Below are 72,089 nucleotides of genomic sequence, written 5' to 3'. Positions count from 1 at the left end.
TTTCAACTATCTCGCCACAGTATCGCCTCGTTACCAAAGGAATATGTGAATGCCCGTGATGTGAATGATTGCTGGGATCGTTAGTTTCCGGCGTCCATTGCGCATGTGATCAGAGATCGATCCGCGCAAAGGACGCCGGGTGTCAGTGTAGAAGTCGTAAAAAGTGAAATAACGCTCTCGGTGAAAGAAAAAAAAAGGCCATTATACTGGGACAATCAGAAGTTCTATATTACCCCATCACCGGCCGATGGTTTCAAGTTGGCATGAGAGGAATTTTCCAGACTGAGTTTTTTTTGGAGGGGTAGAGTTACCGTGATATGTACTAGGTCTGATCACACAAAGGTGGATTGTGATTGGATGGCGGGAAGAGAATTAAAAAATAACCACGTGACAATGGGAGTAGATGTAGACACATTTATTTTGTAAAAATAAAAACAAAAATATGTTGAAATCCGACCTATGGTGGCGCTCGAACGGTGGTCAGTAACATGTGACATTATACATTGAACGACATATACCATATTTCAAAATCAAAATTTCTCTATTTTTGGAGATATAACAGTTATTTCTGAGTTAATTATTTGCTTTTACTGCGCTGAAGAAATTCCTTAAGTTTGCGTGTGTTTTCGCCTGGTTTGGGCTTAGAGTGGTCGTGTCCATCGTCCTCATGATGGCCAGCGCCCAGATTGAAATCAGAAGCCGATGATTCGAAGTAGCCGTAGCCAAAGTAAGGATCGATAAGGTCATTGACCCCGAAATCATTGAACATGTCTTCTAGGAATTGGTCTGGTAATGTGTCAAAGAACTCCATGAAGAAGAAATCCATGAAGACTTCTCCAATCAATTCGAAAACCTCGCATTCGTTGGTCGGCTCGGGGATATTCTCCCACTCCTGTGGATTCATGCTGTCTATCCTATTGAAAGCAAGGGTCCAGTCGATGGTACCGTCGGGGTCCGTTGGCAGATTTTGGCCGCATGGAGTTTCGGCTAAGTCGTCCCAGAAGATGGACCAAACGAAGCGTGCGAATGTCTCACCAGCTTCGAAGAACTCTGTACATTTGTTCTCAGTCCACCACTTGATGAAAGCCAGTGTGTGCACGTCGACATCGTCTTCCGTGACTTCATCCCAGTTGATCGATTCTATTTCCATATCATCGTATATATCAGCGAAAGCCATAGTCCCACGCTACACGGCGCCATGGCGAATCCTTCAAAGGCTTGCTCGACGAACTCCCCCATGTAGAACACCTCTTCGTATGACTTCTTGCTGCTTTTTCCTTTGCTGAACACATCAATGCCTCGCTTTCCTGCGTTGTTCAGTATATTCCCCGCTATTTTCTCTCCTTGTGACATGTGCTGCGCTGCCTCTACTTCGTTACCACCGCTTTTTTTCAGATCAAACTTACTCCCACTTTTCGGCAGAGCTCGCTGTCTGGCAGCTTCGTGGAGTTCTTTCACCTGTTTGGCGTTGGCGACGTGTTTTCGAGCTGCCATTAACTGTAAGATAAGTGAAAATGTCATTATAACCACGAAAAGCCGTTTGCTTCTAGGAAAAAGTAATAGTTATGGTTATATTCATTTCTTCAGAGAAATCAACGTTAAACTTTGCGTCGATGTCTCAACTTTTTTTTCAACTTGAAAGTTTAAAGATATGTGATACGATATTGAACGCATCTACTAGCAGTAGCACGCAGAAAGCATTTATCATTCAAGAGCAAATTTAAATCTGCGCACAGAAGCAAATTTCAAGCAGATTTTCAAGACCAAGGTCACTTACTATGATTAATAATGTGGGTTATTTGAGAATGAAGTGTATGTCGAATAAATAATCAGCATTTGAATACAAATTCAAAGAACTCTAATATGCCGAATTAACAAGCGAATCGTTCTTACCTTGGCAGTCAGAGCATCTTTTTTCGCAAAAGTACACTCCACTACAAAGAGAGCACACACCAGCACAAACAGGACCAGTAGGCGAGACATTTTGCCGGACAAATTTAACGTAAAGATTGGTACGGTTTTTATAGTTTTACTTGACGATGGACTATTCCAAGTTTAACAAAATAGGAGGGGTGGCTAACTGAGTTGAAATGGAGTCGTCGATTACATACAATTCATTAGCATGAATTCAACTAATCTCACATCCTTGAAGAAAGAAGAACCGTTTATATATGTGTATTTTCATATTTTCTAAAAAGTGTTCGCAAATTAACAAAAAAAAACTCTGAATAGGTTTCTTGCTAAGTGTATTCGTTATAGTGATGCTAATGAACAATTGACATTAACAGAAAACTAAAGACAAAGTCACAATACGTCTCTCGAAAGGCAGTTATTTGAAAGTGCGTGGGAATGTTAGCACCAGCTCAGACAAGGTCGTCAATTTCTATACACTGACATGTCTGAATCGATATTAAGCATTTTGATGGTATTCAAATTACCAAATCAAAGCATCAATAGTTTATTGAACTTGTACATGTCATCGAGTTCCAACAGCGCTGAATAAATATTCCCGAGTTTCCTGATTGTCTTTTTTGTTCAAATACAAAAATGCACTATTTGCGTTAGAATGCAAAAACTGGATTGTTCTCCATTAAAAAAAACGACGAAAAACATGCATTCTGACATACTCAATACGTGCCTCCCACCATGGACACTATTTGAACTCCCACTTGAAGCCAATGGCCTAAATGTACTTTAAATACATTATTACTTGTATAAACTCCCACATGTCGTTGGTGAAATCATGGAGCTAAAAAAAGAAGGAGAGTGAACTCCCTTTGATGCTATTATTACCATGACTTCTGCCGACTATTTGGTCAACAGATAATACTTGACGGGTTTATGAGGGAATTACTGGACGTGAATATTTAATTAGTCATGATCAGACGTTCTCGGATGAGTTCGGTCGTTTTTACAAAGCAGGGTGAGGGACGAAAAAAAATTTATAACGACTCAAGTAGGAAAAAAACATGGCCAGAATTACACAGTAACTTCTAAATTGGTGATGTGTAATACACAAGTAATTGTGATGGAATCAATGTAGTGGGGAACAAAGTATCGTTAACTTCCAACCCGCCACAATATAACTATCCCCTATCCCTTAATATGAGCTATCAACACAAATCAAAGCAACGCAACGCATGTCAAATTCAATCGGCGATTGCCGATTTGGCCATGATATGCCGTTATTGGCACCTACCCTAGCATGACGTAGAAGAGGTCAGCTTACTATTTAACTAAATTTCGGCGTCCGCGGGAAAAGATTTTACGAAAAAAATAGAATTTACCGGAGCTCAAATTTAACGCGTCGTTTATCCAAAGCACGTGTTGTCTATGAGGGCCCACACAGGAAGTAGGACAGATGAACAGAAATGAAAAACGTGATTGTGAATTTGGCTATGGGAGCTCGAACTTCAATTCAAGCTTGTTGGAAAGTACATGGAAAACACTATATATCGGTGGTAATTTTCTCGTCTGCGACCAAATATTTTATTTTAAAATCAATTTCTTGTGAGCAATGTTTTCGACATTACGAGAACCACATACATTGTAATAACTTGCTGAAAACCCGTCCGATTTCAATGACCCAAACGCAGACCTGTAGAACTGACGACACTCTTTCATAATTACCGCTACGCGCATGTTCACCGACCTTTGACGTCAACTGCGCAGAACAAAAATGATCGTCACACCTTAGGAAGACGATGACGGCTGAATAATCAGTGTGACGGCAGCCGGCAGAAGACATCGACATGAAAGGCACGTAAACACAAAAGAATAATCAGTTGAAAACAAAAGACTCAAGTAGGATTAAAACCAGTCCAGTCTCCTTCTTTTTTTAGCTCCATGGTGAAATGTACATGTGTAAATTGGATTCCATGTTCAGTTCACCCCTTATCACACTCAGCAATATCATCCATATGAAAACGTATGATTGTTTGGGATTCTCACCTCCTCATTTTTTAAACACGAGCACAGTTCTCCTTTGACATCATGAATCAGCTAATAAAGACGAACTATGAAATAAATTCAGCTCATTACCAGAGCGTTTATTTTCGAGCTAGCATATATGATAACTTACTACACTGCAGTGCTCATTATGTTTTCTCAGCTTACCATCATACCGTCTTGAATTATGCATCTTCAATCACGCAATATACCAAACAAATACCGCATTTTGCAGCCAAGTTTCTAAATACATGTACGAAAAACACACGCATGTTCCAAAGATGCAGGTTACGTAACGCCGACCAACGCTGACCTATATACAAACAGTTCCTTTCAATCTGGGTGCCTACCACATTGTCGAATACAATATTTTGTATAGTTAATCGCACGAGTTGGAGTGCGTTTATAACTATAAAATAGTTGTAAACGCACGACAACGAGTTGCGATTAACGGCTTATACCACGCATCCCCATGCATAAAACGACTAAATTGCAAGAGATTTTTAGTGACTGTTTCGGTTGTGCGTGAGGTTGTGCCACTTCAAATTTGCATGACAATGCTCTTTGAGATTCAAATTAGTAAAGCTCATCTGCGTTCATCGAATACGATTGATATGACCAATAAGCCTTATTTGCTGAATGGTCTTTTCAAATAAACTCCACTCATTCGTCAATATTTTGAATACATTTGAATTTTCCACGTGTCAAAACATGGTCTTGTCATTTCGAATGCAGGCAACGCTCAGTGATGGTCGAATACAGTGACATCTCCGATTCGGAGTACAACGATGACATTGAGAGATTTTGCTCTCAATACGACGAAAAAGAAGATTTTAAGTTAACAAAACAACAAGAACGTCAACGTTTCGGTTTACCTGTAGACAATGAACAGATAGCTGCCATTCAGAATTCGCGAGTGCCAAAAAACATGCGTAGATGTACTAACTGTGGAGTGTCTGTGTTAGATGAATGGGGCCGAGCCAGAAATGAACGAAATGAAATGAACGTGTTCACATTTGTTCCCAGATTATGCAGCGAACTTGGTGTACGTGAACTTTCATTTTGGTTGTGTCGCTTTGTTGTCGAGGCTCGTCGACAAGACGGAACAGAATATCCATCTAATAGCCTGCGTGTGCTTTGTAGCGCAATTCAGAGATATTTACGTGACGAATGCAAAAGAGTTGACTTGTGCTTTATGGATACACATGCTCGGGAATTTATGGAATTCCATCACACCCTGGACGGTGTAATGAAGAGTATAGACAGACGGGGAATAGGTGTTATTAAACGTCAAGCTGAACCATACACAGATGATGATGAAAATAAATTGTGGGATAAGGTTTTTTCCATAGTCTGCTACAAATTTGTGTAAAGTGTTCGCTCTCCGAGCAGTCAACGAACATAGTAACCTTACAGCCGAACAGTTCGTACAAGGATCAGACAATCAAGCTGACTATATTGAATTTAATGGTAGACCGTGTAAAAATAATCGAGGACTGTATTACTCGCGGAAAATCCCGTATAAATATGTGCGCCAATACGGCGATCCTTCCAACACGCGTTGTGTTGTTCAGTTATTGAAACGTTATTTGCAATGTATTCCACCGAAAGGTCCCTTCTACCGACGTCCACTGACGTCCAGCGGAGGGCTCAAATTTTCTAAACAGAAGATTGGAGTAAATACTTTACGACAATATCCAAAAAGAATGTGTGATCTGGCTGGAATAGATGGGTATCATACTGGACACTCGGGTAAGGCAAGTTTGTCTCAAGTGATTCTGGGGTGAGTGGGATCTTGGGATGGGTTCAAAAGTGTTTGAATTTCGCCGATTGAAAACAAATATTGTACATTGTGAAAACGTATTTCAAACGCGATGCAAATAAATGTCGGTATATTTACTTCTCAAATCATTCTTTTCATACTTTTAGGTTACTGCGGCGACTTCGTTGTATGAAAAAGGCTTTGATGAGCAACTAATCAAAGAACGCACTGGTCACATATCGGATGATGGGTTGAGAACATATAAACGAACAAGTAACTCTCTTCAGAAAATCGTATCTGATGCTTTCCAACCTCAACTACCGAAAGCAAGTACTTCAGCCATCGTAATTGACGATTCCGATTCCGTACACAAGCCTAAGATTGAAAGATATGAACAGCCACCGCCTGAACCAGTGACTGCAACATTACATGCAGAATTCAGAGAAATGTGTCGTTCAAATGATTGTTGTTCTAAACAAATTAAAATTAAGATCCAGGACGGAAACAAATGTGTCAATATTGAATTGTAGTGTTGTAGTACTTTTTTTCCATAGAAAGTATAATTAAATTAGTGCGATTTGCACCCTCATTGTGATTTGTGTGATTAAATGCATATACTTTGTTTAATTTGTAATGCAAATTGTAAACGGTAACGCTTTGATTGATATGCAAATTGTAAACGGTTACACTTTTATTGATATGTTAATTGTAAACGCTACACTTTTGATACAAAGTGTAGCATTTACACTTTGCATATGAATGAAAGTGTGACCGTTTACACTTTGCATATTTGCGAATGCGTTGCTTTTTACAATTTGCATATAAATTCACCCTGTTTGCAAGAATAAATCGTTGGCGAGAACAATGATGCACGTGACCAAAAGTGGTATAAACGTATTTATCTAACAATATTATTTTACAGTTATTATTGCGCGTGAAAGTGATTTAACGTCAGCATAAATACATTTCCTTACACTTTTAGTGCACACACGTGACAAAGACTGACATTAGTGGTGTAATTGAATAGAGAGTTCATCGACCTCGTAAGGTCCCTGGATGTGTCCGCTTTAGTGTCATTCGCGCTTGATTGTCGAACAAATCCGGTGCAAGTCGTAAAATGTCACTCTCTTTTCGGTCCAAGTCCACGTGGTTTCATTGTATTGGTCGAAAACGAAGCAACTCATTTATTGTGTACGCACCTGTTACTGGCTAACTGGTGTATGTCAAAGCAATTTTGAAATGCGTTAGAGGGTTTTCGTGCATTTTATACACATTTGTTCCCATGAGTTGGTAGAATAATAATTCGCTATATTATAATTACATGTTAGCTAAACTAACATTCAAACTAGAACGGCATGTTAATTTTCACCTTCGCATGTGTTCATGTGTAAATGACTTAAATACGTAACAGTAATTTCTTTCTGATTAACTTATCTTGTGTTTCCCCCTATTGACGCCACCTAAAACGAGTCCAGTTATTTTATTTATTTATTTTAATTTATTTACACATTTAATGATAACCTATGTACATCAAAGAAAAATGTGAATAATTACATAAAACTGATCTACACGTAAATACACAGGTATTATAAGACAAACTATCTATCAACATTCCCCTTAATGAAAATAACTAAAAGACGCTTAAACATTGGTAAACTGGTACATTGCTTAATATTGTCAGGTAGAGTGTTTCCCGTTCTTACACCACGCATACTAAACGTTTTGTGTCCACTCCCTGAACGAAATTTGGGTACAAGCAGATCCTGATGTGCAGCACCACGAGTTTGATATTGATGTACTTGATTCATCTGAGTAAATTTGTTGCATAGATACAGTGGAGCAGTACTATTGAGACATTTGAAAACAATGATAGCAGTGAAATAATAAATACGCTGTCTAACTGAGAGAACATTCATTGAACTAAACAGAGAGTTAGTTGGTGTATCAAAAAGAACATTTAAAATAATCCATAGCTGACTGTATTAATCCAAAGTACAATACTTTACGTAACTGAAGTTGAAAAGAATCGTAACTGTCTCAAGCTCAGAACTCGATAAATTTTAAATACTAGTATCCATATTGCAAACTCTCTCCCATCCTTGTTACATAAACCAACAACGATACGATAAAACATATGAAACAGTTAGTAATTCAGCTACTACCTAGGCATTATATACGGATAATCTGAGAAATCTTACTGGGGGGGGGGGTCAGGACTGAATAAAACTTGACAATTTCCCAGTACGGATGAAAGATATATGAATTGCCATAGCATTGTTTAGTCTGCTTATTTTTTCACCATTTGATAATATTACCTGTTATTAAAAACAAGGTCGCTTCATTTTCTCCAACATTGACAGGTTGAACTCGACCACCTAAATCTACATATGATGAACACGCCAGTGCATTGTCACTAATTACCCGGATGTCAGCGGCTCGGGTACGAGGGTTCAATGACCGCCAGGCCCTGAGCATTTAAAATATCTATATAGTTTTTAATGAAGGGGGCATTGTGCATTTAATCCTTTGAGCCAAATGCTTCCACCTTTCGCAAAATAAATCAACGTAATCAGGAATGTTGGCACTTCACCGTGACGCAACTACAAACATGAGGTGCGTACGAATAACAGTGTTGTTGTCCATGGTGGTTATTTATAAGCCACGTTCGAAAAGCTTAGGAGATACGTGTTAGAGCAACAGCAGATTAATTTGTTCAGTCGACGTCTTTAAACGTGACGACAATGTCGACGGTGTTCGAGCATTGTGTTATGTAAATGAAGTATGTAGATTTCGACCAGCTTATTATTCTCCGACACGCTGACACTTCACTGGAAGTCAAAACTGAACACGACCAAATTCCGATTTGGGTTAGTTTTTAGCCCCCCCCCGAAAATAAGAATACAATTTGAGTTTAACTATGTGAGTCCATCAAATAGACCTGTATAGAAGGGGGCAAGGGTGGATAGCTGGTACAGGTTACAGGAAATAAAAAAGACATTTTACATTTTTACAGGAATAAAATGAACGTTTCATTCACAGTAAAAAAATAATTTTTACACTTCACAGATAAAGCAAATTCCAAATAACATTTTTATAATACATTTGATATTTTGTGTCTAAAAATACAAATTTATTTATTTAATTTACATTATTACGAAAATAAACACAATTTTACATGTATCTAGTTTTCCCGAGGTAGGTCTCGGACGTCCTCGGCATCAGATGATATGCAAGTTACTAGTACTTCTGTGATTTTTTTTTTGTGTAGCGTAGAACGTTAAATGTGATTGATTCAACAAATTATTTCGATGTTATTGCTGGAATTCAGCTGATATGAATATGAGACTAACTATTGGTATCCAAACATTAGGAAAATTTCGTAAACTGATCTCGAACTTGTAGTACAGTATATGGTTACGGGACAGACAGGGAAAAATGGCATATGTTGCTTGCTCAGCAGTATGCGAACATTTTCATTTTGCTTGATTTTCCACCAATCCATAGCTTTAAGGTAGCGAGAAGGGACATTTTCATTTTCATCCTAGTTTTTTTCAAAAGATCAAAATTTCGGAAAGACGCTGCTCAAACTAGTGTTTTAAACGCTAACACGAATATAACTACAACTGCCGTTTCGTGGATATTTGCATAATGTTTATCTGTTGTTGACGATTCTAACATAACGGGCGTTAAGCTTCCTGTCGCAAACACTGCGTGTTTATCTAACGTTCACTGTCAACGTTATTGTCAGTCTAGCCTTAGTCGGGAAAACATGGTCATAACTTTGCGCAACTTTCTTTTAAATTGTTTTATTTTTTCCAAGCCAATATCCTATTTTACTAACATAATTTTAATCATACAAATGTAAGTTCTTTAGTTCGTTCGTCCATGGACATACTAACATGTTTTGTCCAATAACTACATGGCCTCTGCAAGGAACTGCTTCGGCCCATAGTCTCGGACTGTTATATAACATACCATACTATATAACTATAGTCTGTTTAGAATAACGAAAATAATAAATAACGTCGTTTGGAATCTTTCCTTTTGTGCTTCGTGTCGGAACAAAGCGGGACAAAGAATGCAAGGGAATTGCTGCGGTCACCCGTATAAAGCCGATTTGATGCTAGCGTAAGAGCATTCCGGGTGCCGTTTTTCTTAATTAATTGTAGCGTTCATAATAGGAAGAAAATAGCAAAATATAAAAGGAAGCGGAGCATCATGGGTATTCTCTAGTTAACTTGGTTCAGTATGTGGTTGGGATGCAGTATGGAGCTCTACCAAGTTTACTTGGCAGTGAATGACTGGTTCGTGTATTCATAGTATTATTATAATGCTGGACATTGACGGTTAACAAAATGGCCTGAAGCTGGTGCTACCACACTTACGTGATCCAACACCGGGGCTGACAGATTCCCAGAGAACCCATGAGTGAAATAATATTGAAGTAATAAGACCCACTTTGACTATTTAAACAAATAATGGTAGTTATTGGCGAGACATCATAAACAATGTGGTACATGAAAGAAAATGATCAATCTTCAAGTTTGAGACTAAGAATATAATGTGTTTGCAAATGAGTAAATATCCTGCTCTACCTGTAGCACCTGTTGTATATCAATCTGAGCAGTTAATTCATGAAGGGATCGCTTACATAGAACAAATTACTAGTATGTTGAAACAAATGGAGATCTCAACTGCCTAGGTAAAATCACAGTCACTCTAGTGATAGAGGGACTGTGGTGAAATACTAATTTATTTATTTATTTATTTATTTAAGATCCTGCTTCCTGACTTCAAAGCTTTTACTTATGAGCTGTGCTACTGGTATAATAATGTTTTCATTCTGTAACAATTCCATGATTTTTTTTCCTCTGCAGGTTTATTTTCAAATGCTGGGATCATATCCTTAGCTTTATTGTACAGTTTGGTAAGCAACTCATTATATTTGTTGCATTCCACCAGAAAGTGCATTTCATCTTCAATTAGACCTTTGTTACACATGTCACAAATCCTGTTATTTAAGGGGATTTTTTTATGACGACCCATTTCAATTTTGAGACTATGGTCAATAAGACGAAATCGGGTAAGCATACTACGCAGTTCAAAATTGTTTAGCTTGACTAAATATGGCTCAACGTTTAATTAACTTGAATGTTGGGATAAGATGTTCTCTTTAATAACCTTGACTTATTAGATGGACGTCTATGACGTCATCATATCCACTGGAATCTCTGGCATATCGAGCAAGCTGGAAAATGTATACACCATATGCAGGAGAAAGAAGGAAATGACTACAAAAATGAGCGAATTGATATGAAGCAGAAGCATTTTTTCTGTGGTTTTCACGTGAAGGTGGGTATATCATAGAATGTTAACTGGCAATAAAAAGTAGAAATCATGCATACAGCAGTCACTAGCCAGTTGCACCATAGTTTACAGCTAAGGCAACATCGATGTGTATGCGTTCCACACATTTCCATTCAATGTTGGCTGCACATAAATGACACTGATTGTATTGTGTTGGGCAAATCACACTGGCAGTCCCTCGTGATAGAGGGACTCGGTCAAATCAAGGTTGGACACTACACTGAACTATTGTCAGTTTCTCAGTCGAAATGTCAGCATTGATAGATCTGTTCCACTTGCGTACATGCTATCCTCACGTTCAGATCAACGTGAAGTTTTTCAGATGGCCTGGTAAGCTCTACATGATCATCTCCCTCCAATATAGCATCATACAGTTATACCTTAGTCACTAAGGATACTACCGTTCTTGGTGTTTACAACACTAGGCACATTCTATCACTCTATGCCCAAGGTGGTAGACTTTTTTACCATGCTGCAATATAGGTAATTGGTAATAGGTATTTGAACACTCTAGTATAATTATTATGCTCCTCTAACAGCCAAATCATTAACTATATTTATTTATTTTTTAGTCAAAGATCAAATGAGAATAACCATAATAAGTTTGTATGTACATGTATATAAATATCCCCATCACATTATTACATAGTGGTTATTTTTTTTCTATTGACACCCTCTTCATCTATATTTTCATACATATTTAGTAATATAAATATAATTCTTGTCAATAATTAATTTGTATGATTGTAATGGACCGGAGGAGATTATACAATTAATAAAATAATATTAATTAATATAGGTAAGAATGCCCATCCTCGTCAAGTATGTGGTCAACTCCATGATTGGAGTCTCTTCAGTAGGCGTCCACTATCAGCAAAATTCTTAGTCACTTGCCATTTATAAGTCACTGTTTCTGGTTGCCTTGGCTTCAGGCAGGAGATGCATAAAGTTACTGATACCTTAGCAGCGTTTCATGCTGGCTTGATCACTGTTCGGACTAACCACCTCCTTAGGGATAATAACGTCTATTTTCATCCCACAGTTGAATATGTCTCCCAGTACAAGAAGGGTGCAGCACCTTGTGCCCAGTGCGCATGCTATGGTATTTCCTGAAGTGAACACTGGCATTCAGGTGTACTCGATCAACTTACTGCCACGTCAAGTAGGTTACAGCAGTCCCCAGAGAGTTGTGCCACACTTTCCAGATAATGTCTAGAGACTATCAACTTCGCATACTCAGGCAGATAACACACACAGGGTGATACAAGAAGATCTGAGAGCTCTAGCTAATTACTCATTAGTTCCAAAACCTCTATGCTGACGCTGTCCTACTGGACATTTTGTTGCAGAGTTGGGCTTCATGATTTACATGACACTTACTTTTTAACTTTGGGGGCTTAACTCTACTGCATTGTAAATGTAAGAGGGCCATTTACTTTGATTTGCAATGAGGCATCATTGCTCAAGTTATGTCTGTTCACTTCAAGATCACTCAATATAACCCAGTTTGGTACTCTTTCATGATTGTGTTTAAAATAATTGCATTGAATACACAGTTTTTTTTAATTGGGACTGGGCTTGAACGACTGAGATGCAACTTCACTTCTAAGATTCAAACCTACCGGTACTTTTTCTAACCAAGACAAATATCTAACTAAAATAAATAGTGTAAGTAATTTGAGGGACTGATAAGTAGTGGGGCTAGCTGGAGCTACCCCATTAAATTTCTTCCTGTTGATCGAACTGTAAACATGCGTATCTCGTGTATATTGTTATGTCAATTGCACTTTATTATTATTTACTTTATTAAAATCCATCACAGAATACAATCATAGCCTTTAGGATTCCTCAACCTTCGAATCATCACAGTCACTCTACTAGGAGAGTGACTGTGGAATCATGGAGTTGAGTAGAAGTACTCACAGAATATAATCACAGCCTTTAGGATACCTCAACCTTCGAATCATCACAATCACTCTACTAGGAGAGTGACTTTGGCATCATGGAGTTGAGTAGAAGTACTCACAGAATATAATCGCAGCCTTTAGGATACCTCAACCTTCGAATCATCACAGTCACTCTACTAGGAGAGTGACTGTGGAATCATGGAGCCGAGTAGAAGTACTCTCGGAATATAATCGCAGCCTTTAGGATACCTCAACCTTCGAATCATCACAGTCACTCTACTAGGAGAGTGACTGTGGAATCATGGAGTTGAGTAGAAGTACTCACAGAATATAATCATGGCTTTTAGGATTCCCCAAGCTTTGAATCATCACAGTCACTCTACTAGGAGAGTGACTGTGGAATCATGGAGTTGAGTAGAAGTACTCACAGAATATAATCATAGCTTTTAGGATTCCCCAAGCTTTGAATCATCACAGTCACTCTACTAGGAGAGTGACTGTGGAATCATGGAGTTGAGTAGAAATACTCTCGGAATATAATCGCAGCCTTTAGGATACCTCAACCTTTGAATCATCACAGTCACTCTACTAGGAAAGTGACTTTGGCATCATGGAGTTGAGTAGAAGTACTCACAGAATATAATCACAGCCTTTAGGATACCTCAACCTTCGAATCATCACAGTCACTCTACTAGGAGAGTGACTTTGGCATCATGGAGTTGAGTAGAAGTACTCTCGGAATATAATCGCAGCCTTTAGGATACCTCAACCTTCGAATCATCACAGTAACTCAACTAGGAGAGTGACTGTGGAACCATGGAGTTGAGTAAAAGTACTCTCGGAATATAATCATAGCTTTTAGGATTCCCCAAGCTTCGAATCATCACAGTCACTCTACTAGGAGAGTGACAGTGGAATCATGGAGTTGAGTAGAAGTACTCTCGGAATATAATCGCAGCCTTTAGGATACCTCAACCTTCGAATCATCACAGTCACTCTACTAGGAGAGTGACTGTGGAATCATGGAGTTGAGTAGAAGTACTCTCGGAATATAATCACAGCCTTTAGGATACCTCAACCTTCGAATCATCACAGTCACTCTACTAGGAGAGTGACTGTGGAATCATGGAGTTGAGTAGAAGTACTCACAAAATATAATCGCAGCCTTTAGGATACCTCAACCTTCAAATCATCACAGTCACTCTACTAGGAGAGTGACAGTGGAATCATGGAGTTGAGTAGAAGTACTCTCGGAATATAATCATAGCCTTTAGGATACCTCAACCTTCGAATCATCACAGTCACTCTACTAGGAGAGTGACTGTGGAATCATGGAGTTGAGTAGAAGTACTCACAGAATATAATCGCAGCCTTTAGGATACCTCAACCTTCAAATCATCACAGTCACTCTACTAGGAGAGTGACTGTGGAATCATGGAGTTGAGTAGAAGTACTCTCGGAATATAATCATAGCCTTTAGGATACCTCAACCTTCGAATCATCACAGTCACTCTACTAGGAGAGTGACTGTGGAATCATGGAGTTGAGTAGAAGTACTCACAAAATATAATCGCAGCCTTTAGGATACCTCAACCTTCAAATCATCACAGTCACTCTACTAGGAGAGTGACAGTGGAATCATGGAGTTGAGTAGAAGTACTCTCGGAATATAATCATAGCCTTTAGGATACCTCAACCTTCGAATCATCACAGTCACTCTACTAGGAGAGTGACTGTGGAATCATGGAGTTGAGTAGAAGTACTCACAGAATATAATCGCAGCCTTTAGGATTCCCCAAGCTTTGAATCATCAGTCACTCTACTAGGAGAGTGACTGTGGAATCATGGAGTTGAGTAGAAGTACTCTCGGAATATAATCATAGCTTTTAGGATTCCCCAAGCTTTGAATCATCACAGTCACTCTACTAGGAGAGTGACTGTGGAATCATGGAGTTGAGTAGAAGTACTCTCGGAATATAATCACAGCCTTTAGGATACCTCAACCTTCGAATCATCACAGTCACTCTACTAGGAGAGTGACTGTGGAATCATGGAGTTGAGTAGAAGTACTCACAGAATATAATCGCAGCCTTTAGGATACCTAAACCTTCGAATCATCACAGTCACTCTACTAGGAGAGTGACTGTGGAATCATGGAGTTGAGTAGAAGTACTCACAAAATATAATCGCAGCCTTTAGGATACCTCAACCTTCGAATCATCACAGTCACTCTACTAGGAGAGTGACAGTGGAATCATGGAGCTGAGCAGAAGTACTCTCGGAATATAATCGCAGCCTTTAGGATACCTCAACCTTTGAATCATCACAGTCACTCAACTAGGAGAGTGACTGTGGAATCATGGAGTTGAGTAAAAGTACTCTCGGAATATAATCATAGCTTTTAGGATTCCCCAAGCTTCGAATCATCACAGTCACTCTACTAGGAGAGTGACTGTGGAATCATGGAGTTGAGTAGAAGTACTCTCGGAATATAATCATAGCCTTTAGGATACCTCAAGCTTCGAATCATCACAGTCACTCTACTAGGAGAGTGACAGTGGAATCATGGAGTTGAGTAGAAGTACTCTCGGAATATAATCGCAGCCTTTAGGATTCTCTAACCTTAGAATCATGAAGTTGGGTAGAAGTACTCTCGGAATATATAAGCACATACTCTATAATTCCTCAGTCTTAAGATCATGGAGTTGGGGAGAAGTAGTTGCAGAAAATAGCACAGACACTAGGGTCGCTATATTTTTTTTTTAATTTCAGAAAAACTGAATATTGAAATATGCATATAAAAATACAATCTTTTCTCTTAAGGTAGAATGCTACTCGCATGTTTTTGACATGTGATTCTATTGTAGCACACAGAGCAGTGACAATATTATGAGTCAAAATCTGTCTACAATTATTCTTCTTAGTATTAGTCAGAATGTAAATTTTTTGGGTTCAACAGTGAAATAATATGCATAAATGCATACAATTTTAGCAGCAATTTTCATAGACCACGAAGGAAACATTTCCTCATTAAAAACCCACTAAAATATTATCAATTTTTGTTAATACTTCTAGAAATCTGAAAATCCTATATATCTTTTTTTGACCACATGTCAATGAGCAATATTTTGAGATGCCATAGGAAAATGCCCTAAAACAGGTAAAACATGCTAATTTCATTAATCGATTTTCTCTGAACTGAGAAAGGTGACTGCAAATTTGTATTTCATTTTCCTCCTCCTTGTAACATATCAAATAAGAAAATATAAAGAAAATGACAATATTTTGACTTTTATGTAGCGTTCTACATTAAGGTATTAGTGCAATGTACATTCAAATTTTTAATAAATAAACAATACAGTTTATATGTCTTGTACCTTAGGACACATATTGCACATAAAAAGCTTTTACTGGCAAAGTCAGAACTTCTTTTTTGTTTTACAAAAAGAAATAACTGTTGTTTTAGTCCTTTTAGCGCGAGCGCAAAAACTAAGCTGACCGCTAAAGAAATCCTGACTAGACGCATCTGCGGACATTTGACTGATATTAATTATTCATAATGTCATTGTTTATTCATGAGTGGGTGTGTGAAAGTAAACGTGATGTTTTAAAGATTGATTCGATTCGATCGCAGAGATGGATACTTTAACTTTTGTTAAGCGCAACGGCGATACTTTCATCCATGTTTACTGGAAATTGATTTAAAAGTACAATGTACATTGTATATAAGTTTTCTTTCAAAATCGCCGGGACCTCAGAAGTGAAAGGTCACGTACATTAACATAGATAAGAGATGACGTATACAGCTGCACTTTGATTCGTTGTCAATGCTAGTCAACATCTTTTAATTAGCATAATCATCGGAGTAATTTCGCTCCGGTTTTCACTCCAACGAAGGGGGGTCACCTGCAGATGCGCTCAGTTGGGATTTCTTTCGCAGTCACGCTAGTTTTTACCATCACGTTAAAAAGGCTAAATTGACAATTAATTATATTTTTTTTTGTAAAACAAAAAAGAAGTCCCGACTTTGCCAGTCTAATAAAATGCTGTGCAGCAAATGTTGAAATTTTATCTGAGTGTCCGACAAGGCATTGTAAATCATTGTTGGTCAAAAGAAAATTTTAGACTAACTGGATATTCATTGCAGGCCTTGACCATTTTTTTTAAAATTACCGGTCGAAAATTATATGAATTTATTTTTTATTTGAAGGGTTTGCTTGCTGGAAGCTTCCATGGGTAGCCAATATAACGGAACCAGCAGTCAATGTGTTAAGATTTGGGGCTTACAAATTTTATGATATTGAATATAACTGGTGCTTTAATAATTAAATACAATCTTAGTACAGCTGAGCATGTGATAAAAAGTAGAAAATTACTAAAAGTGGTAATAAATATAAATGTAGCTGCCATGCTGCAAAATATTCTAAAACTCTATCAGACCTTCAGCAAAATAAGAGACTAATTTGAGATTTCTGTATTTATATGTACCCGTAAGATGAATTATTTGATGGGTTTTTCTTTACAATTCTAGTGAATTTTACTCAGTGAATATCTGTGCAACATCATATCCACTATTAAAATCAAATCCAGTTAATATATTACATATTCTCAAAAAGGCCCAGTGTAAAGAAAATAAAAATTCTGGTCAATTTCTTTCCAAGATTGATGCGTCCAGTTTTCTTTTTAAATAAAACAGTTATTAAATTTGTGCTTGCAATTAGATTTTTTTTGAGATGCTGAATTGTTCGATTTACGAAAACATTGAGTTAAACAAATGGCCGCTCCTATATTTTAGAAATCACATCCAAATTGTAACTTGATGTTTGTAACCTGATGTCTGTAACTCAATGTCCGTAACTCAATGTCTGTAACTTGAACAATTCAGCAACCTGAATATTATTACAAAAAAAATCATTTTCTTTTGTTTTTCATTCCATTTTTTCTAAAAAAAAGGGGTGATGCACATTTTGATTTTTAACTGAAGTGCATGACCACCAGAATTTGTTTATGCATAATCATTTATAAGCATATCATAATAGCACATTTCAATATTTAAGGGAATTATAGCCATAATTGAACACAGTAAAATATGAACAATATCAAAATCCTGATAAGCCAACTGTTTTCAAATTACAGACTTAGGTTCAATTAGTTGCTTAGTTTTCGACTGTTCCATAGGATGGTTTCTTTGTATCATCCTCCACATCACTGGTCCCATCAGACTTCTCAGAATCTTTCAATAATGAATACGTCAGAGCATCCATGTTGTGTGCTTTATCGATATCTCGTTTCAGAACAAAAAGTGTCGTAACATATAGCAATGCACTGTAATAAAAAAAAATTGCATGAATTTAAAAGTACAGTGAAAAAGAGTTTTTCAAGATGTACATGTGGTTACAGCTGAAGAGATTTGATGATATTCCCTTTGATCACCAAATTTTTTTCACACTTAAATTTGTTCACATTTTCTGTTATTTTCACTCTAGTGGTATGCAATACTCGCCCAGTAATGGCATGGTACCACCAATACTAGCGCCCTCTAGTGGTATGCAATACTCACCCAGTAACGGCATGGTACCACCAATACTAGCGCCCTCTAGTGGTATGCAATACTCGCCCAGTAATGGCATGGTACCACCAATACTAGCGCCCTCTAGTGGTATGCAATACTCGCCCAGTAACGGCATGGTACCACCAATACTAGCGCCCTCTAGTGGTATGCAATACTCGCCCAGTAATGGCATGGTACCACCAATACTAGCGCCCTCTAGTGGTATGCAATACTCACCCAGTAACGGCATGGTACCACCAATACTAGCACCCTCTAGTGGTATGCAATACTCACCCAGTAATGACATGGTACCACCAATACTAGTGCCCTCTAGTGGTATGCAATACTCACCCAGTAACGTACATTCCTGGATACAATATAAGTAGTGCTATTTTGAGATTTGTAAGATCTGCTAATGGAGTCACCAGTAATGGCATGGTACCACCAATATTAGAAATAATAAAAAAATAAACGGCGATTGCAGCAGTGCGAATTGTTGATGGGACCAATTCCACTATGACTGTCAAGGTGACTCCAACCCACATCTCACCTGTCAAAATATGAAATTCAAATCAAAGTAAATTAACATTTTCTGATCCATAATTTTTACAACTTTTCACAAGTAAGTAAACTAGCAATAAACACAAATCAGAAGTTGCAATGTTTGTGAGTTATACGTGTTGGATCATGATTATTTTCACAACTCTACATTATTCTTTTGATCCAAAAAATCTATAACACCTGTCTAGCACAGTTTTGAATTTCCCGTCTAATACATGCTGAATATAATTAACCTAGAAAATATGTTCGATATTTTCTCAGACACATGGAGCAACTTTTAGTAAAGAAACATCAAATAAATGCTGCACACACTTTGCAGACTTGTTACTTTACAAAGTGCAGTCTGGCCTAGCACTAACTATGTTGAATAATTAATTTCTGCGAGTAGTGACCATTTTGGGGCTACTACATGTATGTCATCTTCTAAAATATCCTCTCCTGAAATCTTTCATGTATAACCAAAATAAATGTGAGAAAAAGACAACAAGCAGAGATGTGTTCAAATATATATATATATACATACTTAGTCACACAACACAGATTCTTAGAATAGGTTTTTATATTTATATATTGAGGAACTAAGACTTTATAGAAAAAATTACTACATAAAATTAACGTTTTCACCACCAGCCTTTCTCGCCCAACTTTTTCTGCACTTTTTTCTTATATTCGTCGAAATTTCTGGATAAGAATCCTAATTTTGGAGCCAGCAGACAAAATTTGAGTCAAGTATCAGTTTTTACTGAAACAGTTTGGCTATTTTTGTCCTTATCTTTTGAAGGAAAGTGCAGACTATAAACAGGACTATTTTGTGAATTTGTGGTGAAAAAGCTAAGTCTGTAGCATCAGTGAATTCTTTTAGTTATAAACGGAAGTTTAATTTGAGCATAATTTTGATGTTCAGTTGTCGTGATTTTAATGTATTAACTAATGTATGTAGTTTCATTAAACTTGACCTGTGGATAGATGAAAGAGTTTATCAAGTTTAAATACAAACTAATGACGCACTGAGATGCTGACAACTCAATCTGAAAAATATATACAGACATGCATGTTAATTATTGCTTGTTGACAAAATTTCTTCTGAACATCATGGATCGACATCAGCGAAATGCTGAAATTGATATATGACAACTTATTACTTTACTGTCAAGGGCTTTCAATAAAATATTAGTGACAATAAACCTTTATGATATATTACTAATGGAGAATAATAATTCATGGAATACCTTTTGCATTTCTCGACAAATTTCATGTTTAACAAAAACTTGTATGTCATTAACACTACACAAGAAAGTGTGATGACATTTAATTTAAGAGAATAAAAATGTGCTCCACAGATAAGCAACTAATTACTTACCAAATATATAGGTTGGTATTTGCATTATAAAAGCCCATGGTGGCGCCAGCCACAGAGTTAAGGCTGCAAATGGAGATGCCAGCAACTGTCAATAAAGATTAATAGTAAAGACGTAAAAACATACATAGTGGCGAACCAGATACATGTATTGCAATTACAAATTTCATGTAACAGTGTTTTTACACAGGTTGTATACATGGAAACCAGACCAGACTATGGCACTTTTATGGTCAGACTGAATTGTTCTAAAAACAAAAGTTTTGTAACAACTCAATAACGAGGGCACCATAAGAAGTCTTCAGAACATTCAAAAGTGACAACCACAAAAACTTACTAAGCTGACCACTATCACCCATATTCTACCAACTGGTCCACTTTTCTTTACCACCCTGTCTGCGATGAATCCACCTAGCACCACGCTGATACTCCCACTAACTAATGGTATCCATGACAACCACATACCAGTGTTTACCTCTGGGTAATACTGGTCGAAAAATGGCTGTGTATTGTAGGCCCATACATAACCAGCTGAAATCAAGAATTAACTGGTCAGTTGAAGCTATAATGTGATGCAGAAATCGGAAAATCAGAAAACCATTTTTTAATTTAAATTATCAAAGGTCACTCATTTTTTGACTAAACGTTAAACATTCTTATGCTATGAAAATTCGAACAATTTCTCAAACAATGAAAATAAATATTTAAGAATTGTTTGCATAGATACTGAAGTGTTTTACATGATAAATAATAAATGCTGACAAGATTTTTTCAAATGGGGAATGTTGCCGTATAAATAAAATGTTCTACAATACTGTAAATGCATTAATTATTATATGTAACTGGGTTTTAATTTTGCCACTTTTTTCTTATATTCTTCAATATTTCTGGAAATAAACTCTAATTTTGGAGCCAACAGACAAAATTTGATTCAATTTTCAGTTTTTACTCCAAAAATTTGGCTATTTATTGCCAATCTTCTGAAGGAAGATTATTATGTCAATTTGTAATGAAAAGAGGAAACTGGTGATTTAAAGTTTTTTTAAAATTAGTATTATGAAAGCTCTATAATAAATTTAAATTTTATTATTATAAAATATTTTCGCTTGGAACTAATTTTTGCTATTTTCGCTGAAGGAATGATTCAGTGAAAATTAAATCCAGCGAATATATATTTTTACCTATATTTTACGTTCAACTAGTCTAAAATCAGTGAAAATAAATTTCATACGAAACACCAAAAAGTCTTTTCAGCGAAAATTTATTCCAGTTGAAGTATTTTACAGTAAGTTATAAACTTTGACAAAGAATTGTTTCCTTTAATATACTTTCATGGCCAAGTGAACTACAGTGTATTGTATAATCTGTATTAAAAGGCGCTGCTTCTATTAAAATGGTACAATGCAATAGAGGGGATGCGGCTTCTATTAGAGCATCTACACATATGACGAAATGGTGAATTTTTGGTTCTCAATTGTTCAAAAAGAATGGGTGCGGCTTCTATTAGGGATGCGGCTTCTAATACAAATTTTACGGTATATGCCAAATTTAGTGCACATCTTTGTTAACCATTCAAGCATTATTTTCGCTCCAAGATTTAGGTGCAACATTTTGCTTTTATTAGTATTTTTCAACATTTTTTTTATAATTTTGAACCAAATTGGCAATACTTTTATTGGCTTCAGATTTTAGTCAAAATGTTTGTAAAAATATGAAAAAAAAGTGGGTTTTATTTTGTGAATGGTTTCAATAGATGACTTATTGTGAATACAGTGCCAATGATTGAGAAACATCTGTTTTCTGTTAAAACTGTTCATAAAATGCATTTTATTGACATGTTTGAAACATGTATTGATTAAAAATTATTCTTTAGACTCTTGTTGATATTAAAACCCAATCTAAGTATTTTCAGGGGATTTGGTCGATTTATTGCTAGTGGCCTTATTTACAAGATAGGTATTCACAGTTTTGAAAACAGACAGACAGATGGCTATTCTCTTAGAGACCTTTGAAGAAATTGAGTGCATACAGTTAAAAAAAAAAGCAAAACAAAATTTCTCAAAATCTCATGATATTTTTGCACAAGACATTTGTTATTTGAACTTAGACAAAATGTTATACTCATGAATGATATGAACATGTGTTACATTATTTGGATAACAATTTATCAACTTATTTTTCACACATTACCAATATTACCAAGAACGATGACAACAACGACGACGACGACAACAACAATGTACCTACCACCATTTCTGACAGCTCCAGCGAAGCAAATAAATAACAATGACGGGTTACAAAAAGGCTTAGCAACTCTTCCAACTTTAGAACAAAACGACAAACTATTATATTCTGAAACTTTCATTTCCTGGTTATTCTCTTTAGGAATTTTTTTCCTTTCAGGTTCCATCATAGTCAGAATTATTAGGACTCCCAGAACAAACCCAGGAATACCAGCGATAAAAAATGCCCATCTCCAACTCTGTAAATAAAGAAACAAACAGCAGATAATTCTGAAATTAATCAAAACTTTTTGTGCCAGGCGACAGTTCTGGACATTGAATGTCACTGTTGTCTCTCCTGACATTTTTGTATGTGCAAATTGCAAGTGCTAGTGCTGACACATAGTGCATTTTGCCACAGAAGTCATTTCCTGTTTGGGACTACATGACAGAACTTATCAAATGGCAATTTAATGCGCTATCCTGACGTCAACCAGGCTTGGTCGAGCACCTGCAGACCTTAACCAAGGTTCCCCCAAAGTCGCATTCGTTAGTGAATGAATCTCGGCCAGTGGATTGGCCTTCCCATTGAGTCTGTGGCACACTCACCCAGGATAGGGGTTGACCCTTTTTGATGTTCAACCTATGGTAGGATTTGAACTTGGGTCTACCGATCATGAGTCTGATGCAACAACCACTATGCTACCAGTGACTGGTTTATTTAATCAAAACTTTCTAATTGTTCTCGTGTTGGAGAATTTTCCCCTAGACCTGTAAACACATTAATTATTTGCTGTTTTTTAATTTCACTATTTTTCGCTGATATGAAGTTAAATCCACTAAATAAAAGCATGTAAAATAACAATAGAAGTCATTCTATTATGAAAGCCCAGTAAAATTGCTCAAAGCATTGAAATAGTGAAACTAAACGCCAGTGAAAATAATTGTTTTAACAGTACACTCGGGAAAATACAAACAAGAATGAGCTCATTTTTAAAAAAAGCATTTGTTTACTTTTGATTACAGACTTAAAGATGCAATATTTTTTTTTGTGATACAATACAGTCGATATATATTTATTTATTATTTATTTATATATATATTTCGACGGGAAGTGTTTGCAGTCCAGCGTGATATACCAAGCGGAAGTTACGCACTTAGACAAACAAACTAGCGAAACGTACGTCGGTCGGTCTCACTGGAAATGAATTCAAAACAAGGTACAGAAACCACACTGCCTCATTTCGTAATCAGGCCTCTAGAAATGCGACAGAACTAAGTAAACATGTTTGGTCACTCAAAGAAAAAAATATTGAGCACAGAATAACATGGAAAATTCTTGCTCGTGGTAGTCCGTACAGTAGCTCCAGCAAACGATGCATTCTATGTTTGAAGGAAAAATTTATAATAATTTTTAGACCTCACCACTCCACACTAAACAAAAGAAATGAACTTGTATCATCATGCCGACACAGATCAAAAGCCTTATTATGTAACACTTAAACCTGTATGTTTTTTATTTTTAATTAATATGTTAATTTGCGAAGTATATGTATGCTCGTTGGTGCAGTGAATTAAACATAAAGCTCCTGATGAGTGAGGTACTTGTACCTTACGAAACAGTGCTGTCGAGTTTCAATATTCATGTAGTTGTGTATTAATTCCTCTATTACCGCATTTATCCGCTCTACATATACATTGTATTGAGCACTTTTGTTTTGGAATAATCGACTCCCACATCTAGACTATATACAATGTATATATATATGGTAGATGATAACATATAGTCTGTGATATTGCTGTTAGAGACTACATTGGTCTATGATTTGTCATGAACTAAAAATGTTGCCGAGTATTTGTTTGATGGAATAGTGACATTTGCTAATAAGCTTTTGTGTAGATTGTTTGGTACATACAATAACAATGTCTGTATACATATGTGTATTTATACTCTTCATTTTTTATTGAACGAATACTGTTCAGTGTATTTATGCTGCAAAAGCAATATTTATGATAAATCAAACATTTTGTGTCAAACATCCCAATTAAAAAAATACATCTTCAATATTCATCATTATCCCATCTTTGAAGACATGAAGGAAATTATTACTTTTTAAATGACAATTTAATTTTGAAAATATAACTAATATTTTACAAGGTATTTGTTTATTTTTTTTTTCATTTTCCCTATACTGATATACTTGATATGATATTTATGGAGTTAATACATGTAGCTATGGCCAATTATACAAGATTGTAAAAATTAAATAAACAAGTTTTTGGTTCTCTGGAACCATCCTACTCCAATTAATCAAGGAATCCAATACAAGTAGATTCATAGATATCTCTGCAAAGGCAACAGCCAAAGAAATCTACATTAAATCGCTTTACTCAAGTGTGGGGAAAATCACCAAATTTGTTATCATTGCATTAGAATCTTTAAGACAGCTGAATAATTAGGAAAGTAATTTTATCCCTACAAATGCCATCGAATTGTCATATTGCAAAAAATAATAACGACAAGTATTCATTGTTTGGGGTTATTAATATTTGTAAATGAACAGCACCGTCCCTCGCCTCAGAGAATTGAAAATAGTACCTAGTAAACACTACATTTGTCAATAAACACCAATATTTGTCAGTATCATCATAATATCACTTTACTTAAAGTTGACAATTTTGAAACTGTATAGAATGTCTCAGGTCGGACTTCCGGACTTCACCACTTGGCAACAATCACAGTAAAAACAAAGGACGAAAACTACTGTGGAATACTTTATTTTCGCTGGAATTTAATTTTTGCTGAAAAGGCTTTTTGGGCATTTTGTATGGAATTTATTTTCACTGATTTTTGATGAGTTTAATGTGAAATATAGAAAAAAAAGTATATTCGCTAGATTTTATTTTCGCGAAAATAAATTCCAAGCGAAAATAAAGTATTCTACAGTATCAGAAAACTGTACTTTGGGATGGTTGTTGAGAGTCTCCTGAACAGTGTAACAAGATTACCCCTACATGTGTAACATATATAAATTTGGTTGCTCAGGATTACTTTAAAGTTGGGTTTGTGTGATTTCCCAACTTTAGCTGATTATACCGGCGTTCCACAGCAGTCCAAAAAAATTTGTGGTACAGTGGTGCAAGTCTTAGCAATATAGAACGTTATGTGGCGTAGCTCAGTCTGCGAGAATAGGTAAAGATTACACATTAAAGTACAAGTATATACCTTTGCTTGAGTAATAAAATTGCCGACTGCATACGCCATACTGTAACCGACGTAAATACCCCAGTTGTAGAAACCAATCGCAGTGGCACGGCCACTCTCTGAAAAATAGTCGGTTATCAAACTAGTTGCAAATGGTGTACAACCTGCTTGCCTGAGAAATGTAACAAAAAAAAACATGAACCAGTATTACATTTAATGTTTATACAAACGTGTGAGTATAACATTTTCACCACCAGACTTTCTCGTCCAAATTTGTCTGCACTTGTTTTCGCATATTTTTCAATATTTCTGGAAACGAACCCTAATTTTGGAGCTAACAGACACAATTTGAGTCAATTTTCAGTTTTTACTCAACAAATTTTGTTCCAATCTATTTTGTGAATTTTTGAGGAAAAAGGGGGAACTGGAAACTGGGAACGAAATTTTGTGATCAAACTACAGCCAATTCTTATTTTATTTGTTGCATTTTTGAATATATTTTTTTTATATTAATTCAACAAGATTTTGACAACATTCAGCGTATTCTGATACTGTTTTGACAATGTAAATAAAAAAAAGCGTGTGGGCCGATATGAATAAAACAGCTATATGATCCCTCCCCCCAAATATTGTCATAAAATACAAATCTAAAAGAAGTCTACTCAAGGTACATATAAAATATTAAAAGAGTCAGGTTCGCTGTTTCCAACAAAAGTCAAAAATGGAATTTTGTACCAAAAATGACAATATTACCTAAATTTATGGAATAGCAGTTTTTGTCATGAAATGAACAAATTTGAGGAGCCTATGGTACCTTAATGCCTAGAAAGTATTAGGGCATATGAAAATGATTTTTAAGAATTCAAAAATGTAATGATGACGACATTTTCAAAGAAATACATACCCCATTCCTAGACCAAATCGTAAAATAACCAAATGCCAATACTCCTGGGCAAATCCAGTCAAAAATGTCATTGCACTCCAAAATATCAAACACACTGCCAGGATATTCTTGCGGTTGCTTTTATCGGCAGCAAAACCCAGCGGTATTCCTGTAAACGTGTAAATAAGTATGAAGACTGGACCGACTAGGAGTTGATACTGCGTACCTTGTCCATTGTAATCCCATTTACAGACCGTTGTGTTGTCAGCGCCGATGACAGTAATGCACCTATAGAAATTAATAAAGTCATACGAACTGGGGTTAAAGAGTAATGCTTGTCAAACCACAAGTGGACAAGGTATGCATTCCTTAAAGCGTGGTGGTCGTCGCGCAGTGCATGTTCGAATTTCATGTAAATAAACAATGTATTTTACACGCGTTGTGTACGTTGCTATGAGTCCCATGTCGAACAGGACGCGGCGTGACGACTACCGCCCTTTAACTTTTTCACCACCAATTCCCTCTTTTTATCACAAATTCACAAAATAGTCCTGTTTATAGTCAGCACTACTTTTCAGAAGATTGGGACAAAGATAACCAAAGTTTTTGAGTAAAAACTGAAAATTGACTCAAATTTTTGTCCGTTTGCCCTGAAAGTACAGAAAAATTCAGATGAAAAGTTTAAGAACAAGATTGTTGATAGCATTAATTACCACAATGCTTGAGTGCACATTTGCAGAAACAACCTATAAGGGTTGTATAAATCAGAGAATCACAAAAAAAACAAAACAAGATCTATCTTGGTAAATCACTGTAAAATACTAGTACTTTATTTTATCTGAAAATTTTTGGCTGTTTTGTATGAAGTTTATTATTTGCGCTGATTTTTGATGAGTTCAATGCAAACTATAGCAAAATTAATTGAGGAGATGAATGTAAAATATAGGGAAAAAGGTATTTTCGCCGAATTTCCTTTTTACTGAATCATTCCTTCAGTGAAAATATCGAAAATTAATTCCAAGTAAAAAAATAAAGTATTTTACAGTATCATGTTGTGTATATAGATAAAACCTACTCACTGTGTCTCATCTACAATTTTGTGACATTCAACATCAACGATGACATCATCAAGGTTACTAATGCTTGTATTTTCCAAGCAGCTCTGATCACCGTAGTGGATATCTTGCGCCATAGGCTGCGTACAAACTGCTAAAGTATAACGATCCAACTGATTTAGGAGATAAGCCGTCAGCAGCAGAATCAGCACGTATATTGCGTACCATCTCGCATGCTGGATAGTCTGAGTAAGTGAATTTGGTGATATCATTTTTGTTGACAGTCTGAAAATATTAAATTTTAAAAATTAGAGCAATTTATTTATTTATTTATTTGGTAAGTCTTGTGGACACAGGACTCATTCACATGCTCCAAACTACAACAAATAATATACATACATGTACATGTAAAATATTTGAATTTAACTTTCAAAAATTAATTAACTGATGTATTTTTGATTTAAATCAATAAACATAGTTGAACTCTGGTGACCTTGCCCTTTGTTATATAATATAATTCCCTTTATCATAGTTTGATTCAATATAAATATGCATTGTCATAATTAATTTTGAATACAAACAAGTTTTGAGGTTGAACCAACAGTGGGGAATCAGTCTACCGAATGTCCTTAAAAGATGTAAATATCTTACAAAAACATTGGTGCCTTATTTGTTTAATTATTTTAAGGGACATAATTTCCAGCTTTATTCAAAGTAATTCAGATATTTTAGTATAAAAACAAATGTCTCATTGCAAAAAAAAGTGCTGCATTTAGATGTGAATAGATTCATAAAATATGCAAGATAACAGAAAATTTTAGCTGGCTTTAGTCCAAGTATTTCGTACAGATGTCTGTCAAAAATTAATGATTTACTGAGACAAATATGAACTGCCTCATTGTGTGACTACTGTATTATATGAAAAGTAAAAAAAACCAACCCTTTATCATGTTGCAAGCTCTGCTTTGTATGCAAATCAACTTAAATAGTTAGTTGGTGTCCAGTGGAGGGAGAAGTCAACAGTACTGTTGCCTCCTGAGAATCTACATCTTCAAACACTGCAATCTTTGAAGTGCGTTTTTTAAACTAGTATTATAAAAACTCTATCATTTTGTTCTAATAGCTGAAACACATTCCTGTGAGTTTTCATTTGTCGAATGAACTGTTTGTCAAATACAGAATACATATATTTTAGAATAATTTTCTTTTTAAAATGTGGATGAAATGTTTTGCTTTTAATGTTATTTTTTATGTATTGTTTTTGATTTGATAACTTTGAACTAAACAGATTTTCTATTAGCTTCAGATCTTGATCAAAGTTAGGCACCCAGTTCATATGAGTGCTTATATTGATTTTCTGATATCTTGTTTTCTGTAAAGATTTTATTGATAGGTTTGCAAATGCGTATCAGACTGTGCAATCTCTCCATGAGTTGGTTTTGAAACCCAGTATGGGATTCTGAGATGCATTACCAAGGAAATTATTACAAGATAAATCCTTTGCTTCATTGAACACATACAACAATACATATTTCTACTGAGATCAGTGACCTTTGATGTGTATCACCAGTGATCAGTCAAGTAGAAACAGTCAAAATATTTTATCAGATTTTCTCAATTTTTGCATGATATTTTCATACAGGACATCTGTTGTTCAAACTCAGGGAAGACTTTATACTGATGAATAAGGTGACCAAGTTTGATAAAGTTTGGAATAGAATTAGTAAAGTTATTATGCACACAATAACAATTATTAACGACGACGACAACAACAACAACGACAACGCCGGACAAAATTTGTCCCTTAATATACCTTTCCCTTCCATCTTTGATGGTACGGGCAAGGTAAAAATATTAAGTTCTGAGTTAGTCTGCAATCAATCATTGAAATTATACGTACATCTGACAAGTTGAGAATATTTAAATATATTAATACGGCAGCGGTAGATGAAACAGAGAGGTGATAAGTAAAGTATGATTTAGTACATAAAAGTTCAACTTCGATAAAATATTACGTGTGTCATGTAAGCTCTTCGAATGTTTATATAAAAAGAACATTTCTAAATTCAATGTTAATTAAAAACCCAAAATTGGCACATAAAGTTGAGTATTTATGAAATTCATTTTTGGCAAATGATCAATAGCACAGATATTTTTAAACAAACTTTCACTGCAAATCAAGTGTGATATTTGCAAAAAAACAAAACAAAACAAAACAATCAAAACTGCTTTGAACAAATGAAAAGGACAGGACAATAATTCAAAAGTACTACAGGGGGGGGGGGTAATCTTGTACAGTTTTCACTATGATACTTGATGCAGAGCATTCCAAGGAAATTTATTGGTAATATTATCAATATGATGTATTGAAAATATAATTGTGATAATATTTCAACAGAAACAAACCTTGCTCTGGAACAGCAACATTAATGAAGAGCCAAGACTGTACAGCACTAGTACAGACACAATTTAAACTTGTTTGCCTACTCTATGCGCAGTACTCATAAAATAATTTGTTATTCATCGGAAAATATTCTACTCTGTTGCTATAGCAACTTATGTTCAGCCACATTTCTTAACAGGTAAATATGAACAATATGGTTTTTAAAAAGGTTATTAAGTATGTGAATATTCATAACTTTGACTTAAATGCAGTAAAAGTATTTTGTACACATCGGACAAGTGGACTGATACAGCGCTATTTTTTGTGATGCATTATCTGAGAGCTATCTGATCTAGAGTATAGAAGAAGTTAGATTAAACTTATTGTCGCAAAATGAACAAATCTGAAAGCAGTCCATCCACAGTATATGCATATAAAATACCGAAACAATCAGACCAGCCATTTTTTTGTCTAACAATTTCAAAAAATATTTGGAATGTTCCATTCAGATTGGATCCTGCCAATCCCCCCGCCCCTTGAGCCAACTTTATTGTCACCATATATTTATTGTCACTATAGTTATAAAGTGTCATGTGGAAAATATTGAAAAATGTTAAAAATACAAAAATATGTATGTACAGCAGCAGAATAGTCCAAAAAAAAAGGGAATTTATTTCAAGGAAAACAAACAGGATTAAAGTCATTTTTAAGGCTCAGAATTACAGAAAAGCTCCATGGTTCAAATAAAAAGTGATGTAATCTTTAAAAAAACAACTTCCACTTTTTATAGGAACAATAGCAAAATTTACATTGCTCACAGTGCATTGGTCTAGTATGAAAAGTAGTGCATGTAGTAGTGACTATAGCAGCTGTAGTTTCGTACACCAGGGTCATGTTTTGATGATCAAGATATTCAGATCGTCAAAACACGCTGCGAAACCATAGCTATTTCTACAGTGCCATAATATATTTCAAAACAAAATGGGACAATAAGGGCTGGAGGAATTCATTATTTCGCATATATTTCAGATGATAATATTTTTTTTATTAATGTCTTTTTCAATTCTTTTCATAATACAATCACAACAGAAATTCTTTTTTTCACTCACATTTTCTACCGACAAAAATATTCCAGCCAAGCCCCTAGTTGGAATTTTCAAGAAAAAAAAATGAGAAAGTGTGTAATTGCAATTAAGGCATTCTCCACCACTTTTAAAGCATGTAACTATATCTTGACTTTGTACCAAATTTAAACCCAATCTATAAAACCATCTCTGTAAAATGAGCAGAACACTCTTAAAAAACAAAATGGCCACCAGTTCGCTATTTTAATTTGAATAATAAAAAAAATGACGTACATCAGTAACCCACCATGACTACTGTCAATGTCAAGTTTGAATGAAATAGGTCAAGGCATGTCCAAGAAATGGTAGATGAAACGTTTGAATTTTGTGATTTTACTGTTTTTGTTGAAAATGGCCACCATTTGGCTAAATTTCGATGAAAACAAAAAATAACTGAAAAAAACATTAAACCCATTATATCTTGCCTTTGTACAATATTTAACCCAAATCTGTACAATCATCTCTGTAAAATGGGCAGAACAAAAAATGACTAATGCCAAGTTTGAATGAAATGGGTCAAAGCATGTCCAAGAAACAGTTGGTGACATGTCCAAATGTTGATTTGCCGGTCAATCAAAGGTCAACCAAATCAAAAATAAATTGATGAGCACATGTCTCCCATGATGACTTGTCTTTGTACCAGCTTTCAAAAAAATCTGCCAGGCGTCTCGGAGAAATGACAACATATGCATGCACAGATGCACGGACAACACAACAGACAGAACCCAAAACCTAAGTCCCTGTTTCGGACTACGTCTGAGTGGGACTAACAAATTGTTTGCAGGGAATAGACATTTCTTACTGTTCATTCTTTCAATGTTTTGATTTTTTTTTACTATTACAAGATAATAATCTTTGAATGTGGGTCTCGGAATTTTTCTTAGTACTGGAGATTATTCCCTCAAACTTGACTGACTCAGTTTCAGTGGCGGATCCAGCAAAATGTATTGGGGGGGGGGGGGGACAAGCTTCGCTTAAAATTACGTAGCGAAAATTGCAGAGAAGTAACTCAAAAGTGCAAAAAAATGTCTATGAGAACCCATACATCATATATGGTATAATTTGTGTATCATTAGTGGGAAGAAAAGTTTTCAACTGCCGCGACAATCAAAAATTAGTTTCCAAAAATATGCATTTTAAACATTTTTTTTATTTGGTCAAGAACAACTAATTTATTGTCAAATGTATGCTTTTTGATCACACTTAATAAACATAAAAAGTATTAAAACATAAAAGCACATTAAACTTATACCAACCATAAGAAAAAATCCAATATGATGTTACATAATCAGATTATTTATTCTTTATTTCTCCTCCTCCCCCCCTCTAAATTATAGCCTATGTTCTTTTTCTAAAAAGTGCTTCATCCGAAGCCAGGGTATAATTTGACAAATGTATCATTACTGTTAAGAGCCTATCAGTGTTCCTTAATTTTCTCTCACGTTTGTAGAACTTTTCTCCCTGCTGATTGGTTCACAAGTCTAGTCTGGGCCAGTCATGTTTCCCGTAAAACTGTCATAAATGTAGGCAGAGGTATTCCAGCACACAAACAAGGGACCAATACTCTATTTCGATTCCACTATTCTAGCTCGACAAAAATGCCGAGTCATACCTAAAAATGGCACAGATCTAGAAGCAGTACCTACACACGAATTGGTGACGTCATAAAATACATGACCTTCAATCGGGGTCGTTTCCTCGGTATATACGAATTGGTATATACAAATTACAATAAAGATACTTAAGACATTACACATAAGGTAAAACAAATCACGTGACAATATAATGATAATAACGGTAATAAATCCTAGCTTAACAGTTGAAGAGAACGCTCATATAGTCAGTCGGGTGACGCCGAGGGTCACGAACTGTGTTGCAAAATGGCCGTGTGGTTGAAACTGGGTCATGGCGTGACGGGTAAGGAAGACATCATTAAACACTCAAAATCACAATAAAACGGGGAAGTGGTTGCATATTACGCCGTAGCTAACATGGGAAATAAAAAAACGCCCAATACAAACGACATGGGTTCGAATCACACTAGATACACACTCACCAGAACCGAAGCAATCAGAAACCAGCAATCGTTTTGGCTTTTCCGTTCAACTCATCGGAACACTAGAGTAGTTAGAAAAATGAACACCACTTAACGACCAACGTCGTGGCGTGGTACACAAGCGTGCCATCAAAATAAAACAAAATTAGCTTGAAAAGACAGTGGGTTCGAGTCCCGGTCAGAGCTACCGTAAAAACGTAAATCAAATAAACTGAAATCTCTCAAACCGTAAACAAGTAAACAAAGAACGTCGCAAAAAATAATAAACCTCACAAAACTGCACCATACAAAACTGAATGAATAAATAATAAAATAACTAACGTCTTAAACTGGACGAAGCGCAATTTGTTCAACAGTTTCCAGATTGTGACAAGAGATAAACAAGACCCAAGTCAAGGTAAGTTTTGTTAAAGTGTCGATGGCGTTCCCTATATTACGAAAACAATTCAGGCAACAGACGAATATCTTCTGTGGTGTTGTTGAATTTATACCGTGTCTGCGGAATTGTTGATTGAGGGTTCGAAGCCAGCAGTTAACGTTTTGTTAGAAAGTTTCACAATTAAATCAAATATCCAATGATACCAGTATATTTATTTCATTATTTTAACAACTTGCAATGGTGGAAGTTGGTCAAACACGAGTTCTTACACCTAAATAAGTATCAAATATTTGTCGACACATTTATTCTCTCAACCTTGTAGAGGTGGAAATTAATTAAACAACAGGTATTTACTCACAAATATAATGGTCAATATTTGTCCATACATTCATTCTGTCAATTTAAGAACTTGTAATTGTTGGAATTAATCAAATGAGAGTTGTCTACACCAAAATAAGTTTCAAATACTTGTCCATACATTTATTCTCTCAATTTAACAACTTGTAATGGTGTAAAATAATTAAACGAAAGTTGTCTACACCAAAATAAGTCTAAAATATTTGTCCGCACATTTATTCTCTCAATTTAACAACTTGTAATGGTGTAAAATAATTAAACGAGAGCTGTCTACTCCAAAATAAGTCTAAAATATTTGTCCGCACATTTATTCTCTCAATTTAACAACTTGTAATGGTGTAAAATAATTAAACGAGAGCTGTCTACACCAAAATAAGTCTAAAATATTTGTCCGCACATTTATTCTCTCAATTTAACAACTTGTAATTGTGGGAATTAATCAAACGAGAGCTGTCTACACCAAAATAAGTCTAAAATATTTGTCCGCACACTTATTCTCTCAATTTAACAACTTGTAATGGTGTAAAATAATTAAACGAGAGCTGTCTACACCAAAATAAGTCTAAAATATTTGTCCATACATTTATTCTCTCAATTTAACAACTTGGAATGGTGTAAAATAATTAAACGAGAGCTGTCTACACCAAAATAAGTCTAAAATATTTGTCCATACATTTATTCTCTCAATTTAACAACTTGTAATGGTGTAAAATAATTAAACGAGAGCTGTCTACACCAAAATAAGTCTAAAATATTTGTCCGCACATTTAGTCTCTCAATTTAACAACATGTAATTGTGGGAATTAATCAAACGAGAGATGTCTACACAAAAATAAGTCTAAAATATTTGTCCGCACATTTATTCTCTCAATTTAACAACTTTTAATTGTGGGAATTAATCAAACGAGAGCTGTCTACACCAAAATAAGTCTAAAATATTTGTCTGCACACTTATTCTCTCAATTTAACAACTTGTAATGGTGTAAAACAATTAAACGAGAGCTGTCTACACCAAAATAAGTCTAAAATATTTGTCCACACATTTATTCTCTCAATTTAACAACTTGTAATGGTGTAAAATAATTAAACGAGAGCTGTCTACACCAAAATAAGTCTAAAATATTTGTCCGCACATTTATTCTTTCAATTTAACAACCTGTAATTGTGGGAATTAATCAAACGTGAGTTGTTTACATCAAACTAAGTATTAAATATTTGTTGAGACATTTATTCTCTCAATTTAACAACTTGTAATGGTGTAAAATAATTAAACGAGAGTTGTCTACACCAAAATTAATCTCAAATATTTGTCCACACATTTATTGTCACAATTTAACCACTTGTTAATAGTGGAAATTACTTAAACGCGACTTGTTTAATCAGTTGACATCAATGCAACTTACCCGCAGACAGTGCACAACAGAGTATCATTGTTGAGCAATTATAAACAGGAACGTGTCTTGGCATTAGGGTAAGGGTCGGGTCAGGTATGGGCAACGGAATTATTAACAGAAACGTGTCTTGGCATTAGGGTTAGGGTCGGGTCAGGTATGGGCAACGCAAATGGCAAACACCCAATTGGCAAGATGTACACTAACGGGTTATGGCATGCATATAGTTTACACAAGTAAAAACACAAAATTGGCAATTTTTTGGACAATTGTAACTCAATAATAGAAATATGTTGTATTTCTATATATATACACACTATATAGTCTTATCAAATGCAAACACATCCAGTCAATCCATTGTGGTCTTGTGGGTCAGTTCTCTACATAGTGACCAGGAGGACCTGGGTTCAATTCCCTTGCCTGCCCATCTTTTTTTCGCAAACACCATTTGGCAATAAAGCTAAATATGACAACAAATTATTTAATTTGCATGACTACCCACATAGCTCAGTTGATTTGTACTATGTCAGCAATGTGAGCGATCGCTGGTTCGAATCCAGTATGTTTAGTTAGATTTTTGAATGCTAGTGAAGACAGTGTCCTGTGAATAGGACTTAAATCCTAACTCCTGTGTGAAGACACTCGTGGTACAGTGGACAAGACAGTGCGCTGGGAACTCAAAGATCGCAAGTTCGAATCACGGATTGGACACTCCTACAAAAGACATGCAAGACGTTAAAATCATAAACAGCGGATTCAAAAACTGAAGTCAGGAAAACAGAACACAAGAATACTACCTCACATGGAAGCCAGTCGAAGTCGTCAAAGAACGAACACAGTCGAAGAACAAACACAGTTGACAGCTGTAGGTCACGTGCAACAACAGACACGAGGAGCATGGCTGCTCTCCAAATGGGTCCCTTCTTTTGTATTGACCCCCTAAGGATTGCTAATCCCCCTTTCTAACTCTTCCCCCAAAAATAATATATCGCCCCTTTTAAAATGTAATGACCCACAAATTAATGAATATTCATGAGCACAGAAACTGCTACGTCATGAATAAATTAGCATAATTTTAAAAAAATTGCATAAAGTGTAGGTACTCCTTCTGGAGCTCTGCCCTAAAAATAACCAACTCACGCAACACAGTATATGACCTACATTTCAGACAACTAATAATAGTTAGTTTTCTATGAGTATGACCTACATACATGAACATGAACCGAACGTGAACTTCATACCATAGCACAGGTATACAAATGCAACAAACAATACAATTTTATCATAATATTGTGAAACACTGATTTCTGCCATTTGTAGATTCATGTCTAGTGTGTGTGGAAATATTAAACAAAACACAATGTACGAAACCTACCCTTCCTCGTTGTCTGAACTAAGCAGAGCGTCACTGTCGGCACTGGCACCAGGACCGTCTTTGGCGTTCTCTTCATTCATTTTGGTTGTGTTCTTGCAGGGAGCTGGTTCTTGTAAATATTGTTAAGACATCACCATCCCAACTCAGGACGAAATTACTGCGTCTGAACTTCCACTTAGAGCTTCCATTTAGTTCAAATAATAATGACCCGGGGATGATTAGCACTAATGTCCCTAAACGGAACTGCCTGACAACCTTTCGCTGTTTCCGAGTCGGGTCAATCTTGGGTCAATAATGTGAACCTGCCAATCAATCACCGATCAAACGCCCACTTTATTGAAGCGCGCCACCATATGACCTATATGTCTTTTGGAACACTACAGTCCCTGGGCCGACCAAGGAATAAACGAAATGCATTAGGATACGCAACACGGAGATCATAAATACTATACGTGTATAGGTAAGGGTCAAACATTTGAAACCATTGGGGGAGGTGGAAGAGTGCAAGTTTTTCAACGTTGTCTTATTTGTAAATTTATCTTTTTCTTGAATGTGCCAATATTTTTTTACTGCATTAACTTACATGCATTTCGTTCTCTTTTTAAATTCCGGCCACCCTCATGATTTCAAATGGTCGTTCCCTGATTCTCTCAAACATTTTTGAATATCTTTGTCAATACACCTTTTACTAAATATAGAAAAGAACTTCGTTCGCTGCTTGTTGAACCCAAACTTACCTAAAATTATATGGTCCAACAGGTGTAGAATAAACAACAACAAATATGAATCAATGAGGAAAAACACAAGTGGATAAGCATCCACGACAAAAATAGCATTATTTTGTGTGTCACAGTTAAGCTTGAAAATTGCTATTTTTAGAACAATTCCATAGAACACAATGTTTCATTTTTTGAGACTTTTTAAAACCCAGATTTTTTAAATAATTCAGAACAACAAAAGGTACCCCGTTATTAACAATATATGATTTTGAGATCTTGCATAATATCTCTGCCATAGGAACATGTGGTAAAAGTGTTATAATAGTGTTAAAATGACGACTTTCCACTAAAATACAACCGTCAATTTCTCGCAAAAAAGGCTGGTGACCCCCAACTTTTTTTTTAGGTCAAAATCCATATATTGCCTTGGAGTACAGTTTATTGCAAAATGAATAAATTATGGGTATTTTAATTTATGAGTAGACTATAGTTCTATAGTCTGTCATAAATATAACATTTGTTATTTAGCAGTGTTTTTTGAAGAATAAAAAGCTTGGCATAAGTTCATAGGCAGTATATATGGATATACTTTGAGTTGATTTCACAGCAAACCCTCTATATATGAATGGAATCGCCCGAACGCTGACCTTTGGCCCCTTATGTGTCTGTTTGTCCTGCCGGCGGGATAACTGAAGTATGTGGCAAATTATGTCAATGCAGAAAACGACCTGTTTCAACCGTATTCTACCACTCTAGGGTTACGTGATATGGGTAAACGACACAGTAAATCGGCGAAGACGACAAAATATTGGTAAGCTTGACGAATGTTGTTACATTTACAACATTTCTCCGCGACATGGCGGCGTCTGTTGTTATGACGATGTTGCGAGGAAAGGGCGCCGCCTGTTGTTGACGAGCAATTTTAATATTTTTCCATTTTGTGTCAACGGCGTCTCTGATTTTGTGCCGACCACTTCAAATCGACATGCACAATGTATAGATTCATTAGGGACCGAATGAATGATGTGTCCGAATTTTTGACAAATACGTGAGCCTGTTTTTTATTTTATTTTCATACAATTTTTGATTGTAATGTTTACTTAATTTTCACGTATTCTTATAAAATAATAATTATTAATTAATAGGTTTTTTGTTGATTTGAAGGTCGCCATCTGTGGCTGATAATACGTGTAGTATAGTGAGGAGGGTTATTTACTCAAATGTCGTATAATGTTGAAAAATATTATTCGGTTTTACACTCAATTCTCATCACTTTAAAATAAAAATATTAGTATTTCATGAATTTCTTAAAAGATTATTTACTGTAGAAAAATACACTGGGTTCAATTTTAGCTGAGTTGAAGTTGTGGAGAAATTTGTTTTTTAATTCAGGGGAAATTTGTTTTTAATTCACTCAAAAATGAAGAAAGCACTATTTTCTGTTCCTTGTCACTGGGTTTTAATTCAGCACATTTTATCTACTATCAGCATCACAAACCCATTCTCATGATTTTTATAAATATTTATCAATTTCATGTATAATTCAAATGGAAACATTTTCAAATGACGTGATTGTGCAAGTGCATTTGTTGATTTATTATTTGGATTCCACTGCCCCTGAAATTTATAAATATTTATAGAAATCAATAGAATGGGTTTGTGGTTTTGATAGTATCAGTGTTATTGCAGTGAAATTTGGCAACTTTCTAATGTGTTGCTGTTTTTACAACAAGCAGAGAATGAATTTATTTTCAGATTTTGAACAAATCAAAAATTTATTGCAAATAAATATGAATTCAATGACATGACAGTTACCTCATTAAGTATGCAACTCAGGTAGAAATTTACATATTTGTTTTCTGTCTATGTTTCTACTAGTACTGTCTGTGTCACTGTATATTTTATTTATTCATTTTTATTGTAGCAATTTTTTATCCTCAGACTGGGGAGGGGTGGGTTTATGTTTTATACGTTAATATCAATTATGATATTATAAATCTGAATCTTTGTAGCTTTCCTTTAACTTGTTAATTATGTTCATACACCAGTGCCTAGCTACAATGCTAGTAATATCTCATTTATTTACCATAGATTAGATTGGTGACATGAGAATGCTTACAACCTACACTCTGGTGATTTTTTTTATAGAATCTTTAACATTATTTAAGTTTAAGTTGTAGATACAGTTGTTAGAAAAATTTATCAGATAAATAAATCTCTTGACCGTTAGTATTTTGAGGGCATCCAATTTGTCGCATACGACTTGTTTACCACTTCCGTGTCACTGAGAATGTTCTAGAACCGTACTGTGTCTGGGTGGAATATTCTAGATTTTTTTAGAAAATGGTTGAATAGGTAATACATGTAGAACACTGTAGGAGGCAATAGAACTTAGAAGGTAATGGAACATTCTAGAAATTTATAGTAAATTCCAGACTCATTATGTATGCTGATGTAATGGTCTATTTATAGACAGTGTGGGTATATATAGGGGAGTTGTTCAGCACTGAGTTCAGATCGGAGATCTCGTTGAATTGTATTGGAGTTTAAGTATCTAGTTATTGGAATAGTGGAGTTTTACCGCGTTATTGTACTTGATGTTTGCAGAGTATAATAATACCAGTACCAGTTGAAACCTCATCTGTTGGCTCCGTGTTCGTATTTTATCATAGCCGTCAGGGAAGTCTTTCTGTTACGGTACTGTTGCCATTTTGGTATTTGAACCATCACACCTGTACTATACCAATTACGGTAATATTACGTTGCGTGTGACACAATTTTTAAATGTTTTAGACTGACCAAAATTGTGCAAGAAAATATTCAACCATTTTGAAGGGCATCAAGGTATTCAAGAAAATCATAAGGTATCTATGCATTTTAGGCAGCTTCATTCATAAATTTCATACCCTGCAACGTATTTGTTTGGTCTATTTTGGAATTCATAGGTGTGTGTAGACAATTTTGTGGCTGATTTTATTATTCATTTATTGAGCATAAAAACTGTTTACTCCTTCCTGTGTAAAGTAAATCTTTCCATGATTTCTTGCATTTGTTCATTACTGGGGATATCACAAATTAATTCATATTCTGGCATGGCACATAGCAAAACAAAGAGAAGTTGAAAATATTCTCTCATTTCACTTCAGTCTCTCCCTCGTGCCATTTCCAGCATTATTATTACTCAGATAAAACAGACATTGAAGAGGTTATACAGTATGTAAGCTAGAGATTTGCTCTAAAAATGTGAGTATCTTGCTGAAGTATACATGTATACGGGGGGGGGGGGGGTATATTGTATTTTCAGGTTTTTTCCTAGTTGGCTACCCTCGAAACACATCATCAGATTTGTTTGTCCATAGTTGTATTTTATGAGGCTGTTCACAAATTCGAGATGACAAAAAAAAAAAAATATGGTTATTGATCAAAGCAATTCACCATGGTAACAGATTTCATCGTATGTCAGTCTTTTGTTTGATAGTAATATATGGTGAAATGTACCATATTTGCTATGTTAAAACTATAGAATTACACATAAACCAAAAACTGCATATGTTTAAATCTTTTAAATATGTCTCACTTTGACCGATTCTGACGTTTAAGGGTATTAGACCATTAGAAAAATGGGGGGTGGCGTAATTGAAAAAAAAAATTTGCACAGGAAAAAAACAACAATCCTGCAGAGATCAATAACAGATAAAACATTCTGCACGCCTATCACACACAGAGAGAAAATAATAAAATAACTAGCACAAAACTACCTGTAAGTGAAGGATAAAAATATTTTGAATAGTTTTTTGCCATCACCATCAATGGTTCACTCCTTACCAGTAGTATGAAAAAAGAATGTTATACTACCTGGGGTTTTATAAAAAAAAATATATATATATTTTACATCAGACTGTTATATTTATTTTTTAAATGAGTATATATGTTCATTAGTCGACAATGTCGTACAAAATTATATTTAAAAAAAAAAAACAGACCAAATTATACAAAATATTGCTATATGTTGAGAATATTTTCCATAAAACACAATGATAAAGCATTTCATTTTTAATTAATTAACCTATTTTTAAAAATATGATTTTAAAAATAGTGCAGGATTCATGTATCTTTACTTTGAATCTTATCATTTGAGATACACATGTATAAGGAGACATCGTTATCTCCAATAATAACAAATTTCTATATAACATTGCACTCTGAGAATTATTCATATAGTTTTAATGGGTTCATGCCAGGGACTATTATGTGTGGTATTCAATGGTATGAATTGCAATAAATGTGTAATATGAGGTTATTATGAGGATACTGCAAAGTATGTACAAAGACAGTATCGCGGAGGTCGATGCGACCGCAGCTTGTTTGAGTGCTTACTTTGCAGTATCCTCATAATAACCTTATTATTATACATCTTTTCCTCCAAGGAATACATCATGGGAATGCCGAAATCCAAAACGTTTAGAACAGATTTAGTGAACTTCTTTGTGTGCATGGGGTCTGGTCAAACCCTGGGGGCAGCCATGTAATTGTTCCATATTTGGAATTCGCGCTTCCTAATATGGTGGGATGAAAATACCAAGTGCAATATTGCAAAATTATGACATGCTTTAACTTATGGCGTTACTGTGACAGATGTATAATAATTACATGTAATGTTATTTTCAGCAGGTCTCAATTGTTGGCGATCGTTTCGGCATCCCGTTCGCTTGTGTGTTTTAATTGCATTTACTAACACAAGTTTTGTGAATTTACTTCGCTGAATGCCAAAGTGAACTTTCTTGACCTGCCATGGAACAAACATGAATAATTGTTTTCTGAGTAAAAAAAATAAATTTCAAAAAGGTCACCAAAAATGTAGGTACTAAAGTACGATAACACTACATTACTATATTACTATGTAATATTATGTAAAAATTCAGTTTTTATTTTCATATTTGGTTGTCATGACAAAAGTATTTGCCTTGAACAACCAGACAACTGCTGATTTTGTGTTGATTTTGTGTTATCTAGGACTGCACCCTTTAAGCATCAGTCGACATCTGGCACCAATCACAAAATAGTTCCATTTATAGTCTGTTCTTTTCCAGTTGAAATGTTGCAAATATTTAAAAAATTTTGATCAAAAACTAGAAGCAATGTCACATTTTGTCAGTTTGGTCCAAAATTAAGATTGAATTCAGTGAAATTTACAGATAATGTGAAAATATTTAGAAAATGTGATTAAAAATTTCAACTTTTTTGATCAAAAACTAGAAGCAATGTCACATTTTGTCAGTTTGGTCCAAAATTAAGATTGAATTCAGTGAAATTTACAGAAAATGTGAAAATATTTAGAAAATGTGATTAAAAATTTCAACTTTTTTGATCAAACACTAGAAGCAATGTCACATTTTGTCAGTTTGGTCCAAAATTAAGATTGAATTCAGTGAAATTTACAGAAAATGTGAAAATATTTAGAAAATGTGATTAAAAATTTCAACTTTTTTGATCAAAAACTAGAAGCAATGTCATATTTTGTCAGTTTGGTCCAAAATTAAGATTGAATTCAGTGAAATTTACAGAAAATGTGAAAATATTTAGAAAATGTGATTAAAAATTTCAACTTTTTAGCTCCGCTGTCGACTTTGTCGAGCGGAGCTTATCATATGAGTGATTGTCCGTCGTCGTCCGTCGTCCGTGTCAATGTTTTACTTATTCGACTTCTTCTTGAAAACTACAAGCCTGAATGCTTTGATACTTGGTGTATATGTACCTTGGGTAGACCTCTCTCAGATTTGTTCATTTCATGATGATATCTTCAATTCTCTAATTTTGGTGAATATTTTTGTCATTTTTGATAAAAAGTGATATTTTCAACTTCTTGTTAAAAACCCCAAGTCCAATTGCTTTGATATTACATATATAGGTACTACATGTGGATCTCTCTCAGATTTGTTTATTTTGTAATGATATCTTCAATTCTCTAATTTTGGTTTAAATTTTTTTGTCATTTTTGGTAAAAAGTGATATTTTCGACTTCGTGTTAAAAACCGCAAGTCCAATTGCTTTGATATTACATATGTAAGTACTACATGTGGACCTCTCTCAGATTTGTTCATTTTGTAATGATATTTTTAATTCTCTAATTTTGGTGAATATTTTTGTCATTTTTGGTAAAAAGTGATATTTTCAATTTCTTGTTAAAAACCCCAAGTCTAATTGCTTTGATATTACATATATAGGTACTACATGTGGATCTCTCTCAGATTTGTTCATTTTGTAATGATATCTTCAATTCTCTAATTTTGGTGAATATTTTTGTCATTTTTGGTAAAAAATTATATTGTTGACTTCTCGTTAAAAACCGCAAGTCCAATTGCTTTGATATTACATATATAGGTACTACATGTGGTCCACTCTCAAATTTTTTCATTTCATGATGATATCTTTAATTTTCTAATTTTGGTGAATATTTTTGTCATTTTTGGTAAGAAGTGATATTTTCGACTTCTTGTTAAAAACCGCAAGTCCAATTGCTTTGATATTACATATATAGGTACTACATGTGGACCACTCTCAAATTTGTTCATTTCATGATGATATCTTTAATTTTCTAATTTTGGTGAATATTTTTGTCATTTTTGGTAAAAAGTGATATTTTCTTCTTGTTAAAAACCCCAATCATTTATGGTGAAAAATGATATTTTTGAATTCTTGTTTAAAACAGCAAGTCCCATTGCATTGATACTATGCATATTGTTCATTTTCTAATATATCTTCTGTTCTTTAATTGAAATGTGCATTGCTAACAGCGGAGCTATCTCAGCCGAGAGGCTGCTTGTTTGATCAAAAACTAGAAGCAATGTCACATTTTGTCAGTTTGGTCCAAAATTAAGATTGAATTCAGTGAAATTTATAGAAAATGTGAAAATATTTAGAAAATGTGATTAAAAATTTCAACTTTTTTGATCAAAAACTAGAAGCAACGTCACATTTTGTCTGTTTGGTCCAAAATTAAGATTGAATTCATTGAAAATTACAGAAAATGTGAAAATATTTAGAAAATGTGATTAAAAATTTCAACTTTTTTGATCAAAAACTAGAAGCAATGTGACATTTTGTCTGTTTGGTCCAAAATTAAGATTGAATTCAGTGAAATTTACAGAAAATGTGAAAATATTTAGAAAATGTGATTAAAAATTTCAACTTTTTTGATCAAAAACTAGAAGCAATGTGACATTTTGTCTGTTTGGTCCAAAATTAAGATTGAATTCAGTGAAAATTACAGAAAATGTGAAAATATTTAGAAAATGTGATTAAAAATTTCAACTTTTTTGATCAAAAACTAGAAGCAATGTCACATTTTGTCTGTTTGGTCCAAAATTAAGATAGTATTCATTAAAAAGTACAGAAAATGTGAAAATATTTAGAAAATGTGATTAAAAATTTCAACTTTTTTGATCAAAAACTAGAAGCAATGTCACATTTTGTCAGTTTGGTCCAAAATTAAGATTGAATTCAGTGAAATTTACAGAAAATGTGAACAAATTTAACCCAAATTTAAGTGTGAAAAAAATGTGGTTGCTCAGCACTCAACCATACTATCTTAACTGTTCTTCTAGCTGCTTAAAAAAAACTGTTGCTGCTGTTTATGACAGTTGAAACACTTTCTACGTTTCACAATTTGTATTTATTATATTTTCAGTGACAGAACCACTGCACTTAGCTTGAGTAGCGTTGAAAAATCACCGCCGGTACATGATGATCATGTGACTTGTGTTGATAGCGGGGGCCCTGGAATCTGTATATCGGGAAGTGCCGATAAGGTAAGTATCTTATGTAACTTAATCTTATAGTGTTGTGTGCATGGAGCCTAGGTTGACTGAAAACACCTGAATGGTGCTAGAAGGGATAATTTTAATTCACTCTTTTTGTGCTAAATTGCTATATAATGATTCTACATGTATGTGTTTACCATATATTTACCATAGAAACTAGTGAATTTTAAAACTGAGGGAATATCCATGCATGATAAAATCTACTAAAATAAAGCTTTTTTGTTAATGGCATCTTCATTTTTAACCTTTCAAAAATTAAGCTTACAGACATTTTTCTATTTTATTTCAAACATATTAATCAAGACTTCTAGGCATTGGTAATTTATTTCCATTTGGCTCAAAATTAATGAAGAAATTATAGAAAAAGTTATTATAATGTTGGATAAGGGTTCCTCAGGGTCCCCCTCACCCATAGCTCTAATCCTAACCTTGCCCCTCCAGTGCCCCCTTTCTCCCCCCATTTTAATTATATAGGCCCCTCTTCAAAACATGTAAAATTATCCGGAGGGTCATATACACTTACATTAGAGGCTGGAGTGTTAGGGTTTGGGTGAGGGGTGAGGGGGCCTTGAGGGATTCTTAACAAATTTTGTACCAAAATTTAGTTGGGAAAAATTATCTTTCCATAGTAAAATCATTAATACACATAAACTTAAACCATTGACTTTCTGTTTCAACACAGAATCTTGATTCTATATTCTGTTTTCACCTTGCTCATAATGAAAATGAAGTGGCGGGGTATAGTGATTGCCATGTGTCATTTCATCGTTGTTGTCATTGTTAACAATTCCTTGTGATCGGGATAACTCAAGTATTTTTTATCTCACCATTTCAAAACTTTTACAAATTATTGAGTGTAAAATCTTGGTCCAGTTCAATCTTGGTGGAAGTGGAACATATTGGATATATTTGTTAAAATATGGCTCATTAGCTTAACATGGGAATGTTCTATTTCTATACCTACATTTGTAGACTGTTGTGCAATATAATTGGTTGGAAAGTAAAATTCGAAACAAGTGGATCGGACATGATAGAGACATATCTCGGGTAAGGATCCAATTGATGATTTCAAAGTGCTACATGTGATGTCAATGGGAACAACTTTTTAATGGAAAATACATCAATACATGTACAGTGTAAACAACAATAATGTATTCATTTAATGTAATTAATTTGAAAACTTTGTTCCTCCAGCATTGTATATGTTTAAAAAGCTGAAGCTTAATTAAAAATAAAATAAAAACTAATGACTGAGAGATTGATAGTTTTGGACAACAAGTATATTGAATTGCAAAATTTTAAAAAGATGCTGTTGGGTTGTGACCAGAAGGTGCCATCTACTGAAATCCAGTTTTGTCAAGTAACCCTCAGGGATTACGGTACAAGATGACAACTTTATCAGGGACCCTGAGCGAAATATCAAATACCTCACCTTCCTGAGGGGGCTAAGCCTTTCTCTGGCGTCATCTCACTAAAGAATTTGTGTGTTATTTCTTATAACAGTGTGCTTCATGCATCACAATTTCATTGTGAGGCCAATTTCAATGAATTGTCAGGTAACCAAGGGAAATAGAACAAGCAACGAGAAAGTGATATACCATTCATAATGCCGGATTCGTTACTAGTTACTGGCCTCTTGTGGCTTGGTACACCATGACACTTCAGTTGTTCATAACACAGTCACAGAGGGCGCACTAACAATGTATGTTTATAAACCTAGGTTATCTATGGTGATAGAAATGGTTACGTAATCAGTGGATCAAGAGATAAATCTGTATGTATTTGGCAATCTGGAAATTCCAAACCAGTCAAACGTTTACAGGGACATGACATGGTAGTAATGGGACTGGCATTGAACCAAGGTAACGCTTCCAGTTATTTTAATTTTAAAAATTACCTAAGGGCAGTGAACTACTTTCTATTATGTATTGTGGTATGCCAAGACACAAGACTGTGTCTGATTGGCTTCCCAACTCTAACAGCTAAGAGTCAGACCAATCAGAGAGCATCATGTTTGTTGACAGTGTCTTTCAATGTGTCTAATTTTGCCTTGTGTATATGCTTTGACTAAACAGGAGATACGTCTCTTCTAGTTTGTGTACCTGGAGCATTTCATGCATACTCATAAATGCATGAAGTGATACATACACTTAGTTTAGATGGTTAAAAGAGCTTACATCCATATGTCATTGGTCTTTCATTGGGAACACATGTCCTGCCTCAGAGGGCTACAAGTAAAACAGAAACAAAATAATTAAGCACGGGAGTCGTCACCTGTGCATGCGTCAGACGGCCATAGCGTGTCATTGTTTACAAACAAGCGTCTACCCATGAGCCTTTGCGTTTTTAGTGTGTATTGTTATCGTCGCTTGGGACTCAATTCCTGTGCGTGCGCAGGTGACAACCCTCCCGCTTTAATGTAAAATTGAAAAATGACAGTTTTTGTTGAAGATTCATAAACATCTAGCACCGAAAACAATAAAATGTCACATTCGTACACTCCCGTTGGACGCAGATGTACTATAGCATGTGATGGAAATAAAATGCCATCACTGAATGCAAACTTTCGTACATAACAAAATGTTTTTGTAAATTCGGGCTATAATCTCTCTTTATATTATTACAACAAGCCGGAAAACGATGTAAAATAATATACATTACGCTCCACTACACGTCAATCAGTTGAATTGTTGTACTGCCTCCATCTTACTTCACGCATTCTCATGAAAACCTTGTGTTACTATGAGGTTATTTAGTAGAATACCTCAAAGTATGTAGGTAGACAGTGCAGCTGGAGTGTCGACCGACGCGCAGTGGAGGTTGATGCATGGCGTACTGTCTGAGTGCATACTTTGAGGTATTCTTGTAATAACTTTATTAGTATACATCTTTTCCTTCCAAGCATGCACCATGGGAATGCCAAAATCCAAAATGCTTAGAACAGAATCAGCAAACTTCTTTGTGTGGAGTCCGGTCAAACTCTGGTGGCAGCCATGTTTGTTTTTATTATTAGAGGACGCTTACGTGCGTAATCATTCCATATTTGGAATTCGCATTTCCTAATATGGTAGGATGAAAATACCCCATAACATGCCACAAAATTACAGCACACAAAATTAACAGGACTATTTTGTGAATTTATGATGAACTGAGGTAATCGCTAGTGAAAAAGTTAATTGCTCTATCCCTATTTGTATATGTACATGTAGTCATATTTTAATGATCCAGTATACAATAAAGGCAGTTTTTGGTTAATGTGTGCTTCTATTAGAGGAATTATACATGGTCAACTTAGCATATTTGACATACCAATGAAGTGCACCAATTTTAGACAAAAATGAAACACAAATTTAGTTTTTATAAATAATCATGAATCATGTATCAGAATAAAAATGAAAATAAACACCCACCAGCGACCACACCGATTTTAGAAAACACATTTTTTCGACCTAATTATTAAACTTTATAGTAGTGAACATTTCACGATTTCACAAAAATTGAATGGTCCAATATAATTTTCAATCATGATACTCACTAGTTAAATTGTTTTATTTTACAGAAAATACTGTTCTATGTACAGGGTCACGTGATAATTACATTAAACTTTGGGATATAGAGACAGGCACATGTACTTTACAGAATAACCTTTCAAGAAATCTAGTTACACATATCAAGTGGATACCGAATCAAGACTCTGTGGCACAGACTAGTGAAGATAAATGTCTCAGGTTAGAAATATTTCTTATGCATGACCTCTGAAGGTCACACATCCTGGTGCTTTCTGGGGGTATAAATGTCTGAGGTTAGAAATATGTTGCTTGCATGATCCGTCATACATCCTGGTAATCTCTGGGGTATATTGCCTTATATGAGCAATAATTTCCAATAATAAACCTCAATTATGTTAGCTGTTTTTGAAAGACTGCTGCATATGACCATCCAACTGTACAAATTGAAATAGATAATAAATCGTCGTTACTTTCAGAGATGTTCTGAAATGTTTGCTGCACATGAAGGTTCAACGTCATGGACTTCATCGATTCACTTTCTTTTCATGATGTCACAAACTTTTTGAATACCATATTGTTTTCACACCAAAATATTGTACAACATTTCGCACATTTTTATGTATTGTATGTATTAAATGGATATAATTTCCCATTGATCAACATTTAAAAAAAAAAAATTGTGAAAAAATTTGGTTTATTTTGTGGAAGGTGACAAAAGTTGACTTTGGCGTTCAAAGGTTTCAAAACGTTTTTTAATTTTGCTGAAAATTGCATAAAATTCAGATTTTTATAATTAATTTTAAAAATTATGAAAATGAGAATTAGGTAACTCATTAGTTGTTAAGAAACATGTTAATTTGTCAAACTGAAAATATTGACATGGTGCTTTTATCGCCAAGTGCAATGTTAGTAAAACAGTCAGTGCTAACTTTAAATTCATCACCTGCTGAAAACCTCCATGAGTAGCCAAAATAATTTAAAAAAAAAAAGCATCAGCCGACAATTGTTGAAGGGCGGTGGTTGTCTTTGAATTTCATGTACAAACATTTATATTTTACATGTGTTGTGTATGTTGCTATGACTCCTATATTGAACAGAATGCAGCGCGACGACCACCACCTTTGAGTATACATCTTAACACCGCTTACATCTATTTTCAAATTCTGTTTTTTAGAACATGGGACACTAGGATACTTCAAGAATCCCATGTTTTTGCCAAAAAACAGTACATCCAGACATGTTGTGATGTCTCAGATGATGGCAACTATTGTGTCACAAGTAGTAATGGTTTCGGTGGACAAGGTTGTGAAGCTACGGTAATGAACATGCGTATTGTAAATACTGTAGAATACTTTATTTTTGCTTGGAATTTTGCTTGCTATTTTCGTTGAAGGGATAACTCCGTGAAAATAAAATCCAGCGAATATACTTTTTTTTTCTATATTTCACATTAAACTCATCAAAAATCAGTGAAAATAAATTCCAGACAAAACGCCCAAAAAGCCTTTTCAGCGAAAATTAATTCCAGCGAAAATAAAGTATTCCACAGTACAATTATTTGTGTGTCTTGTATAGCATATGTTTTATACAAATCTTTAACACCATCAAAAATTATTGGCAATCTTGTATTTTGGACTTTCTGTGACAAGCATTTTTTTAAACAAGTTTCTGTGCCAGGCGTCTATTCCGTACAATGAAGTCGCTGCTGTTTTTCTTGATGTTTTTTTTAGTGGTAATTGCAAGTACACAAATCAACCATTATCTTTAATACCGCTTGTTTGGAAAGCAGTGCAGACTGAACTCTGAGACTCAAACCCACACCTCCATGATGACAGAACTCTGTTGAGTGAACAGTCAGCTCAGAGACTCAAACCCACACCTCCGTGATGTCTGAACTCTGTTGAGTGAACAGTCAGCTCAGAGACTCAAACCCACACCTCTATAATGTCTGAACTCGGTTGAGTGAACAGTCAGCTCAGAGACTAAAACCCACACCTCTATGATGTCTGAACTCTGTTGAGTGAACAGTCAGCTCAGAGATTCAAACCCACACCTCCATGATGTCTGAACTCTGTTGAGTGAACAGTCAACTCAGAGACTCAAACCCACACCTTTATGATGTCTGAACTCTGTTGAGTGAACAGTCAGCTCAGAGACTCAAACCCACATCTCCATGTCAGGCGACCATGTACCATTACTCTGGTTTATTAATACATGGTACCGTACATTTTGAACGCCAAAGTCAATGTTCGTCACCTTTCACACAAAATAAACTTTTTTTCATAATTTTATTAGTCCCCATTCAGGTGTAGCCTGAAAGGCGACTATTATTTCTTATTCCTGGTTTCTTTCTGTCCATCCCCTTTATGTCTCCAACATTTTCTCAGAAATTCTGCAGCAGATATCAATGAAACTTGGCAGGTTGATGAACAAGTCTGTGTTGAATATTCACATAATTTGGGTCTTTTTCAAGATTTTCATCCAGAATTACCTCTTCCTACTACACTGAGAGAACAACTAAGCATGCTCAGAATGAATAATTAGCTTAGATTGTAATGCTAGGGTTTTTAGTGATGTCATGACCTGGTCATGACCTTCATCTGAATCAGTGACAGATAGGTCGTACCATTACCAATCTCAGTAGAAAATGTAGAGGGGTGTCGGGGCTACATTTTGATAGGAATTATAGTGGCGATACTGAAACAAACCCAGGTCCTGGTAATATACAAAGATCTGAATTAACAAAGAAGTCAATTTGTTATTATAAAGGTACATCAAGGTTTACTCACATTTATGAATGCAGTTTCTTGAGCATGTATGAGACATAGTTTGGTTGCACTTGTGTACTCAGAGATTTTGGACCCGGGGTCTATGAAAGTTTTCAGTTATCAGATTAAGGGAAATCATTTTATGATGAGTTGTACCCTCATAGAGTACACATTAATTCAATTGTTTGCAGATGTTCCATGTATTATATTAACATGAGTATTTTATAATTAAATAATGGGGACTGTGACATTCATGTCTTGTTTTTTTTTAAATTTGGCTAATCAAGACTTATAGCTAGAGGGCAATTATGTGCATTTGGTTCAACATTGATAAAGTAATTGTAGAAAAATGCATAATATTGTGAAAAGTGTTATTATGGTGAAAACATATTTTTATACTAAGTTTACCATTTGAGTATAAAATTATAATATTCAAAAATATTTTGTTACAAAGTATCTGTGCTTTGGTTGAATTGAATGGTTTTCCACCCATTGATTCTGGGTGCCTCCTTGTATTAATTTGTATTCACGATTTGTTTTTTGACATTGCTTTAACAAAAAATACCTCAATACTTATTTGTGACAGTGCAAATCATCATCATAGTTTGTGCTGCCACAGACTGGTAGTCAAAGAAAAAACCCTTTTAAATTAAGTCTATGAAAACAAAGTTTTCACATAAATTGGCTAAGATACTAACTAACATAGAAAGTTTTGTTTTTGTTTTACTTGTCTTCAGCTTTGGTTAAAGTCATCACAAGATTGGTTGAAATATTACCCCTAAAGGTTACACGTCCTGGTATTTTTGTTGGTATGACATCATCACAAACATGCACAAAAGCATTTTAATGTATAATTTTGTTTTTGATAAAAGTATTTCACTCATGCAGCTGAAACAAATAGTCAAGTCTAGGAAATTGTGTCAAATTATCAATAAAATAAACCTATTTTTATGTCAAATAAGTACCAGGATGAATGACCTTTAGTCATGAACATGACCTATTAGTGCATGTTAGACACATTGACGCTGCAGTTCGGCATCTTCTACACCGATCTGACTCATATCGCGCAAGGTGTGCCGGGAGTTTGTTCGAAATTTCGAACGTTTCGAAGTCAATCGTCGATTGCCACGTATTTTACGGATATATTAAATCGTTTCAGAGACCTGTTTACTAAATAATGATAAATGAAACTTAGAAAACTTGTAAGAACAAACTGAGCCCAAATTGCCCAAATTGCAATAAGTTTACGCTGCTAGAGTCTGGTTCGGATGGAGTTCTACACATGATTTTATTGCACTCAAGGACGTTCTATTTTCGAACGAGTTGAAACCGGAAATAACACAATTACTTTCGAACTTCAAACACAAATTTGATTATCGTTATTATATGTTCGTTTCTATTGTTTCAAAGATTGAATTATGTATGACAATAATATTTCACTCTATAAACAATGTTTCACTAAAATATGTGATTCAAAGGCAACCCAAATTGTAAAAATCAATATCAAGTTCCGCGTATAAACACTGTTGTAAAGAGGCGGCGGAGCGGAATTTTAGCCAAAATCGGCTAGTAAGGCGTCATATGACACAGGTTTGTGCTGGAACAGCGCTTCCGGTGACGACATAACGGTAAGGCGTCATATGACACAGGTTTGTGCTGGGACAGCGCTTCCGGTGACGACACAACGGTAAGGCGTCATATGACACAGGTTTGTGCTGGGACAGCGCTTCCGGTGACGACACAACGGTAAGGCGTCATATGACACAGGTTTGTGCTGGGACAGCGCTTCCGGTGACGACACAACGGTAAGGCGTCATATGACACAGGTTTGTGCTGGGACAGCGCTTCCGGTGACGACACAACGGTAAGGCGTCATATGACACAGGTTTGTGCTGGGACAGCGCTTCCGGTGACGGCACAACGTGTTAGACATAAATGTGTCAGTGTGAGCACAGAGTATTATATAAAATTCAACCAGAACAAATATTTTGTCCTTACATGCATACATTCTTGCAAGGGAAGATGATTCTAATGGAGCAAGTATATATAGTACATTTGTACAAATGTACATGCACCTCTAATGGAGATGTGATCATAATGTTTCAGAGTAAATATATTTACATATATCATGTTTTTTTTTTTTAATATCAGTTATGGGATCTTCGTCAGAACAAAGGTATTTGTGAATACAAAGGACACAGCCAAACTACAGCATCTTGTATTTTCCTTCCGTCCATGCCATCTGTTTCCAAGACTCTTATAGCAACTTCTTCTCATGACTGCTCTGTTAAAATATGGGATCAGAACACCACAGGTTTGTGTACTGAAAAAAAGAGTGAATGTCTATACTCATCAATGTCGTTACTTTCATCTGGAAAAGGATTTAGGAATTATCAAATGGAGATACTGATTTTAATTACAGTAATAGTGTTTCTAGATCATTTTTAACTGCAATGTTGAAGAACTTAGCAGCCTCCCATTGAAAAACTCTTACTATCTCATGCCAGAGGCACTGTGGTGTACCTATTTTATCACTTAACATCCATAAAAAATGGATAACAAATACAATGCACAAAAACAAGACAACAAAAATGAAAAGTGACATGACAAAGCAAAATAAAAAAAACACAGAGTGAGTCCAATAATTTGAAAGATCATTAAGTAACATCAATATGTAGAAGGTATAGCAGGAAATATCTGTCTACAATCAGAAACACACTGGACTGTCACTATTAAAATTTTGCGAGTTCGTTTAAATATATGGGCATGCAGTAAATCTGAATCTTGTTCAATTCTTAATTTCCTTAACCGTGTGAAATCAATGTATGATATAAAACCAATTGACTGTCTAAGCATCTCATAAAATTTTAACAAAGACCAATTCTCTGTTAACACAAAAAAACTTTGAAATTCTATTTATTAGCAAATCAGACCAGGTATTTTCTGCATTTTTTACTTACATTTTTCTTACATTTCTGGAAATGAACCCTAATTTTGGAGCCAACAGACACAATTTGAGTCAGTTTTTAGTTTTTTTTAACAAATTGGCTATTTTTTTCCCAATTTTCTGAAGGGTATTGCAGACTATTTTGTGAATTTGTAATGAAAAGATTTAAAAAGGCTAGAAGTGTGTCTGTGGTCAAAATAAGTCCTATTAAAATGATTCAGTATACAATATATGCAACTGTAGATTTATATGCACTTCTAATAAAGATGTGTTTCTAATCGAACAAATATAGCATTATCAGTTCTAGTCTGAAACACACCACAGGAAATAAATATGATTTAAAGCGGGGAAGTCGTCACCTGCGCATGCATCAGATGGCCATAGCGTGTCATTGTTTACAAACAAGTGTCTACTCATGAGCCGTTGTGTTTTTATTGTGTGTTGTTATCGTCGCCTGGGACTCAATTCCCGCGCATGCACAGGTGACGACCCTCCCACTTTAAAAAAGTATCAGCCAAACTGCATCTACTGAGTCAAGAAGGCATGAATTTCGTCGTTTAGAGGGCACCCGTTATTTGTTGATATGCAAACTTGATTGTTGATTACAGTCATAAAAACTGATAACAATGTTTAAAGGGATATTGCTAAGGTTTAATGGGATGTTTTTCATGTTCACTTTATTTTAACTCTCGCTGTAAGGGTTTGAATTAGCACTCAGAGAGAATTTATACATGTGAATCTTTACATCATTGAATTTTCATGTGAGTGCCTTTGTCAACTTTTGACACCGTCTACAAAATAATTTTGTACAGTGTTTTCCTCTCCACATGAAATGTTAATAAGAATTGACAAACTTTTTTATCGAAACCTTGAAGCCAAAGTCAGATATCATCTGTAAGATTCAAAATTATTTTAAATTCAAGAAAAATTTTTAAAATGTATAAAAATTTACACTGAATTTTTGGCAGGCCAAATATCTGGTGGTCGGTTAGTGAGTATTTGCACTAGAATTAAATTTGATCATTTTTACAAGGTCATAAGTGAAAAAAAATTTGGGTCACAGAGCAAAATGATTAAAATGATATTATGGAACTCTTATAGAAAGTAAGTAAAAAACATGTTCAATGAGAAAATTTGTTTGAAAAATATGGATGATAATATAATTTGCGGTAGCTATGGTTTTTAAAAATAAGAAAAAAGGTGTTACTACTGACCTGTGTTTATCAGCCTTAATGAGAAAATGAAATTTTTTTTTTCAGGCCAAAATTATGAGCAAAATTCTGCACTTTTTTATGATATTTTTTGAACCAATTAAACACAATTTTCCATTTTCAAGGTCTTATTCAACATTTTAAATTATGTATGGAAAAATATATGCAGGTTTTTTTTGTAAAATCTGATGAAAGTTGAAAGTGAAATATGAAAGTGTTCAAAGCACAGTATTCTTATTTTATATGGCGAAGCACAAATATCATATTTTACATTAATTACCATAAATTTACATATTCACTGCATGTTTCCAATAAATGCAAATGAGATGCTAATTACATTGCATATTTTTAATGCTCTGCATGTGCATGTTGGTGACTGTCTTGTCTCTTCTGTTCCTAGAATGTCTCTGTACTTTAGCTCTAGATGGCGCTGGTCCACTAACATCATTAACAGCCTATGGCGATGGCAGGTGAGAGGATTTATGTCTGTTTGAGATTAAACTTGATTATGTTACTTGTATAACACTTCACTAACCATAAATGAAAACTAAAACTAAGTTGTACAATGCATCTTTGGTACTGATAGTAACAATATTTAATTATATTTAATTTGGGTTTTGTTTGTCTGAAGCCATTTCTCGCACATGCTTTGACTGATCACATTTAAACACACAGACCATGTATGTTGACTTACATATGCACATCAATTTTCATTACCATTCAGTAAGTAAGTATCTGTATGGCTGACTGGTGGCCATTTTGGTCCAGCAATGCTCCTCGAAGATGAACAGGGCAATTTCATTCAAGCTTTGTATCATGATCATGCATATTGGATATATCATGCGCGCTCATCATATTTTTTTCAAGACTCAAACCAAAATGGTCGACTTAAGGCCATTTTGTATTTATTCATGTCCATGAATATATTAAGTTGAAAGTTTGCATACAAGTACTATACTGCTAGTTCATATCTTAGTTTGTATTATTTTGTGTGACTTGATCAAATTTATCGAATTGAATATGTTTCAGGATCATACAACATTATATTTTTTTGCCTATTACAGTACATTGCCAGCACACACTGATTGCATCACAGCACACATTGCAACTAGTGATGGAATTGGCATTAATTATAGAACAGGGTCAATGCATGGGTTAGTTTGCAGTTTATTCTCCAAAATTTTAAGAAAGAGGAGGAAATTCCCCCATCACACTTAAAAACATAGCGTAACTATTACAACCTTGTCCATTGTGAATCTAGATGAAAATAGATGTATTTTTACTAAACACTTTCATTTGTTCACATATCGTACACAATACTGCTATATGTGTAGCGTGTAAATAGAATCCCGTCACTGAAAGCTAATGTTCACATAGTTTGAAAAATTTTCCATTTTTGGCTGTTATATCTTATTAAATTATTATTTCAAGCAGAAAAAGATGTATTATTATTATCATGAGAATACCGCAAAGTATGCACTCAGGCAGTATGGGAATGTGCCACCCTTCCCTACGCATCAGTCAATTTGATCATCTTACTGTCTTCATGCATCTTATGCGGTATTCTCGTAATAACTTAATATTATTGACCTTCTCAAGTAAATACGTGTATTCATGGATGTCATGCCACTGACTCGCACAATTTGTGTAAATGTGTCTCGCATGAAAATTAAAATTCTTAACAATATTTATCATTTCTTTCAGTATCTGCTGTGCATCTTTTAATACTGGTGTTCATCTTTTATCTGTGAATGAAGATGCCAATGGAATTATCACACTGATCAAAAAAGCCCAGTATTAATCTGAGATGAGTTGCCCAAAACATTAAATGTCGTTCCAGTTATTTTAGCTACAATGTTCTGTATATTTTCACTTAGTAATTTATTGTTTTGTATATATTGTTTACTTGCTTTTATTTTAACTTTGATGATTACTCGAAAGTTATTGTGTTTGTGCAATTTGTGTATTTATTTGTCTTGAGATTTGAAGTCTGTGTAATGCGCCCTCTAGTGTCATTTTTTTGAAAACTTTCGCAAACTTGTTTTATGAGATCAAATTAACTTCATGATTGTTTACTGTTTTTGTAAATTTTGGATAATATTTTTAAAGATGTTAGTTATTTATGTTTCACTGAAATCAGACCTTTGCTGAGTGACAAATGAAGATGAAGTTATCGTCTACTGCTTTTCATAAATTAAGTGCTACTGTCATTGAGCAGCCCATGTTCAAATTCAGTGTTAACAAACATTGAATTTCACAGGTATCGTATAAGTCAAGCCGACCCACATCGAACATGACATAGTGCACTGTCTTGAGACCTACACAACGTATACTTTTTCAACAAATTTGATCAATACTTATAAGGGATTATTAATTTTAGACCAAACGGAAGGAATTTTAATTATAGAAAAATACACAAAAAAATGTGCAGAATGTTGCACCTAAATTTTGACAGGAATAATTATGGCATCCCAAAGTTTAATAAAATTGTGCATAATAATATATATATATGGTAGCACATGACTGGTAATAGTGTAAATATACAAGGTAATTTAAGAAAGTAGTTTTATGATTATGTATTGAAAGATAAAATAAACTTCATAATGGGTTATAAAAAATAAATGTTTTGTTTCTGCTCAGTGTACTCATCAGTTCAAGGGGCCACTCAAACTTTTTTTGTAGTTTCTGACAAAATAAACTGAAAATAAATGGATATCGCATAACCATTCTTTTGGCCACATTTTCAAATGGGAGACACTGATTTTATTTTGAAAGACAAAACTTGCATATTCTTGAAACTATATATTGTTAATAACATCTAATTCTTTATGGACTCACTGGATACAGCCATTGCTGCCCTTGGTCGTGCGGCTTATGCACCCTCGCAAGTTCGGGCGTCCATGAAAAATAATATGGCATTGTAAATGTTTAATTTATGACAGTCTTGGAATCTGAACAGCTAAAGAAAATGCCTGTCATTATGATTTAATCTGTAAAATGAGATGATACCAATAAAGATTCATGTTCTAAGTTTGTACCAATTTGAACATAGTCCATGCGATGAAAACAATCATTTTATCATAAGCAACTCTTATGTGCTGAAGATATTGGAGGCATGTAGTGCAAATATAAAGTATCGTATAATAATATTACAAATTTGCATGTTTTTATCTTCAACAGTGCCTGAGATATTATATAAGTTTAAGTTTAAGTGAATCAAACTGATGAATATATGTATAGTAATGAGATCATATGACCATATATGGTCATGTGATATGCAAATCATATCTCTTGTTCAATTCTTTTATTATACCGCTATTTGCATGTTCTTATCTGCAACTAATTATAATAACTGGTACGTACACAGGAGTAAAAAATGTCAAATTTATTCAATTATAACAAAGTTTTGTTTGGTATTTATTTCCTCAGTTCTGTGATTCATCAGTTTGATTCACTCAATTCTTCTATGATAGCTTGGCTTAATCTCCTGATATCATCCTTGTTATTGTATACATTAATTGAAATCCTGCACCATAATCTGCCGGCAACTTCCACTGGTGCGCATATAATATTGTGTTTTTGGTACATCTCTTCTTTCAGTGTTTCCACCCATTGGTCATTAATTCCATACTTCTTGTCACTTTGTGGCAATGCAACCAGTCCCATGAAAGGAGCTCTAAGGTGGCTGGGTATGGGCAATATTTCAGTTTTCCATGTTTTTGATAACATTGTCATACTCCATTTCAGAAGAGTACTGTTGTACTCGAATATTTTGTTCTGAAACAAATTTGTGCAAAAATACCTCATATGTAAGTTACATTAATTGTATTAATATTTCTGAACGTGATTAATTATTGATTTATCACATTATTTAAATCAGTCAAATATGTGGTTGCATCTTATGAATTGGTGATCAGTTAGGCTGTATCTCACAAGTTAGTAATCAGTCATGATCAGACTGTGTGCTTTGACTCGTATGAGTTGGTAATCAAGATGTGTGATTTGACTCATATGAGTTGGTAATCAGGATGTGTGCTTTGACTCTCATGATTTGGTAATCAGGATGTGTGCTTTGACTCACATGAGTTGGTAATCAGGATGTGTGCTTTGACTCACATGAGTTGGTAATCAGGATGTGTGCTTTGACTCACATGAGTTGGTAATCAGGATGTGTGCTTTGACTCATATTAGGTGGTAATCAGGATGTGTGCTTTGACTCTCATGAGTTGGTAATCAGGATGTGTGCTTTGATTCACATGAGTTGGTAATCAGGATGTGTGCTTTGACTCTCATGAGTTGGTAATCAGGATGTGTGCTTTGACTCACATGAGTTGGTAATAAGGATGTGTGCTTTGACTCTCATGAGTTGGTAATAAGGATGTGTGCTTTGACTCTCATGAGCTGGTAATCAGGATGTGTGCTTTGACTCATATTAGTTGGTAATCAAGATGTGTGCTTTGACTCACATGAGTTGGTAATCAGGATGTGTGCTTTGACTCTCATGAGTTGGTAATCAAGATGTGTGCTTTGACTCTCATGAGTTGGTAATCAGGATGCGTGCTTTGACTCTCATGAGTTGGTAATCAGGATGTGTGCTTTGACTCACATGAGTTGGTAATAAGGATGTGTGCTTTGACTCACATGAGTTGGTAATCAGGATGTGTGCTTTGACTCACATGAATTGGTAATAAGGATGTGTGCTTTGACTCTCATGAGTTGGTAATCAGGATGTGTGCTTTAACTCACATGAGTTGGTAATCAGGATGTGTGCTTTGACTCTCATGAGTTGGTAATCAGGATGTGTGCTTTGACTCACATGAGTTGGTAATAAGGATGTGTGCTTTGACTCTCATGAGTTGGTAATAAGGATGTGTGCTTTGACTCTCATGAGCTGGTAATCAGGATGTGTGCTTTGACTCATATTAGTTGGTAATCAAGATGTGTGCTTTGACTCACATGAGTTGGTAATCAGGATGTGTGCTTTGACTCTCATGAGTTGGTAATCAAGATGTGTGCTTTGACTCTCATGAGTTGGTAATCAGGATGCGTGCTTTGACTCATATTAGTTGGTAATCAAGATGTGTGCTTTGACTCACATGAGTTGGTAATCAGGATGTGTGCTTTGACTCTCATGAGTTGGTAATCAAGATGTGTGCTTTGACTCTCATGAGTTGGTAATCAGGATGTGTGCTTTGACTCTCATGAGTTGGTAATCAGGATGTGTGCTTTGACTCACATGAGTTGGTAATCAGGATGTGTGCTTTGACTCACATGAGTTGGTAATAAGGATGTGTGCTTTGACTCTCATGAGCTGGTAATCAGGATGTGTGCTTTGACTCTCATGAGCTGGTAATCAGGATGTGTGCTTTGACTCACATGAGTTGGTAATCAGGATGTGTGCTTTGACTCACATGAGTTGGTAATCAGGATGAGTGCTTTGACTCATATTAGTTGGTAATCAGGATGTGTGCTTTGACTCTCATGAGTTGGTAATCAAGATGTGTGCTTTGACTCTCATGAGTTGGTAATCAGGATGTGTGCTTTGACTCTCATGAGTTGGTAATCAGGATGTGTGCTTTGACTCACATGAGTTGGTAATAAGGATGTGTGCTTTGACTCACATGAGTTGGTAATCAGGATGTGTGCTTTGACTCATATTAGTTGGTAATCAGGATGTGTGCTTTGACTCTCATGAGTTGGTAATCAGGATGTGTGCTTTGACTCGTATTAGTTGGTAATCAGGATGTGTGCTTTGACTCACATGAGTTGGTAATCAGGATGTGTGCTTTGACTCACATGAGTTGGTAATCAGGCTGTGTGCGTTGACTCACATGAGTTGGTAATCAGGATGTGTGCTTTGACTCACATGAGTTGGTAATCAGGATGTGTGCTTTGACTCGTATTAGTTGGTAATCAGGATGTGTGCTTTGACTCATTAGTTGGTAATCAGGATGTGTGCTTTGACTCACATGAGTTGGTAATCAGGATGTGTGCTTTGACTCATATTAGTTGGTAATCAGGATGTGTGCTTTGACTCTCATGAGTTGGTAATCAGGATGTGTGCTTTGACTCATATTAGTTGGTAATCAGGATGTGTGCTTTGACTCATATTAGTTGGTAATCAGGATGTGTGCTTTGACTCACATGAGTTGGTAATCAGGATGTGTGCGTTGACTCACATGAGTTGGTAATCAAGATGTGTGCTTTGACTCGCATGAGTTGGTAATCAGGATGTGTGCTTTGACTCTCATGAGTTGGTAATCAGGATGTGTGCTTTGACTCACATGAGTTGGTAATCAGGATGTGTGCTTTGACTCACATGAGTTGGTAATCAAGATGTGTGCTTTGACTCACATGAGTTGGTGATCAGGATGTGTGCTTTGACTCACATGAGTTGGTAATCAAGATGTGTGCTTTGACTCACATGAGTTGGTGATCAGGATGTGTGCTTTGACTCATATTAGTTGGTAATCAGGATGTGTGCTTTGACTCATATTAGTTGGTAATCAGGATGTGTGCTTTGACTCTCATGAGTTGGTAATCAGGATGTGTGCTTTGACTCACATGAGTTGGTAATCAGGATGTGTGCTTTGACTCACATGAGTTGGTAATCAGGATGTGTGCTTTGACTCTCATGAGTTGGTAATCAGGATGTGTGCTTTGACTCATGAGTTGGTAATCAGGATGTGTGCTTTGACTCACTTGAGTTAGTAATAAGAATGTGTGCTTTGACTCTCATGAGTTGGTAATAAGGATGTGTGCTTTGACTCTCATGAGTTGGTAATCAGGATGTGTGCTTTGACTCACATGAGTTGGTAATCAGGATGTGTGCTTTGACTCACATGAGTTGGTAATCAAGATGTGTGCTTTGACTCTCATGAGTTGGTAATCAGGATGTGTGCTTTGACTCTCATGAGTTGGTAATCAGGATGTGTGCTTTGACTCTCATGAGTTGGTAATCAGGATGTGTGCTTTGACTCACATGAGTTGGTAATCAGGATGTGTGCTTTGACTCACATGAGTTGGTAATCAGGATGTGTGCTTTGACTCTCATGAGTTGGTAATCAGGATGTGTGCTTTGACTCTCATGAGTTGGTAATCAGGATGTGTGCTTTGACTCACATGAGTTGGTAATCAGGATGTGTGCTTTGACTCTCATGAGTTGGTAATCAAGATGTGTGCTTTGACTCTCATGAGTTGGTAATCAGGATGTGTGCTTTGACTCTCATGAGTTGGTAATCAGGATGTGTGCTTTGACTCTCATGAGTTGGTAATCAGGATGTGTGCTTTGACTCACATGAGTTGGTAATAAGGATGTGTGCTTTGACTCACATGAGTTGGTAATCAGGATGTGTGCTTTGACTCTCATGAGTTGGTAATCAGGATGTGTGCTTTGACTCTCATGAGTTGGTAATCAGGATGTGTGCTTTGACTCGTATTAGTTGGTAATCAGGATGTGTGCTTTGACTCATATGAGTTGGTAATCAGGATGTGTGCTTTGACTCACATGAGTTGGTAATCAGGATGTGTGCGTTGACTCACATGAGTTGGTAATCAGGATGTGTGCTTTGACTCACATGAGTTGGTAATCAGGATGTGTGCTTTGACTCGTATTAGTTGGTAATCAGGATGTGTGCTTTGACTCATATTAGTTGGTAATCAGGATGTGTGCTTTGACTCACATGAGTTAGTAATCAGGATGTGTGCTTTGACTCATATTAGTTGGTAATCAGGATGTGTGCTTTGACTCTCATGAGTTGGTAATAAGGATGTGTGCTTTGACTCTCATGAGCTGGTAATCAGGATGTGTGCTTTGACTCATATTAGTTGGTAATCAAGATGTGTGCTTTGACTCACATGAGTTGGTAATCAGGATGTGTGCTTTGACTCTCATGAGTTGGTAATCAAGATGTGTGCTTTGACTCTCATGAGTTGGTAATCAGGATGCGTGCTTTGACTCTCATGAGTTGGTAATCAGGATGTGTGCTTTGACTCACATGAGTTGGTAATAAGGATGTGTGCTTTGACTCACATGAGTTGGTAATCAGGATGTGTGCTTTGACTCACATGAATTGGTAATAAGGATGTGTGCTTTGACTCTCATGAGTTGGTAATCAGGATGTGTGCTTTAACTCACATGAGTTGGTAATCAGGATGTGTGCTTTGACTCTCATGAGTTGGTAATCAGGATGTGTGCTTTGACTCACATGAGTTGGTAATAAGGATGTGTGCTTTGACTCTCATGAGTTGGTAATAAGGATGTGTGCTTTGACTCTCATGAGCTGGTAATCAGGATGTGTGCTTTGACTCATATTAGTTGGTAATCAAGATGTGTGCTTTGACTCACATGAGTTGGTAATCAGGATGTGTGCTTTGACTCTCATGAGTTGGTAATCAAGATGTGTGCTTTGACTCTCATGAGTTGGTAATCAGGATGCGTGCTTTGACTCATATTAGTTGGTAATCAAGATGTGTGCTTTGACTCACATGAGTTGGTAATCAGGATGTGTGCTTTGACTCTCATGAGTTGGTAATCAAGATGTGTGCTTTGACTCTCATGAGTTGGTAATCAGGATGTGTGCTTTGACTCTCATGAGTTGGTAATCAGGATGTGTGCTTTGACTCACATGAGTTGGTAATCAGGATGTGTGCTTTGACTCACATGAGTTGGTAATAAGGATGTGTGCTTTGACTCTCATGAGCTGGTAATCAGGATGTGTGCTTTGACTCTCATGAGCTGGTAATCAGGATGTGTGCTTTGACTCACATGAGTTGGTAATCAGGATGTGTGCTTTGACTCACATGAGTTGGTAATCAGGATGAGTGCTTTGACTCATATTAGTTGGTAATCAGGATGTGTGCTTTGACTCTCATGAGTTGGTAATCAAGATGTGTGCTTTGACTCTCATGAGTTGGTAATCAGGATGTGTGCTTTGACTCTCATGAGTTGGTAATCAGGATGTGTGCTTTGACTCACATGAGTTGGTAATAAGGATGTGTGCTTTGACTCACATGAGTTGGTAATCAGGATGTGTGCTTTGACTCATATTAGTTGGTAATCAGGATGTGTGCTTTGACTCTCATGAGTTGGTAATCAGGATGTGTGCTTTGACTCGTATTAGTTGGTAATCAGGATGTGTGCTTTGACTCACATGAGTTGGTAATCAGGATGTGTGCTTTGACTCACATGAGTTGGTAATCAGGCTGTGTGCGTTGACTCACATGAGTTGGTAATCAGGATGTGTGCTTTGACTCACATGAGTTGGTAATCAGGATGTGTGCTTTGACTCGTATTAGTTGGTAATCAGGATGTGTGCTTTGACTCATTAGTTGGTAATCAGGATGTGTGCTTTGACTCACATGAGTTGGTAATCAGGATGTGTGCTTTGACTCATATTAGTTGGTAATCAGGATGTGTGCTTTGACTCTCATGAGTTGGTAATCAGGATGTGTGCTTTGACTCATATTAGTTGGTAATCAGGATGTGTGCTTTGACTCATATTAGTTGGTAATCAGGATGTGTGCTTTGACTCACATGAGTTGGTAATCAGGATGTGTGCGTTGACTCACATGAGTTGGTAATCAAGATGTGTGCTTTGACTCGCATGAGTTGGTAATCAGGATGTGTGCTTTGACTCTCATGAGTTGGTAATCAGGATGTGTGCTTTGACTCACATGAGTTGGTAATCAGGATGTGTGCTTTGACTCACATGAGTTGGTAATCAAGATGTGTGCTTTGACTCACATGAGTTGGTGATCAGGATGTGTGCTTTGACTCACATGAGTTGGTAATCAAGATGTGTGCTTTGACTCACATGAGTTGGTGATCAGGATGTGTGCTTTGAATCATATTAGTTGGTAATCAGGATGTGTGCTTTGACTCATATTAGTTGGTAATCAGGATGTGTGCTTTGACTCTCATGAGTTGGTAATCAGGATGTGTGCTTTGACTCACATGAGTTGGTAATCAGGATGTGTGCTTTGACTCACATGAGTTGGTAATCAGGATGTGTGCTTTGACTCTCATGAGTTGGTAATCAGGATGTGTGCTTTGACTCATGAGTTGGTAATCAGGATGTGTGCTTTGACTCACTTGAGTTAGTAATAAGAATGTGTGCTTTGACTCTCATGAGTTGGTAATAAGGATGTGTGCTTTGACTCTCATGAGTTGGTAATCAGGATGTGTGCTTTGACTCACATGAGTTGGTAATCAGGATGTGTGCTTTGACTCACATGAGTTGGTAATCAAGATGTGTGCTTTGACTCTCATGAGTTGGTAATCAGGATGTGTGCTTTGACTCTCATGAGTTGGTAATCAGGATGTGTGCTTTGACTCTCATGAGTTGGTAATCAGGATGTGTGCTTTGACTCACATGAGTTGGTAATCAGGATGTGTGCTTTGACTCACATGAGTTGGTAATCAGGATGTGTGCTTTGACTCTCATGAGTTGGTAATCAGGATGTGTGCTTTGACTCTCATGAGTTGGTAATCAGGATGTGTGCTTTGACTCACATGAGTTGGTAATCAGGATGTGTGCTTTGACTCTCATGAGTTGGTAATCAAGATGTGTGCTTTGACTCTCATGAGTTGGTAATCAGGATGTGTGCTTTGACTCTCATGAGTTGGTAATCAGGATGTGTGCTTTGACTCTCATGAGTTGGTAATCAGGATGTGTGCTTTGACTCACATGAGTTGGTAATAAGGATGTGTGCTTTGACTCACATGAGTTGGTAATCAGGATGTGTGCTTTGACTCTCATGAGTTGGTAATCAGGATGTGTGCTTTGACTCTCATGAGTTGGTAATCAGGATGTGTGCTTTGACTCGTATTAGTTGGTAATCAGGATGTGTGCTTTGACTCATATGAGTTGGTAATCAGGATGTGTGCTTTGACTCACATGAGTTGGTAATCAGGATGTGTGCGTTGACTCACATGAGTTGGTAATCAGGATGTGTGCTTTGACTCACATGAGTTGGTAATCAGGATGTGTGCTTTGACTCGTATTAGTTGGTAATCAGGATGTGTGCTTTGACTCATATTAGTTGGTAATCAGGATGTGTGCTTTGACTCACATGAGTTAGTAATCAGGATGTGTGCTTTGACTCATATTAGTTGGTAATCAGGATGTGTGCTTTGACTCTCATGAGTTGGTAATAAGGATGTGTGCTTTGACTCTCATGAGTTGGTAATCAGGATGTGTGCTTTGACTCATATTAGTTGGTAATCAGGATGTGTGCTTTGACTCACATGAGTTGGTAATCAGGATGTGTGCTTTGACTCTCATGAGTTGGTAATCAGGATGTGTGCTTTGACTCACATGAGTTGGTAATCAGGATGTGTGCTTTGACTCTCATGAGTTGGTAATCAGGATGTGTGCTTTGACTCATATTAGTTGTTAATCAGGATGTGTGCTTTGACTCATATTAGTTGGTAATCAGGATGTGTGCTTTGACTCTCATGAGTTGGTAATAAGGATGTGTGCTTTGACTCTCATGAGTTGGTAATCAGGATGTGTGCTTTGACTCATATTAGTTGGTAATCAGGATGTGTGCTTTGACTCACATGAGTTGGTAATCAGGATGTGTGCTTTGACTCTCATGAGTTGGTAATCAGGATGTGTGCTTTGACTCACATGAGTTGGTAATCAGGATGTGTGCTTTGACTCATATTAGTTGGTAATCAGGATGTGTGCTTTGACTCATATTAGTTGGTAATCAGGATGTGTGCTTTGACTCTCATGAGTTGGTAATCAGGATGTGTGCTTTGACTCACATGAGTTGGTAATCAGGATGTGTGCTTTGACTCTCATGAGTTGGTAATCAGGATGTGTGCTTTGACTCTCATGAGTTGGTAATCAGGATGTGTGCTTTGACTCACATGAGTTGGTAATCAGGATGTGTGCTTTGACTCTCATGAGTTGGTAATCAGGATGTGTGCTTTGACTCATATTAGTTGGTAATTAGGATGTGTGCTTTGACTCTCATGAGTTGGTAATCAGGATGTGTGCTTTGACTCTCATGAGTTGGTAATCAGGATGTGTGCTTTGACTCATATTAGTTGGTAATCAGGATGTGTGCTTTGACTCTCATGAGTTGGTAATCAGGATGTGTGCTTTGACTCTCATGAGTTGGTAATCAGGATGTGTGCTTTGACTCATATTAGTTGGTAATCAGGATGTGTGCTTTGACTCTCATGAGTTGGTAATAAGGATGTGTGCTTTGACTCTCATGAGTTGGTAATCAGGATGTGTGCTTTGACTCACATGAGTTGGTAATCAGGATGTGTGCTTTGACTCACATGAGTTGGTAATCAGGATGTGTGCTTTGACTCTCATGAGTTGGTAATCAGGATGTGTGCTTTGACTCGTATTAGTTGGTAATCAGGATGTGTGCTTTGACTCACATGAGTTGGTAATCAGGATGTGTGCTTTGACTCACATGAGTTGGTAATCAGGCTGTGTGCGTTGACTCACATGAGTTGGTAATCAGGATGTGTGCTTTGACTCACATGAGTTGGTAATCAGGATGTGTGCTTTGACTCGTATTAGTTGGTAATCAGGATGTGTGCTTTGACTCATATTAGTTGGTAATCAGGATGTGTGCTTTGACTCACATGAGTTGGTAATCAGGATGTGTGCTTTGACTCATATTAGTTGGTAATCAGGATGTGTGCTTTGACTCTCATGAGTTGGTAATCAGGATGTGTGCTTTGACTCATATTAGTTGGTAATCAGGATGTGTGCTTTGACTCATATTAGTTGGTAATCAGGATGTGTGCTTTGACTCACATGAGTTGGTAATCAGGATGTGTGCGTTGACTCACATGAGTTGGTAATCAAGATGTGTGCTTTGACTCACATGAGTTGGTAATCAGGATGTGTGCTTTGACTCTCATGAGTTGGTAATCAGGATGTGTGCTTTGACTCACATGAGTTGGTAATCAGGATGTGTGCTTTGACTCACATGAGTTGGTAATCAAGATGTGTGCTTTGACTCACATGAGTTGGTGATCAGGATGTGTGCTTTGACTCACATGAGTTGGTAATCAAGATGTGTGCTTTGACTCACATGAGTTGGTGATCAGGATGTGTGCTTTGACTCATATTAGTTGGTAATCAGGATGTGTGCTTTGACTCATATTAGTTGGTAATCAGGATGTGTGCTTTGACTCTCATGAGTTGGTAATCAGGATGTGTGCTTTGACTCACATGAGTTGGTAATCAGGATGTGTGCTTTGACTCACATGAGTTGGTAATCAGGATGTGTGCTTTGACTCTCATGAGTTGGTAATCAGGATGTGTGCTTTGACTCATGAGTTGGTAATCAGGATGTGTGCTTTGACTCACTTGAGTTGGTAATAAGGATGTGTGCTTTGACTCTCATGAGTTGGTAATAAGGATGTGTGCTTTGACTCTCATGAGTTGGTAATCAGGATGTGTGCTTTGACTCACATGAGTTGGTAATCAGGATGTGTGCTTTGACTCACATGAGTTGGTAATCAAGATGTGTGCTTTGACTCTCATGAGTTGGTAATCAGGATGTGTGCTTTGACTCTCATGAGTTGGTAATCAGGATGTGTGCTTTGACTCTCATGAGTTGGTAATCAGGATGTGTGCTTTGACTCACATGAGTTGGTAATCAGGATGTGTGCTTTGACTCACATGAGTTGGTAATCAGGATGTGTGCTTTGACTCTCATGAGTTGGTAATCAGGATGTGTGCTTTGACTCTCATGAGTTGGTAATCAGGACGTGTGCTTTGACTCACATGAGTTGGTAATCAGGATGTGTGCTTTGACTCTCATGAGTTGGTAATCAGGATGTGTGCTTTGACTCTCATGAGTTGGTAATCAGGATGTGTGCTTTGACTCTCATGAGTTGGTAATCAGGATGTGTGCTTTGACTCTCATGAGTTGGTAACCAGGATGTGTGCTTTGACTCACATGAGTTGGTAATAAGGATGTGTGCTTTGACTCACATGAGTTGGTAATCAGGATGTGTGCTTTGACTCTCATGAGTTGGTAATCAGGATGTGTGCTTTGACTCTCATGAGTTGGTAATCAGGATGTGTGCTTTGACTCGTATTAGTTGGTAATCAGGATGTGTGCTTTGACTCATATGAGTTGGTAATCAGGATGTGTGCTTTGACTCACATGAGTTGGTAATCAGGATGTGTGCGTTGACTCACATGAGTTGGTAATCAGGATGTGTGCTTTGACTCACATGAGTTGGTAATCAGGATGTGTGCTTTGACTCGTATTAGTTGGTAATCAGGATGTGTGCTTTGACTCATATTAGTTGGTAATCAGGATGTGTGCTTTGACTCACATGAGTTGGTAATCAGGATGTGTGCTTTGACTCATATTAGTTGGTAATCAGGATGTGTGCTTTGACTCTCATGAGTTGGTAATCAGGATGTGTGCTTTGACTCATATTAGTTGGTAATCAGGATGTGTGCTTTGACTCATATTAGTTGGTAATCAGGATGTGTGCTTTGACTCACATGAGTTGGTAATCAGGATGTGTGCGTTGACTCACATGAGTTGGTAATCAAGATGTGTGCTTTGACTCACATGAGTTGGTAATCAGGATGTGTGCTTTGACTCTCATGAGTTGGTAATCAGGATGTGTGCTTTGACTCACATGAGTTGGTAATCAGGATGTGTGCTTTGACTCACATGAGTTGGTAATCAGGATGTGTGCTTTGACTCACATGAGTTGGTGATCAGGATGTGTGCTTTGACTCATATTAGTTGGTAATCAGGATGTGTGCTTTGACTCATATTAGTTGGTAATCAGGATGTGTGCTTTGACTCTCATGAGTTGGTAATCAGGATGTGTGCTTTGACTCACATGAGTTGGTAATCAGGATGTGTGCTTTGACTCACATGAGTTGGTAATCAGGATGTGTGCTTTGACTCATATTAGTTGGTAATCAGCGTGTGTGCTTTGACTCTCATGAGTTGGTAATCAAGATGTGTGCTTTGACTCATATTAGTTGTTAATCAGGATGTGTGCTTTGACTCATATTAGTTGGTAATCAGGATGTGTGCTTTGACTCTCATGAGTTGGTAATAAGGATGTGTGCTTTGACTCTCATGAGTTGGTAATCAGGATGTGTGCTTTGACTCATATTAGTTGGTAATCAGGATGTGTGCTTTGACTCACATGAGTTGGTAATCAGGATGTGTGCTTTGACTCTCATGAGTTGGTAATCAGGATGTGTGCTTTGACTCACATGAGTTGGTAATCAGGATGTGTGCTTTGACTCATATTAGTTGGTAATCAGGATGTGTGCTTTGACTCATATTAGTTGTTAATCAGGATGTGTGCTTTGACTCATATTAGTTGGTAATCAGGATGTGTGCTTTGACTCTCATGAGTTGGTAATAAGGATGTGTGCTTTGACTCTCATGAGTTGGTAATCAGGATGTGTGCTTTGACTCATATTAGTTGGTAATCAGGATGTGTGCTTTGACTCACATGAGTTGGTAATCAGGATGTGTGCTTTGATTCTCATGAGTTGGTAATCAGGATGTGTGCTTTGACTCACATGAGTTGGTAATCAGGATGTGTGCTTTGACTCATATTAGTTGGTAATCAGGATGTGTGCTTTGACTCATATTAGTTGGTAATCAGGATGTGTGCTTTGACTCTCATGAGTTGGTAATCAGGATGTGTGCTTTGACTCACATGAGTTGGTAATCAGGATGTGTGCTTTGACTCTCATGAGTTGGTAATCAGGATGTGTGCTTTGACTCTCATGAGTTGGTAATCAGGATGTGTGCTTTGACTCACATGAGTTGGTAATCAGGATGTGTGCTTTGACTCTCATGAGTTGGTAATCAGGATGTGTGCTTTGACTCATATTAGTTGGTAATCAGGATGTGTGCTTTGACTCTCATGAGTTGGTAATCAGGATGTGTGCTTTGACTCTCATGAGTTGGTAATCAGGATGTGTGCTTTGACTCATATTAGTTGGTAATCAGGATGTGTGCTTTGACTCTCATGAGTTGGTAATAAGGATGTGTGCTTTGACTCTCATGAGTTGGTAATCAGGATGTGTGCTTTGACTCACATGAGTTGGTAATCAGGATGTGTGCTTTGACTCTCATGAGTTGGTAATCAGGATGTGTGCTTTGACTCACATGAGTTGGTAATCAGGATGTGTGCTTTGACTCACATGAGTTGGTAATCAGGATGTGTGTTTTGACTCTCATGAGCTGGTAATCAG

The 72,089-nt window shown here is 35.9% G+C and overlaps 3 protein-coding genes and 1 pseudogene across 4 annotated transcripts; 2 read left to right on the top strand and 2 right to left on the bottom strand.

Annotated features, from left to right (window-relative positions):
• Positions 1–930: 930 nt before the first annotated feature.
• LOC100372117 (uncharacterized) lies at positions 931–2,020 on the bottom strand. Its single transcript, XM_085491818.1, has 2 exons — positions 1,894–2,020; positions 931–1,497 (listed from the first exon to the last, which is right to left on the bottom strand). The coding sequence occupies exons 1-2, from the start codon at positions 1,981–1,983 to the stop codon at positions 1,141–1,143; spliced, it is 447 nt and encodes a 148-aa protein (XP_085347944.1). The 5' UTR covers positions 1,984–2,020; the 3' UTR covers positions 931–1,140.
• Positions 2,021–5,115: 3,095 nt separating this feature from the next.
• Positions 5,116–6,240, top strand: LOC144351335 (uncharacterized; annotated as a pseudogene).
• A 9,490-nt stretch (positions 6,241–15,730) lies between these two features.
• Positions 15,731–37,167, bottom strand: LOC102801004 (uncharacterized). The gene is made up of 9 exons (XM_085492183.1): positions 36,884–37,167; positions 27,843–28,103; positions 26,785–27,051; positions 25,902–26,052; positions 22,701–22,935; positions 20,791–20,984; positions 20,457–20,541; positions 18,887–19,085; positions 15,731–18,309 (listed from the first exon to the last, which is right to left on the bottom strand). The coding sequence occupies exons 1-9, from the start codon at positions 36,961–36,963 to the stop codon at positions 18,141–18,143; spliced, it is 1,641 nt and encodes a 546-aa protein (XP_085348309.1). The 5' UTR covers positions 36,964–37,167; the 3' UTR covers positions 15,731–18,140.
• A 1,088-nt stretch (positions 37,168–38,255) lies between these two features.
• LOC102801941 (WD repeat-containing protein 31-like) lies at positions 38,256–58,904 on the top strand. Of its 2 annotated transcripts, none has more exons than XM_085492485.1 (9): positions 38,256–38,413; positions 45,290–45,410; positions 46,395–46,469; positions 47,143–47,284; positions 48,982–49,150; positions 50,106–50,247; positions 53,851–54,013; positions 56,258–56,327; positions 57,562–58,904. In XM_085492485.1, exons 1-9 carry the CDS (start codon positions 38,370–38,372, stop codon positions 57,656–57,658), a joined length of 1,023 nt encoding a protein of 340 aa, XP_085348611.1. In that variant the 5' UTR covers positions 38,256–38,369; the 3' UTR covers positions 57,659–58,904. The 2 variants fall into 2 exon arrangements, with proteins under 2 accessions (XP_085348611.1, XP_085348610.1); XM_085492484.1 differs by lacking the exon at positions 38,256–38,413 and adding an exon at positions 38,547–38,650.
• Positions 58,905–72,089: the final 13,185 nt, after the last annotated feature.

Source organism: Saccoglossus kowalevskii, chromosome 17, assembly GCF_978046115.1.
Source record: "Saccoglossus kowalevskii chromosome 17, keSacKowa6.1, whole genome shotgun sequence".
NCBI classification, from domain to species: domain Eukaryota; kingdom Metazoa; phylum Hemichordata; class Enteropneusta; family Harrimaniidae; genus Saccoglossus; species Saccoglossus kowalevskii.
This window is presented reverse-complemented; position numbering and strand designations above follow the sequence as displayed.

Bases quoted from the DNA above. Each gene is read 5' to 3' on its own strand.
- LOC100372117 (XM_085491818.1), bottom strand. From the start codon at position 1,983: ATGTCTCGCCTACTGGTCCTGTTTGTGCTGGTGTGTGCTCTCTTTGTA. The intron at 1,498-1,893 runs GTAAGAACGATT...CTTATCTTACAG, and splicing joins AAGATGCTCTGACTGCCAAG to TTAATGGCAGCTCGAAAACA.
- LOC102801941 (XM_085492484.1), top strand. From the start codon at position 38,595: ATGTATAGATTCATTAGGGACCGAATGAATGATGTGTCCGAATTTTTG. The intron at 45,411-46,394 runs GTAAGTATCTTA...CTACATTTGTAG, and splicing joins TATCGGGAAGTGCCGATAAG to ACTGTTGTGCAATATAATTG. The intron at 56,328-57,561 runs GTGAGAGGATTT...CATTTCTTTCAG, and splicing joins ACAGCCTATGGCGATGGCAG to TATCTGCTGTGCATCTTTTA.
- LOC102801004 (XM_085492183.1), bottom strand. From the start codon at position 36,963: ATGAATGAAGAGAACGCCAAAGACGGTCCTGGTGCCAGTGCCGACAGT. The intron at 28,104-36,883 runs GTAGGTTTCGTA...TAATATTTTCAG, and splicing joins AGTTCAGACAACGAGGAAGG to ACTGTCAACAAAAATGATAT. The intron at 20,985-22,700 runs GTAGGTACATTG...TCTTGATTTCAG, and splicing joins TGGAGCTGTCAGAAATGGTG to CTGGTTATGTATGGGCCTAC.